This window comes from Miscanthus floridulus, chromosome 16 (assembly GCF_019320115.1).
Source record: "Miscanthus floridulus cultivar M001 chromosome 16, ASM1932011v1, whole genome shotgun sequence".
NCBI classification, from domain to species: Eukaryota; Viridiplantae; Streptophyta; class Magnoliopsida; order Poales; family Poaceae; genus Miscanthus; species Miscanthus floridulus.
The window spans coordinates 86,680,996-86,753,084 of NC_089595.1; the positions used below are offsets into that span (position 1 = coordinate 86,680,996).

Here is a 72,089-nt window from a genome sequence, read left to right on the forward strand (position 1 = left end):
TCGCTGCATAGAGGAGTGAACCAATCACATGATGAATACCAATTCCATCACTGGGAGAATACCAAAAAGGGCAAGAGACAACCAATTTCCTCCCGAGGTTCACGTGCTTGCCTGCAAGTCCCCATTGTGTCGACGAACACTTGGGGGTTTGGCGGCTAAGAGGTGTTGCACAAACCTTGTCCACACAATTGGATACTGCAAGAACCTACCCACAAGTGAGGTAACTCAATAACACGAGCAATTTACTAGACCTACCTTGCACCGCTTCGTCGGGGAAGGTGCAAGACCCCTCACAATCACCGGAGCCGGCCACGAACAATCACCAACTTGTGCCGAAGCTCCTTCGCTGGTCCAAGCCATCTAGGTGGCGGCAATCACCAAGAGAAACAAGAAATCCACAGCCACAACAATCCCCAAGTGCCACTAGATGCAATCACTTAAGCAAATGCACATGGAATCACTTCCAATTTCACTATGATGATGAATCAATGATGGAGATGAGTGGAAGGTGTTTGCTTAGGCCCATAAGGATGTCATGGCCTTTGAATACCGTGTGTTGATCTCCAAGGGTCAATTGAACAAGTGCCCCAGGGTTAAGTCGTGACCAGACTCATAGCATAAATGATTGGACTCTGGATCACTTAGCGTCAGATCAAGTCCAGAGAGCTTCTAGAGCCAGGTTTCTCTAACTGGACGCATTAGGTCAATGGTGACCTAATGCGCCCCAGCATTCGGTCTTTGTGTTTCTTCTCTGCGTGCGCCCACGAAGCCAACGTCAACCTAAGTCACAGCCGATCTAACGCGCGCCCTACGCGTTCGATCACGCGAAGCCGCCGCCTTTCAACATGTGACCGGACGTGCCGATCAAGCTGGGGCCAGCATTCGATCGCGCCTTGCCACTCTCATCCAACTGCGTTGCCGTGCCTAAAAATGACCGGACGCGTTCGGGGTGAGTCCGATCACCCCACGGCTAGCGCCGGTCGTGGACCTTCTCCTCTTTTTCTTTTTCTAAGTCCACAACCACTTCACCTTTGCTTCCAACTTACTAACTACAAAGTGTAGAACTTAAATTGCACGTGTTAGTATTTTTCAGAGCATTTTACAAGGGTCAAAGTTAGCACACTGTTCCTAAATGCATATGCAAAAGTCATGCCAGTTAGTGGTACTCGATCAACCATTTAGCCAAAGATTTCTCCTCTTTATAGTACGGCTATCGATCCTAAGTCACTCACACCCTCTATGGGGTCTTGAGTGCAAAACAAAAACCTATCTTATACCTTTGCCTTGATCTTTTTGGTTTTTATTTTTCTCTTTCTTCTTTTCCATGTTGAGCTTGATTATCATCAACACGTGTCTGCCTTCATCACCATGGACCTCATCTTGCTCTATCACTTGGATTGGACCACCTTTTCTAATTCACACACTTAGATCAAAGGTTAGTCCTAGGTTTTATCAATTATCCAAAACCAAACTAGGGCTTTCAACAAGGTTGTATCAATGATCAAAATGTGCAAGAGAGGGAGTTAGAGCCGACCAACACCTATTTATAGAGCCCCCAAGGCTCACATACCCGTTGGGCCCCTCATTGGGCTGTCTACGTCCTCATCAGACTCTAACCTCAGGGCATCGGACACTAACGCCCATCGTCCGATGCCACGTGTCCTGACAATTTGAGAGAGCCATTGGCGCCCAGCGGCTAGCTCTACACGTCTACAAACATCAATGTCCGATGCACATCGGCCGCAACACTCCATCATCCATGCTACATAGAGAGCGTCCAGAGAGCCTAAAACGCATCGGATAGAGTCCAATGTCACCCATTGGACAATAATTAGTGTCCACAGAATTATTTTCAAGACAGAGAGGAACCAAATCACATCAGACATCGTCTAATGCTTAGTGAAAATTTGGCCTCCTTCATGAATAGTACATCGGACACTCTCTAGTCACATCGCACGATAAACATCATATGGACATCGTTCGATGCACTCTACAGCCTGGCCGCACTTAGGGTTTCATCGATGTGGCTTAGAGCGAGACTCCGTTGTTTGTTGACTGTAGTAGGCGAGGTAACAACACTGGTACAGAACAAAGCTTTACTTCCAGTGGGGAACTCCCTCTAGTCCCGGTTCCCCACCTGGGAGCAAGCATCCGGGACTAAAGGGAGGTCCTTTAGTCCTGGGTCAGGAACCGGGACTAAAGGGGGCCTTTAGTCCCGGTGGGTAACACTAATCGGGACTAAAGGTCCTCCCAGCTTTAAAAAAAATAGTGCCTCCCACCGCTGCGTCCCGTGAGATTCGAACTCAAGACCTCATGCATTGCCTCGCGCGTAGCTTACCACCCCACCTACATAACACATCTGACAAAGGATGGGATGCTTCCCTTTTGAACTAACCCATTGGGGGACCTTTAGTCCCGGTTGGTTTAGTCCCGGTTGGAGACACCAACCGGGACTAAAGGGTCTACCTTTAGTCCCGGTTGGTGTTACCAACCGGGACTAAAGGTTGGGGACTTTTAGTCCTGGTTGGTGGCTCCAACCGGGAGTAGTCCCGGTTGGTGTCTCCAATCGGGACTAAAGGTCCCCTGCCACTGTGCCGAGCGCAGTAGCCGTTGGGCAGGGACCTTTAGTCCCAGTTAGAGACACCAACCGGGACTAAAGGTCTCTCTAGTCCCGGGCGCAAAAAATACCAGGACTAGAGCCCATTTTAACCTCGGATGAAAGGTCTGTTCTCTACTAGTGCAAGGAAAGCATTTAGTAATCTAGATGCCAGATGGTACGATCGATGCGCTTTTATGTACGGATTAGCTAGCGTCATCACTGTTCCTCAGATCACTCTCATAAGTTTGCCGCGACGTAACCTTTCAGGTGGCACTTTCAAGTTTCAAGGACATCATTCTCTATACATAATTAAACAAGAGCATGCATATACATAATTTATTGTTAATCAAAGCCAGTAGAGCACACAACATTGAGCCATTTCATCGTCACCGATATCCGATTGATATCGCAGACGACGCCCACTACGACCGAGAGGCGAAATGTAGACTGCCGTGGTGGTCCTCGACTCCTCGTATTAGGCGCGATGGGGCTGTTCGGAGTGACGAGCACCATGCTGGGGTTCATAGCCAAGTCCAAGAGGTTCATTGTAGTAAGCGCCATATATATTCTACTCTCGCCGCATGTTGCATCTCACTAGAGTGTAGCATCGATCGGGAATGGTTTGATGGATCAGATTAACGTTCTTGCAGCCGGATGAAATCTATGTGTCTGGTCGCAAGTGCGTGTATGCGGCCAACCCCACTAGCATGCTGGGATATGTACTACCCTAGTCTAGGATATCAGTGTCAGATCAAAACCCCCCTTCACTGCTAGATTTTGAACCGACAGTGGCATACCGACGGTGATCGGGTGGTTCACATCAATACCAGTAACTCAAAACCGCAAGTGATAAGGAGAGATCACTGTCGGTTCCAGGCGCCACCGGGCAGTGTCCAGTTGAGCCAACACTGTCGGTTTGTGGCTCAAGCCGGTAGTGTTTTCTTCACCAACACTGACAGTTTGTGGCTCAAGGCGGTAGTGTTGCCTTTGACCAACACTGTCGGTTCAAGACTCAAGCCAACAATGTTCTCTTGTCCATCACTGTCGGCTTGTGGATCAAGTCGGCAGTGATGTCTTGCACAGCACTGCCGGCTTGTAGCTCAAGACGACAGTGCTCTCTCCAACATCAATGCTGGTTTTGTGCTAACCGGTAGTGATTTCTTTTTCGCATTTTATTGTTTTATAATTTTTTTATTGTTTCTTTGGAATTGGTTTCACTTTATATTCGTTACGTAGACAACATGCCTGTCCATCAACATTAAACATTACAAATGTTATAGTTACAGTTCAAATGTACTTATCAAGATCTCGATCTCTCAAAATAAAAAAGAAATTATAATAGTCTAGCGAGCCACTCTAGCCCAAACTGTGCCTTGTACTTCATGGACTGTATAATGGAGAATACTCCTTTTCTTTTCAATATCTCGGATAAGATAAAGGATGCTAGCTCCAATGATAGTGCTATGATCTCTATTTCTAACAGCCTTTGGTGTTTAAATTTCTTGTGCTGTCATTCAAAAAAGATGATATAGAAAGGCACATATATAAAAGAAAATAGTAGATCATTTTGTTGAATTAACATATATAAATGAAATCGGGATTTACGCACCAAACCATCTGCAGCATCCGATTTCCCGTCGAGGTAGCAAAGCATTGCCCACAATATGTAGAACCCGCACTCATTGTTTCCCACCGGCTGCTTTAGGGTCTCCAATTCCATTGGTGCAAGCTGGAATGGGACCTTCGTCCCACCGATCATTCTTCCCTGTACACTGTGCCACATTATAAAAGTGTGAAAAAGGGGGCAACATTAGAATGTGCTATGTGCGATTAGAAGATAATATGTTATTAGGTTCACTTACTTATTCAACACTTTGACTAGGGGATCGAGCAAAGAAAGTGGCCTTTTCTTCGAGTCCCACGCCTCGATACGATTTTTGCTAAAATTGATAACAATGAAGATGAAATGGTTGATGCAATCACAAAATCCTAGTTAACAAATAATCGTAACTAAAAAAGAAGCATAAAAATAAGAGCAGAGAACACGTACTCGTAGTTGTTGGCTAAAAGTATGTGGGTTTTTTATTCATCTTGAATTGTTTGAAAATCTCAAGTAATGTTGTCGTCAGATCTTCCATGTCATTTCCATGCATGCCTCCATATGTTTTCTTGTTGACTCGCTCGGGGTCCAAGAAGTCAATATGGGCGTATCTTCTGTTTAAGCAATATTGTGCTACACACTTGCATAAATCATGAGAAATGTCCAGTTGTTAACTATTTGTGTATCGACAGAGTAGTTAATTATAATATTGTGCTAGTAGGGTACTTACATAGTCCACAATGTCAATATTTGTGTATCGAGAGAGTGTCTCTGGTATAGCTAAAATAATCACTCCCAACCGATAAAGTGCTTCTCTTCATCAGGATAATAAAAAACAAGTGGCTTGCGGATAATAACTTCGAAATCCATCTGCTCCATCTATGTTGCTTTGGCCATGTAATAGTCATGCAAATCACGCATATATGTTATTAAATTTTTATACTCCTCCACGGTGGCCACCAAAAAATTGCCTCTTTGATACTGGATTGTGGATGTTGTGGTCTCATATTCTTTTGAATCAGAATAGATCAGCACAGCCTCATCCATGGATAATTCGGGATTGTTTTTTACCATCCGCTGTATATACATATGATCTTTTTGGTGTATTTCTTTGACTCTTGTTTGATTGTACTGATTCTTTGTTTGCCTTTTGAATTCGGGCTTTACCCTCCACTCAGGCAGTGAGGTAAATAGATTTCAGAATCTAATGCAATCATCCTTGCTATAGTGTTCTGGTTTTTTTGGTTCATTGAGTTTGTAATGCTGTCACTGATCGTCCTTTTCTTTTGTTGTCCACTTTGGGTATCGTCCGTATTGGTGTCGTCCAAGCACTTGACACATCCAGTATAACGTTTTGTCTTCTCTCTGGACAAGCAACCTCGCCCTGGTAAGTCGGTGATTCTAGCGATAAGTACTGCCTTGATCATGACATGTTCCTTTTTGTACTCATCCTAAACATCCTTCACACTCGTTTCCCACATCTCCACTAGTTCATCGATCACTGGTTTCGGAAACACATTGATGTCATTCCTAGGTTGTCTTGACCATTGGATCATTAGTGGCATCTAGATGTTTGACCACTTCATACAGAGCCAATTAAAGGTTGTATATACATAGCGTCACTGGCTAGGTGCTATAATTGCTTCTAACCTGGTCGAAAGGATTCATCCCTTCTGTGCTCAAACCAAACCAAAGGTGCCTTATCTCTCCACCGATGTTCTTATAGAACATAGTATTGCCAGTCCTCCGATCCTTCCCATTGGCGGGATGCCTCATCATTGTATCTTTCTTATGCTCTTCACCATGCGAGCGCAACAGCTTAGCTGACTTTGTAGTTGCAAATAGCCTTTGCACCTAGGGAGCTATAGGGAAATACCAAACGACCTTTACGTGACCTCCTCTGGTCTTGGTACCCTCATTTGATGGCCCTTACTTGTACCATGGTACAATATGCAATCATTGGAACACGTATGGATTTTTTCAACCTTGAGGCCGATGGGGCAAATCATTTTCTTGGTCTGGTATGCCTTTCCTGGCAACTCATTTTTTCTGAGAGCAGTTTTCTTACTATACCTAACAACTGATCGAAGCCTTTATCGCTCATTCTGTTTATAGACTTGAACTCTAACAGCATGATGTCGGCTTCTAGTTTGCTCATGGGACAATCCTTATACAATGTGTTTTGCCATCTTGTCTCATTATCTCTAGCTTTCTCAGCTATCTATCACTAAGAAATCCGCTCTCTACATTACGTAACAGCTCATCAATGGCATCGTCATCCTCGGTGTCGTCAGCTAGCGTATTTCTAAATACATCATTAACGGTAGCCACAGGTTCTGTGTTGAGACCGGGTTCCTCGTTAGTAACAGCCTCGTGGAGGGCTCCGTTAGGCATGGCCACATTATCATTGTTTTCCTATGGAACATTCACACCAACCTTCCTATGCATACTCCATATCGTATAGTTCAGCATGAACCCCCTGGTAAGCATGTGCATTCGTATAGACTTAGTTTGAGTCTATTTCCTTTGATTCATGCAATCTTTGCATGGGTAGAAGACAGGGTTCCCATCCCCAGCATCGGCTTTGGCATTGGGAGAAACTTGCTGACGCCAAACATGTACCGCTTGTCCGTTCGGGACAGATACATCCACTCTCGATCCATCTCTACAAAAAAAATATTGAGACTTCATGCCACATAATAATGCGGAGAGTAATTATAGAGGAATTACATTAGGAAAAAATTATTCTATACTAATTATTGGAAAAATGAAATTGGTAGCCCCGGCCGCATAAATTGAAAATCATATCCCCATAAAAAACAATTATTGCAGAATAATCAAGAACAATTATTCTACTCCATGCCACATAAAAATGGAGACACTAATTTAAAAAAAAGACTAAAATTGGAGACTTGATAATGAAGAACAATATAGCTCCAAACAATGTGTTGGTAGGTGACACATGGATTAATTTGCTCATAAAAATTGTAAAAGAATCTACTCTACTCCTAACATGAACTAATTATAGCATCACATACTAACAATCATCTTGACCACCATGTAATTAGCTAGGAATTTAAATGGATTCATAGACATCAACCTTTCGGATGATGGATTCTCCACAATTTGCTTGGATGCCTTGCACAAAGTTCAATTGGAAAGTGCTCTCTAGAATGGAGAAACAACTAGAATGAGAAGTAAGCAATGTAGTCATCAAAACAACAGTAATTAAGCAACAAAATCAAAGCAGTGGATGCTTGTTACTAACCTTAAAGCAAAAAGATCAAGCCTATTCTTTAAAATCCAAGAGCTAGCTTCATGGTGAAGAGCAGCCACAACAATGTAGAGAGGAGGGAGAAGAGGACGGCGGCAACTTTTTGTACTGTCAGTTTATCACTGTCGGTTCTTGGCTTGAACCAACAGTGATACCTCCAAATCACTGTCGGTTCTTGGCTAGAACCAGCAGTGATATGTAACCGTCCACTCAAACCGGCAGTGATGTGGACCTTCACTGTCAGTTTTCGCTAACCCCAAATCATTTTCTCATTTTCAAGCTCAAAACTGACAGTGAAGGTTCATCCCTACCGGTTGGCCAAAATTCGACACTAATGGTGCCAATAGTGATGTTCAATTCTGTAGTAGTGATGTGCCATCTTCCTGCTCGTGGTGGCCTAGATCAGCGCCTCGGTGGCCGGTGGCTATTGCAGTTGTTGCAGGCCACCGGGCGGTACTTCTTCCAACTCCTCCAACCAACAGTGATAACTCCAAATAGGAGTATATTCATTCTCCCGGTGGCACCAAACCCGAAGTTCGCTCGCTCCTCCTCCTTGTTAGGGTCAGGCGCATGGGCAAGTGCTGTGCAGGTGTAATGCATACGTACTCCTCAGGGTCATGTTTACACCAAAATTTGGAGAAAGAGTCGTAGGGTTTTGGAAGCTCCTAAGATCATGTCATCAAAGAATCAATTGCATGCAGATCGGAACTAGCTAATTCGGATGCCAAAAAAACTAGAATTGGCTTTCTTTAGATAGCGCCAGCGGATAACGACAAAGGCTACGTTCGGCGCCAAGACAAAACATGTTGGACTCTACAAAAAAGGGAAAGATTAGAGTCCAAGTTATCTTAAATTAGGAATATTTTCTTTAGGGTCAAAATTTATGATGAGTCGTGCTTAGACAGGAGTCATGTGCAGGTCCCGGGTATAAATATAAAGCCCCGGCTATTGTAAGAGGACATCAATCAATCCAAATACAAGTCAATTACTTTTTTCGGCTCCGACCACCCCTTAGGAGTAGGAGTAGAGTAGATCTCGGTGAGTACTTCGGCGAGTACGACTGCATCGATCCGGTCGACCTCCACTACTTGTCTATAAGTATCGTCATGGTTTATACCTCTGTTCGTATGGCTGCATCGATCCGGTCGACCCCCACTGCGGCTCTGGTATAAGCTAATTATTGACTCTTGTTTATTCAAGTATGGCCTGTGTGATTCTATCTCACACCCCACCGCTTGAATTAGATCAAGGTCAAGTTATCGGCTCTACCTTAGAATGGCAGTCTTTGGTAGATTCATTAAGTTACCGATTTTGCTTATTGCTTTCATTATTTATCTAATTACAGCAATATCACTCTGCCTGATTGAGATTGATTTAGATCGGCCTTATATCTTATTTAACCCATCGTTCGCTAATCTAAAACTGATCCAATCTACACCTTAAATGATGAGTTATATTTTATCGGCTGTTTTATATCAATCTTAATCGTGCACAACGTGCGGTTAAGGCATGTTGCGTCTCAAATAGATCTATTGGCTAGCGAGAACTGTTTTATGGCCCATTATCACGGCCTGTGTGATTCTGCCTCACACCTCACTGTTAGCACCATGGAGTGGGGACCACTATCTGGTAGATCTATTCCTGATAAGGCATGACTTTAACTGTGCGCTATGCCTGAATCGACTGTTTTAGCCGATATCGAGCGCTTTCACGAATAGTTCACATCATGAGACCGTTGAAGTAAAGATAGGTTGAAAGATATGTTAGCCCCATGATCTTATTATTGTATTATGGCCTGCATGATTCTGCCTCATGCCCCACTGATGCTAGTAATGAGTTAGGGTCGTCGAGTCTATTGTTATTTCTATGGCCTGCATGATTCTACCTCATGCCCCACTGGTCATGGTAATAGATGAGATCTAACATGTTCATTAGATTTATCTTTATTAAACGGTTAAGTGGTGTTGAATCGTTTCTTTACATAAAAAGGGGTTCGATTACTTATAATCATTGGCTTGGCATAAACCAGTCATTGTTGATATCTTATTGCCATTGATTCATATTTGCTCAAACAATGATATTTATCCTGAATAATAACCGATTCTTCTTACACAACCCCATGAGCTTTAACCGATTTATTCTCATGAATATGCTGGAATCAACTATTTAGTCGATCTCCTTTCATATCGGCTCTCATAGCCGCACATTCGGGACTGTCTGGCAACATCGGCAAGTTCCACCCTTAATTACTAATGAACTTTCTTTCCTTGTCAATTGCAGGGTCAAATTGACTGGCACGTCTCCGAAGGATTGCGCAGGATCGACCATCCCTGTGCTGAAGCTAGGCAGATCTGCTCCATCGAGTGGACCCTTTTGGCTTGCTGCGTGTGTCCTCGGCACGGGATGGAAATTCTATGTCGACATACGTTTCTGGCACACCCGGTGGGACCCCACAATCGTTATGGCAGTTCACAACAACGACAACATCCTTATGCTACATTATGAAGATCTACCTGATGGGGATAAGGGTATCATAAGCAAAGCTACAGAAGAGTTTCAGAACAAATGTTTGTTGTCCTACACCAAAACATGTGACAACACAATTGTTCAGAAATTTTCACTACTAAGAGTTCTGTTACACGGGCAGACGGATACAACTGAAGCTGAAGATAGGCGTTTCTTTAGAGAAGTTGTAGACAAATCTATTCATGATGCCATGTCAAGTCACAACGAAGCTTTCGTGGATGTATTCCACAATGCCATGAGAGAGGCGATTCATGGGTTTTCGGTTGGTCAAGGTGGGTCAGCTTATTACAACATTCTAGATCCTTTGACCCAAGGAACCAATCAAGTCGGTACCAGCCATCAAGAAGCAGCACTAGCTGGTAGTGGTGATGTCTAGACAGTCCAGGGTTCATCTGAACAAACTCAAGGAACTACTGCAAATCAGACACAGTACAATCCTGGACCATCGGTACAGCATGTGCAACAGCCGGCGGGGCAAAGTCAGAACTAGGTGATCAATTTTGGCACATCAAGGCACATACCGTCGTCGGCTCAGAAAATAGCACCATCAATTCAAAGGATCCGTAGAGATATAGATCCTTATGTCTATAATCAGAGACTTCAAGCAGCAAGCCAGCAAAGGACCAACAGATTGAGATTCCACAAGGGTATCACTATGGCACAGATTATAACACCCTCCACATGATGCCAAATCCAGGATATCAAGGCACGCGGGATTTCAATCCACAGATAGATCAGCAGGTGCAGAGGAATCCAAATCCGCAAGCTGATGAATTATTGCTGAGGGTGACTGAGATGATGTAAAATCAGTTCGGTCTAAAACCAAAAGGGCTGACCTTTTCATACAAATGCACATATCTAGAATGGTATGATCTGGTCGCTCTTCCAACAAATTATAGGCTCCCAGAATTTGCTAAGTTCACTGGCCAAGACAGTACAAGCATGATAGAACATGTCAGTCGGTATCTTACACAATTGGGCGAAGCGTCAGTTGAGGATGCCCATCGAGTTCGTTTCTTCTCTCTATCCTTATTAGGGCCAGCTTTCACTTAGTTTTCATCATTGCCAGTCAATTCCATTGCCAATTGGGCTGACCTGGAAAAGAAATTTCATACATATTTTTACACTAGGACTAGAGAAAAGAAGATTACCGATCTGACAACCATAAGACAGAAGACTAATGAATCGGGCACTAAATTTCTTCAGAGGTTCCGAGAAACCAAGAACTTGTGCTTCTCCTTAAACTTGGCCGATGATCAACTAGCTGCTTTAGCTGTTCAAGGAATGCTGCCGATGTGGAAAGAAAAACTACTGGGACAAGAATTTGACAACTTGGGTCAATTGGCTCTACATGTGGCGGCGCTTAATAGCCAATTCCAAAGCATGCGTAGAGATACCCGATTCCAGAAGAATACCACAGTAGCCGAAGCTTACGATCCATACTCAGTCGATGACAGTTATGAAGATGAAGAAGAAGAGGTTGCTATGGCTAAATGGAATTGGGGCAAGAAGACAGTGATGGTGCCAAATCCGTGAGGAAGAGGAGTCGAGGAGAGTTATGACTTTGATGTCACCAAATCAGACAAGCTATTTGATTTCTTGCTTGAAAAGGGGTAGATCAAGTTGCCCGATGGTCATGTCATGTTGCCCCTTGATCAGTTGAAGAATAAAAAGTTCTGCAAGTTTCATAACGCTACTTCTCATTCCACTAATGAATGTAGAATCTTCAGGCAGCATATACAGAGAGCTATTCAGTAGGGGAGGCTCAAATTTGATACGCCTCGGAAAATGAAAGTCGATGATAATCCTTTCCTAGGAGATCAAAACATGGTTGATGCTAGGATATTCAAAGGAAAAACTAAGGTCCTAACATCAACTAAATCAAAAGAAGCTAGAACAGTCGATCCCAAGATGCAAATATCGGCTGACAATTACAGAGAGATTAAAAGACGTTGTGCCGAGCAGAAGAGTCGATACGAGCAGGGGAAGATGTCAAAAGCAAAGGCGACAAAGCCATGGGTCATATCTTGGATTCTATTGAATAAATGGCAGCGGCAGAAGGAAAATGATTATCAGCGTTGGTTAAAAGATCAAGCATACCCGCATCAACTGAAACAAGAGAGGTATGAAAGGGAAAATGCCGACTTATATTGGAATTGTCCCTTCTTCAGACATTGCTAGAATGAAGGTTTGAAATTGCCTACCAAACATGACTGTCTAGAATGCAGCAATCAATATCAGAAGTATAGGCAATCTCAAACCAACCACCGGTCTATCCATGCTCAAGATGCACATCATCATAATAACATGGATCGGCGCTTAAAAAATAAAAGTGTTCATGATCGGCTTGGGAAAAGAGTCGCTGGTCAGGACTGGGCTGATCATGAAGGGGAAGGCACTGAAAGGAGACATGTGTGGCAGGAAAGCTAGTGGTGCCCAGGAGGTTTAACAAGAAGCCAGAAGAGAAGGATGCAATGCCTAAGGAATAAAGAGATGGAACAGGCTCAGACATCCGGTAAGACTCATGTGTGGCGTACCAAGCAAATAGCCAATAGAAAGCAACCATCGGCTAATATCCAAATGGCTTTTCTGTTGCCATCAAAGTTCAGAGTCAATGGTGAAAACCAACAGCCGATCCAAGCAGTCGGCTTTGAAAATTTGTATTAATGGATAATCCAATAGATGGTACAGACAAAAAACTAGGACATGGCTTCACATCGGCCGATGAATTAGAAGAAGTAGATATTGGTCCTGGAGATAGACCTAGGCCGACGTACGTAAGTGCTAAGTTGGATTCGGAGTATAAGCGGGAATTAATTGACTTATTAAAGGAATTTAAAGATTGCTTTGCTTGGAAATACTATGAGATGCCTGGTTTAGACCGGTCAATTGTTGAACATCGGTTGCCAATCAAGCCTGGATATCGGCCATTTAAACAAGCTCCGAGGAGATTCAACCCAAACGTGCTTGATGATATCAAAAAGGAGACTGAAAGGTTACTGGAAGCAAAATTTATCCGACTGTGCTGATATGTAGAGTGGATATCAAATGTTGTCCCTGTATATAAGAAGAATGGAAAATTGAGAGTTTGCATTGATTTTAGGGATCTGAACAAAGCCACACCTATGGACGGTTATCCGATGCCGATAGCTGATATGTTAGTGGATGCAGTAGCTGGGCACAAGGTTATTAGCTTCATGGACGGTAATGCAGGATACAACCAAATTTTCATGGCTGAAGAAGACCTAGCAAAGACTGCTTTTAGGTGCCCTGGCGCAATCGGTCTATTCGAGTGGGTTGTGATGACCTTTGGACTAAAGAATGCCGGTGCAACTTATCAAAGGGCGATGAATTACATTTTCCATAAGTTGATCGGCAGGATTGTTGAAATCTACATCAATGATGTGATGATAAAATCCAAAGGATACAAAGAACACCTGGCTGACTTGTGTGGGACTCTGGAATCCATGAGGATGCATGGTTTGAAGATGAATCCTAATAAGTGTGCTTTTGGAGTATCAGCCGGACAATTTTTAGGATTCATGGTCCACAAGAGAGGAATCGAAGTTGGTCAGAAAAGCGCGAAAGCAATTGATGAAGCGGTTCCCCCGACTACCAAAATAGAGTTGCAACCTCTACTTGGTAAGATTAATTTCATCAGAAGATTCATTTTGAATTTGTTGGAGAGGATCCTGCCGTTTTCTCCCTTGTTGAAGTTGAAAAATAATCAAGAATTTAAGTGGGATGATATACAACAAAAGGCGTTCGAAGAAATAAAAGAATATATGAAGTGTCCACCTGTGCTGGTCCCTCCTCAGCAAGGTAAGCCATTTAAGTTGTACATATCGGCTGATGACAAGACAATTGGATCGGCCCTGATGCAAGAATTTGAAGGAAAAGAGAGAGTTGTTTTCTATCTAAGTAGAAGACTTCTAGATCCAGAAACGAGATATTCTTCCACCAAAAAATTATGCTTGTGTCTATATTTGTCTTGCACTAAATTACGACACTACTTATTATCGGCCGAGTGTACAGTTGTTTCCAAGGCTGATATGGTTAAGCATATGTTATCAATGCCAATACTGAATGGAAGAGTGGGAAAGTGGATTCTTGCGTTATCGGAATTTGACTTGAAGTACAAATTGGCTAAAGCAGTCAAAGGACAAGTAATGGCCGATTTTTATCACCCAACATCACAAGCCAAGCATTAGTTATGTAGAGCCAATGCCATGGACGCTGTTCTTTGATGGGTCATCATGCAAGCAGGGTGGTGGCATCGGTATTGTTATTATTTCGCCTCGGGGGGGGCAAGTTTTGAGTTTGCTCTTCCAACTGAGCCAATGGTTACTAACAATCAAGCGGAATATGAGGCTATTCTCAAGGGACTTCAACTTCTTCATGAAGTAAAGGCCGAAGCAATTGAAGTATTTGGAGATTCATAGTTAATTATTAATCAATTGATTGGCCTATATGAGTGCAAAGAAGAGACTTTGAAAGGATACTACGATGAGTGCCAAAAGTTACTCAAGGGATTTCTTCATATCTCTTTCCAACATATTCCGAGAGCACAAAACCAAGAGGCTAACGGTCTAGCTCAAAGTGCATCAGGATATCGAGTGTTTCAAGAAGTCTTGAGTAGTGAAACCTCAAGTGATGATTGGAGAGTTGAAATAGCCAATTACCTTAGAGATCCATCTCGGAAAGTTACCAGGAAGCTAAGGTATAAATCAGCTAAGTATGTTTTGTTAGGTGATCAGTTATATTATAAAACAGTCGATGGGGTATTGCTCAAGTGCTTGAACCAAGAAGAAGCTAAGGTGTTGATGGGTGAGGTGCATGAAGGGATATGTGGAGCTCATCAATCGACTTATAAGATGAAATGGATTATTCATAGAACTGGATATTTCTAGCCAACGATACTGGAAGATTGTTTTGAAAATTACAAGGGGTGTCAGGACTGTCAACGTTTTGGTAATGTTCAGAGATCGCCTACATCGGCCATGAATCCAATAATCAAACCATGGTCGTTTCTAGGTTGGGAATTAATTTAATTGGCCAGATTTTTCCACCATCAAGCAAAGGACATAAGTTCATATTGGTGGCAACAGATTACTTCACTAAATGGGTTGAGGCGATTCCTTTGAAAATGGTAACCTCAAAGAACATGATTGATTTTGTCAGGGAACACATTGTGTATCATTTTGGGATTCCTCAAACCATAACTACCGATCAAGGGACAATGTTCACATCAGAAGAGTTCAGGGTTTTTGTTGTCAGTATGGGGATTAAGCTATTGAATTCCTCCCCTTACTATGCCTAGGCTAACGGTCAAGCAGAGGCGTCCAACCAGATTATGATTAAGCTGATCAAGAAAAAGATTGAGGAACAGCCAAGGAAGTGGCATTCGACGCTAAATGAGGCACTATGGGCATATAGGATGGTCTGCCATGGATCAATTAAAACATCACCTTACGAACTTGTGTATGGCCATAATGCAGTTCTTCCTTGGGAAGTTCAGACTGGATCGAGGCGTGTTACGCTGCAGAATGATTTGTCAGCTGAGGCTTACAAGAATCTAATGATAGACAATCTGGAAGACTTGAGTTGCCTTCGACTGTGTGCTCTTGAGAATATCGAGGCCAATAAACTAAGGGTTGCAAAATATTATAATAAAAAGGTCAAGATTAAGCAATTCTCCAAAGGAGACTTGGTCTGGAAAGTGAAATTGCCGATCAGATCAAAGGATGGTAAATTTAGCAAATGGTCACCTAACTGGGAAGGACCCTATCGGATCAAACGTTGTGCGCCTAGTAATGCTTATATTTTGGAAACATTAAAAGGAGAGGAAGAATTTGGCCGAGCAATCAATGAGAAATATTTAAAGAAATATTATCCCAGCGTTTGGATCAATACTTAATAAACGATCTGTTCAATCGATAGCTTTAATAGCCGATATTGAAAAGATATCGCCTCCAGTCCAAAAGGTGAACCCAAAGGAATAAAAGCCGATATGGTGTGTGTATCGCATATAGAAGCAAAGCAAACACAAACAAAATGATGGGTATGAAGCACTATTTATAGACGTCCCAAAACGAATAGAGCCGTTAGAGTCACGGGAGGCCGCTCTGCGTACAGACCGGACGCACCGGTTGAGTTGACCGAACGTGCCCGAGCCCGCGTTCAGTCAAGAATCAGCTACCACGTGTCCTCGCTTTGAACTTGCATTGTTGATCTCCAACGGTCAACTAATCAAGTGCCCTAGGGTTAAGTCGTGACCATACATGCTGTTGTGAAGACCTGATGCTCGAGCCCGCGGCATCCGAACGTTTACAGAGAGCATCTAGAGGCCAAAAACCTTGATCGGACGCGTCAGGTCAGAGGCGACTTGACGTGCCCATGTGTCCTGTCAGTGCATCGCTCCTACGCATGCTCGCCCGAGGCTGACGTCATGGTACTTTAGCACGTACATGACTAAGGGCCTGTGCATCCGATCGTCATTCACGCCACCTCTGCAAGAGATGACCGGACGCGTAGGTGCGTGAAGCCCTACGTCTGATCACTCTCTACCCCTCTCGGCCAGCTTCACGCCAAGTTTTTAAAAATAACCAGACTCGTCTGGCCAGCGTCCTAAATGCATATGCAAAAGTCATGTCACTTAGTGGCACTCGATAAACCGTTTAGCCAAAGATTTCCCCTCTTTATAGTACGACTATAGATCCTAAGTCACTCACACCCTCTATGGTGTCTTAAGTGCAAAACAAAAACCTATCTTATACCTTTGCCTTTATTTTTTTGGTTTTTATTTTTCTCTTTCTTCTTTTCCAAGTTGAGCTTGATTATCATCAACACATGTCCACCTTCATCACCATGGACCTCATCTTGCTCTATCACTTGGATTGGACCACCTTTTCTAATTCACACACTTGGATCAAAGGTGAGTCCTAGGTTTCATCAATTATCCAAAACTAAACTAGGGCTTTCAATCTCTCCCTTTTTAGTAATTGATGACAACCTATTGACATAGATATTCAATGAAATCTTTTTGGATTCATGTTGCTTGCCCAAGCATATTACCATGTGTAAAGATTATGGACAAGTTTCATTAACCCAAATTGGTAGTATTAGCTCCCCCTTCATATGTGCTAAGAGTTTGGATATGAAAGCTTGCACATATGCATGAATTAGAAGTTTGGGAGAGTAATATCTACCAGATGATGTTAAGGTGTAAAGAATGGACCTTTGAAGCATGATAACAATCGGAGTTGCCATTTGAACACTATCCTTAGCACCATGATTGATATCACTTGAAAAGCATAGACAAAGTAGATACCTTGTGAGATCAACATTAGAAGCAAGGCTCTAGTACCACTTGTAAAAGATCAAGGTATATGTAGCTATCCTATGGATGCTAATTTTCATTTCATCGATCATTTTCTACAATCTAGCATACACCACACAAGTATGGATAGGGAATTTAAGAACTTGTGCCATGCAAGCAAACATATGTAATGCAACATACAAGTTTATGAGCTTGCTCCCTCTACTTGTGTGCCTCAAATTTTAATTGATCCCCTTACAATGTCATTTCATTTGTTTGCTCTCCTTATCTCTTACTATCTTTGTGAATTCTCTCCCCTTTGTCAACAATTAACACACAAGGTGAGCTCAAATTTTAGCTAGGTTAGGGTGAAACCATGCGAAGTGAGGATCATTTTTCCAATTTGGTTCCATCTAGATTTCTTACAAAAGATGTTTAACTCGGTTTGAACCAAGGGTAAGCTTCTTCACACCTCCAAATGAGGGTTATCATGCACCATGTTGAGTTAAGCACTTATAGCTCATTTTCTAGATTAAACACTAGCTTCACAAGCCCACAAACATGTCATATGTTACCGCTAGATCATTTCAAGCATACAAGCAATAGTGGTACCATACAAGCATGAAATTCATTTGATTTTCATGTATGAGCCTAAGACATGTGAGGAATGACTAGATGCACTAACCAAGTCCTTAGCAATGGATGAATGACATGTCAATCAACTTTACCTTGCTTTGCTTGAAGGAGAGGCATGTCATATAATGGGGATGCATCAACACATATTTGAGAAGTTAAGTATGTTCAATTCATTCCTTAGCTTGTAAAACCTCTTCTCATCAAGTAGCTTGGTGAAGATATCGGTAAGTTGATCATCGGTGCCCACACTCTCAATGCAAATGTCCCCTTTTTGTTGGTGATCTCTAATGAAATGATGGTGGACATCTATGTGCTTTGTTCTTGAATGTTGAACCAGGTTGTTGGTGAGCTTCATGGCACTCTAATTATCACGTAGCAATGGCACTTGCTTGAATTTGATTCCAAAGTCACTCAAAGTAGCCTTCATCCAAAGTAATTGAGCACAACAACTATCGGCCGAAATGTACTCCGCTTCGGCAGTTGAAAGTGCTACACTATTTTGCTTCTTTGATGACCAAGACACAAGTGATCTTCCCAATAGTTGGCATGTGCCCGATCTGCTCTTTCTCTCAACTTTGCATCCCGCATAATCGGAGTCCAAATATCTAATCAACTCAAATCTTGCTCTTTTGGGATAGCACAATTCAACATTTTGTGTATGCTTCAAGTACCTCAATATTCTCTTGGTTGCCTTTAAATGACTCTCTTGGTGAGGCTTGAAATCTAGCACACATGCATACACTAAACATCACATCCAGCCTTGATGCGGTCACATATATAGAGTAGGCTTCCAATCATAGACCGATACATCTTTTGATCCACCATATTGCCACTAGCATCACTATCTAAGTTTCCATTTGTCCCCATTAGTGTACTAATAGCTTTGCTGTTATCCATGCCAAACTTCTTGAGCATGTCTTTGATGTACTTGCCTTGACTCACAAATGTGCCATTCTTCATTTTCTTGATTTGAAGACCAAGGAAGTAACTAAGCTCTCCAATCACGGACATCTCAAACTTACTTGCCATTATCTTTCCAAACTCCTCACAAAAATCTTGATTGGTTGATCCAAATATGATATCATCAACATAGATTTGCAACAGAAACAAGTCATTGCCACGCTTCTTGGTGAAGAGAGTGGTGTCAACCTTGTCCACCTTGAATCACTTAAAGAGTAGGAAACCCCTCAACCTCTCATACTATGCTCTTTGTGCTTGCTTCAAGCCATACAAAGCCTTTCTCAACTTGTAGACGTGGTTGGGCTTCTTTTCATCTTCAAAACTGGGAGGTTTCTCAACATACACAAGCTCATTGATGTACCCATTGAGAAATGCACTCTTCACATCTATTTGGTACAACTTGATGTTATGGGCACAAGCATAGGCTAACAAGATCCTCATTAGTTCCAATCTTGCAATCGGGGCATATATTTCTCCAAAGTCAAGATCTTCAACTTGAGTGTAACCTTGAGCCACTAATCTTGCTTTGTTCCTACCGTGTTGAATGCTTTGGCCCAAAATGAATGACTCACATTGTACTCACTCAATATTGATCTTACCATGTCAATTAACGTTCTATTCTTCCTCTCAACTAGGACATTTGATTGAGGAGTGTACTTGGCCGAGAATTGATGCCTAATTCCAAACTCATCACACAAATCATCAACTCTTGTGTTCTTGAATTCACTTCCATTGTCACTTCTCACTTTTAGATGGTTGTTTCAAACAGATTGTGAATTCTCTTAATGAATGTCTTGAAGGTTGCAAATACATCACTCTTATCAACAAGAAAGAACACCCATGTATATCTAGTGAAATCATCCACAATCACAAATCTATATTTGTTTCCTCCAACGCTAGTGTATGTGGTTGGTCCAAATAAGTCCATGTGCAACAACTCAAATGCCTTAGATGTGCTCATCATGCTCTTCTTAGGATGTGTATTACCAACTTGCTTTCCGGCTTGACATGCACTACAAAATTTATCCTTCTCAAATATGACATCCTTCAAGCCTCTAAGTCATACTTGATCAACTTGTTCAATTGTTTCATTCCAACATGACCAAGCCTTCTATGCCATAACCAACCCATGCTAGACTTAGTGAGCAAACATGTTGACAGTTGAGCTTCCCTAGCATTGAAATCAACCAAGTATAGATTCTCATATCTAAATCCTTTGAATATCAATTTAGAGCCATCTACACTTATGATCTCTACATCATCCACACCAAATATGCATTTGAAACCAAGATCACACAACTGAGCTACCGACAAGACAATAGGTTGAAGTTCAAGCTCTCTACTAGTATCACATTGGAAATGCTCAAGTCATTAGATATTGCAATCTTGCCAAGACCCTTGACCTTGCCTTTACCATTGTCACCAAATGTGATACTATCAATCCCATTGCTCTCATTTTCATTGATTGAATTGAACATTCTTGAATCACCGGTCATGTGTTGTGTGCATCCACTATCAAGCACCCAATGCCTTCCTCTGGCTTTATAATTGACCTATAAAAGAAGATCAATTCTTTGTAGGTACCCAAACTTAATTAGGTCCTTGAAGGTTAGTTACTAAGGTCTTTGGTACCCAAATGGCCTTCTTCTTTGGGCCCACAATTGGAGTACCAATGAACTTAGCCTTCACACCATTGACACCCTTAACAAGCATGTAACAAGAATCAAATCTAATTGAGGATACATTAGGTTGCTTGTTCTGGTTAGTCTTGCAATATTGCTCTATATGCCCAACTTGCTTGCATCTATTGCTAAACCGACCATTGCCCTTCACAAAGCTAGCTTTGGGAGTGACAATGGCCGCCTTACCTTTCTTCGAGGTATAGCCTAATCCCTCTTTGTTAAGAGAAAACCTTTGGCTACCCAAGCACTTTAGCAAGCGGGCATCTCCACCATAGCATTGCCTAAGGCACGAGTGAGCTCATTTATCTCCTTCTTGAGGGTCTTATTTTCCACCATTAGTGAGGCATCACAAGTTAAACCATCACACAAAGGTGAAGTGAAAGTAGTAGTGCTACAAGAAGGGAGAGTGGGAGTAACAACAATGGGCTTATAAAAAGATTCATAAATAATATCACATGTTAGTTCCACATCACAAGACACAATCACTTGCTCCTTCTTGGCTTTCTCCTTCTTGACTTGCTCGATGAAAGATGAGTGAGCCTTTTCAAGCTTAGAGTGAGCTTTGCCAAGCTTCTCATGGGCTTCCATTAGCCTCTCGTAAGTGGCATTGTGCTCATCAAAGGATTGCTCAAGAAATTTGACTTTCTTGCGCAATTCTTTGCACTCCTTTCTCTTCATCTCAAAGCAAGTGTGTATTTGCTCACATATTTCCATGAGCTTCTCCTTGGTATACTCCTCCTCATCATCACTCCTACAAGCATCACTTTCATATTCATCATCATCACTCACATCATATTTTTACCTTGGTAGGCTTTGCCATGAGGCATGTCGATGGAGTGTCAACGATGGAGGGCTTGTTATTGATGGTGATGCTTGCTAGTGCTTTCTTGATAGATTTTTTGTCATCATCACTAGTCATCACTATCTGAAGAGCCATCACTATCCCAAGTGACCACATAGCCTCCACCCTTCTTCTTTTGGAAGGTCATCTTCTTCTCCTTCTTTTCCTTCTTGTCCTTGTTGTGCTTCTTCTTCTCATCCTCGTCATTGTCACTATTGTAGGGACAATCCGCTACAACATGATTGGGGCTCTTGCAATTATAGCATCTTCTCACATATTCTTTGCTCTTGATGTGATCTCTTCTCTTTCTTGCACCATAGCCCTTCATCTTCATGAATTTTCTCATCTTGCGCACAAAGAGAGCCATGGCTTCATCATCAATGTCACTAAGACTTTGATCATCACTTGATTATTTCTTGGACTTGCCCTTGTTCTTGGATGATGAGCTAGCCTTGAATGCTACACTCTTCTTCTTCTTGTCATCATCTTCCTTCTTGTTATCCTTGTCAACCCCCTCCCTTTCCACACGGTATGTCTCTTGTGTCATGACATTACCTAGTACTTTGTTAGGGGTAATTTCCTTCAATCCTTCTCTTATGATGAGCAATCTCAACATCTCAAATCTTGAAGGTAGGCACATCAAGAACCGATGAGAGACATCATCATCATTGATCTTCTCTCCCAATGCCTTCAAATCATTGACAATCACTTGCAATCGATGGAACATCTCCGAAATGCTCTCATCATCCTTCATCTTGAAGCTTGTCAACTTGTCCTTGAGAAAGTACAACTTGGCACTCTTCACCGCTGGTGTGCTCTCATATGTTTCCTCCAATCTCTTCCACATCTCATTAACTCTATCACAATCCTTGATTTGCTCAAACACCTTGGAATCAATGGCATTACATATGGTGTTGAGAGCCATTGTATTGCATTGCTTGTTGGCCTTATCTTGGTTGGTGAGATTGTCGGGATCAATGATAGCATAGTCACTCTCAGTTACATCCCACACTTGATCATTGATTGAACCAAGATACATCTTCATCTTTCTCTTCCAATAATCATAGCATGTGCCGTCAAAGAACGAAGGTTTGTCCCCCCACATGGTGAATACAACTTGAGCCATAATTTGACATCGAGGTTGTTAAGCCTTCCATCAAACGGTGACCACGGCTCTGATACCACCAGAAAGGTCCTAATATGGGGGTGAATAGCCTATTTAAAAATCTATAAGATCACTAGAGCAATTTGATTAGTATAATAAATAGCGAAATGCAAGCTTACTCTATATAATCACTAAACACACAATTGGCTAAGTCACTACTCACTGAGAGCTCTCACACTTGCTATACTAAAGAGCTCCACTAGATGATCTTAAGCTACAAAGCAAGCTCTCAATTCTAGTTACACTAAAGAGCATGCTACAACTAGTTTGCAGGAATGTAAATGGGTGAGTTGGGTGATTATACCGCCGCATAGAGGAGTGAACCAATCACAAGATGAATATTGATTCAATCACCGGGAGAATACCAAAAAGAGCAAGAGACAACCAATTTTCTTTCGAGGTTCACGTGCTTGCCTATACGCTAGTCCCTGTTGTGTCAACTAACACTTGGTGGTTCGGCGGCTAAGAGGTGTTGCACAAACCTTGTCCACACAATTGGACACCGCAAGAACCTACCCACAAGTGAGGTAACTCAATGACATGAGCAATTTACTAGAGCTACCTTGTGGCGCTTCACCAGGAAAGGTGCAAGACCCCTCACAATCACGGAGCCAGCCACGAACAATCACCAACTTGTGCTGAAGCTCCTTCACTACTCGAAGCCATCTAGGTGGCGGCAACCACCACGAGAAACAAGAAATCCACAGCCACAACGATCCCCAAGTGCCACTAGTGCAATCACTCAAGCAAATGCACTTGGAATCACTTCCAATCTCATTATGATGATGAATCAATGATGGAGATGACTGGGAGGTGTTTCCTTAGTCTCACAGGGATGTCAAGTATGTCAATGTGCCAAGAGAGTGACCCCCAAGCCGGCCAAACACTATTTATAGACGTCCAAAAAAGAATAGAGCCGTTAGACCCAAGGGAGGCCGCTCTGTGTACTGACCGAACACGCTGGTCAAGTTGATCGGACGTGCCCAAGCCAACGTCTGGTCGAGAATCAGCTACCACATGTCCTCGCTTTGAACTCATGCTGTTGATCTAAAATGGTCAATTGATCAATTGCCCTAGGGTTAAGTCATGACCGGACGCGCTACTATGAAGACCTGACGCTCGAGCCCGCGGTGTCCAAACATTTACAAAGAACATCCAGAGGCGAAAAACCTTGACCAGACGCATTAGGTCAGAGGCGACCTGATGCACCTGTGCGTCCGGTCAGTGCACCGCTCCTACACGTGCTCGCCTGAGGCTAATGTCATGGTACTTCAGCATGCACCTGACTTAGGGCCTGCGCGTCCGATCACCACTCACGCCACCTCTGCAAGAGATGACCGTACGCGCAGGTGTGTGAAGCCCTATGTCCGATCACTCTCTGCTCCTCTAGGCCCGCTTCGCGCCAAGTTTTTAAAAATGGCCAGACTCGCCTGGCCAACGTCCGGTCAGGACGTGGCCAGCGTCCGGTAGCTCCTCCTTTTCTTTTTCTAAGTCCACAACCACTTCACCCTTGCTTCCAACTTGCTAACCACAAAGTGTAGAACTTATGTGCACATGTGCTAGCATTTTTCAAAGCATTTTACAAGGGTCAAAGTTAGCACATTAGGTTCCTAAATGCATATGCAAAAGTCATGTCACTTAGTGGCACTCGATAAACCGTTTAGCCAAAGATTTCCCCTCTTTATAGTACGGCTATCGATCCTAAGTCACTCACACCCTCTATGGTGTCTTGAGTGCAAAACAAAAACCTATCTTATATCTTTGCCTTGATCTTTTTGGTTTTTATTTTCCTCTTTCTTCTTTTCCATGTTGAGCTTGATTATCATCAACACATGTCCACCTTCATCACCATGGACCTCATCTTGCTCTATCACTTGGATTGGACCACCTTTTCTAATTCACACACTTAGATCAAAGGTTAGTCCTAAGTTTCATCAATTATCTAAAACCAAACTAGGGCTTTCACCCCTGCCGCATGCTGCCTACCGCATTGCTGCTTTGGCTGACCGGCTTAGGTGCTTAGCCAGTTGCAGGGCTGGTCAGGCTGCTTGCCTGTTTGTGAGAGGAGCGTGGGCCCACATCTACATGGCAGCTGAGTGTTGGCCCAAATTTTTCCGTCACTCCATAGCATCTAGCTCCGTATGTTTCATGGGTTTCAGATGTATGTTTCATCTGGATGTTGCACATGTTTCATCTGAATGTTGTATATGGTGCAATGGCTATACACGTATGTTGCAAGTGTATGTTTCAAATGTTTTAGCTATTTCAAATGTATGTTACAAGTCTTTTATCTAGATGTTGCATATATTGCAATGGCTATACACGTATGTTGCAAGTGTATGTTTCAGCTGCTTCAAACATATGTTACAAGTGTTTTATCTAGATGCTGCATATATGTTGCACTGGCTATACACGTAAGTTGCAAGTGTATGTTTCAAATGTTTCACATGTTTCAAATGTATGTTGCCATTGTTTTATCTGTATATTGCATATATTGCAGTAGCCATACACACATATTGCCAGCGTATGTTTGTAAATATTTTATTTGTTTTGGACGTATATTGCAGCAAATGCTTTATGTTGCAAGTGTTGCATGACTAGGCCCTGGAAGAGGGCGCAGACGGAGGGAGTCCCCTCGTGCATGTCGGAAGAAGCAAAGCGGGCACGGCGGCCCCCACACCGCAACAGCAGGAGGGGCTCGATCAGCAGGTGCAGCAGCAGCAGCGCGTGACGACAATAGCAGTAGGAGCGCACGGACAGATGCGGCAGCAGCGTGCCGACAGGCGTGCGGGAGCTGCATGCATGCGCTGTGGGGCCTGCACAGGCAAAGTGGGAGGACAGAGGCGTGGTCCACAGTCCCTTCCATTGGCCACATGCATCCAGGGAAGTGCGACGCCAGCGCCGTTTCCTGCCGCATGCAGAGGGAGCGCGTTAAGCGCATGGGCAGGCAGTAGGTGTGGGCGTCCGGACGTCCGGGTGCTAGGCCAAACAAGTCAATAGTGCCATGCAAGGGTACATTGCAGTATTTATCTAGCACCCCCTTTCCTGCAGTCTGAGTGTGGCTAGCCACAGGGAAGAACGTTTTGAGTGGATCCAAACTCATGGGACCGAAGATGGTAGCCTCCAGTGAAGACATCAGCATATTGTGGCGACGTGGGGACATGCAAAACCCGAACCACCCCAGCCAACACGTGTTCGTAGACAAAGTGAAGATCAATTTTGATGTGTCCCTGCCACAGCGTCGTCGCACTGCCGGACCCGTCGCAGGTCCTCTTCGTTGACCTGTTCTTCTTCGAGAGGATGGCGTCACCCCTGCCGCCGCATCGGCCATTGCTAACCTCGTCAGATGCCCCACGCCTCGCCCCGCAGAGACAGTGGGCTTTTAGAGAAGAAAGGCTCGCATGGTGGAGAAGGCGGGCGAAGCTGTGGGGGCGTGATTACTCCCAACTGCTCGTCAATTAGGCATGGCAATTTATAAGCAAAGTGCAAAAGATTAAAATATATGTGCTCTGAGTATTTTTTTAGGAAAAAATATTGAAGATAATGAAAGAAATAATACAGCTATTAAAACATAAATGAAATACTAAGCAAAAACATTTAAAGTAGAAACAAAATGATAAAAAGACAAAAAGGCTATGAAACAAAACACTAAACAAAGCAAAACAAAAAAATATATAGAGAACATTAACATGTGTTGCATGAAAACTTACGTGCCCTTGAAAAGAACCCACTTCTTAAAACTAGAGGAAACAAAAAACAAGGCCCATTAACTAAATACTGGGCCCAATTAATACACCTTGCCGCTACTCCCTGTCTGCACGGCTGCACCCCAAAGACAGTTCGTGGGCAAAAGATAGTTTTCCCGCAAAAGGTAGGATCGAAGGGGATAATGTGATGAGGGCATCGCCATCATGGCCTCAACATTTAACAACTACTACTAGTGTTTGCGGGTAAATGCAACTTAATCGTCACATCCAACGTTGAACGATGTGAATAGTCTAGTAATGTTTGTTTTACGTAGCCCTGTATTAGTTATATTAGATCACAATGGCATTAACCTAGCCTGTTGAACTTTTTATTCCTTCTCCATTATATTCTGGTGATATGATATGATGGTGGCATGTATTGTACTCCACTTTTGGGAACGGCTGTTTGTACTTAGAGGAGGTCGCCCTTACCTAAGCACCCTTACCTCCTCTAAGCCCATACCTAGAGGAGGTCGCCCTTACCTAGAGGATGTCGCCTGGTCGCCCTTACCTAAGCACCCTTAACTCCTCTAAGCACTCGCTGCCAAGTACGTACCAACTCAGTGTGAAACAAAGCGGCCGGCTGGCGGTCTCTCAATCGTCTCTCGTCGTTTAGGAGAAGAACAAGAGAGTACGTTCGGAAGTACGTGCAAGGATTCATCGTTGCCGTGCCGAATGGACTATATGGAAAGCAACCACATACTATATATAGGTGAACGCAGCATGGATTTAATCAAAGACGTTCATTTACATCCAAAGACGCAGAATTCAGCTGCTGAGAGGGGGAAAATTACCCATATATATATGTAGGGCAGATGAACCCAATCATAGTCGTAGAGGAATTACCACGAACTTGGCGACAAACGTGATATGATGCATGGTTTGTTCTATTAGTAGTCTTCCCGTTTGCTTGTGACGACCAACTTCTTCGATCAGCATATGTCTGGTGTGCCTGAGGTGGTGAGCTAGCTAGCTCTCGGTAGGGCAGGCCTGCACACAGCAAGTGTACACCATCTATATATACAAGCACACTGCACACATTTGACATCTACGTTGGTCCACAGACAGAAGAACCACGCCTCTCAAGTCTCAAGCATCTCCTGCCCCTGGAGGAACATAAAAGGGCCACAAAAATGGATAAGATCATGATCATCGTGTCTGCGGTGGTCGGGTCTCTGGGGGTGCTCAGCGCCATCTTTGGGTTCTCGGCAGAGGGAACAAAGCTGACTGTAAGCACTACCGATCTGCTAGCTATACATTTTTGCAAAGATGCATATGACCTTGTTGTTCTGTGAGACGACTGACTGTGAGCTAGGTGCACGTACGCGCTCGCGTTGTTGTTTGCTTAACTGAAGTCGAATGAATCTTGTAACATGCAGCCATATAACATACTTGTGTTCGGCGACGAGTGCATCTACCCGCAGAACCCCGCGCTTGGGCTGGGGATCTGCGCCGCCATCTTCCTGGTTGCCGCCCAGGTCACCTTCACGGCGGTTGGCGGCTGCTGTGGTTGCTGCAATAAGTCCCGCTCCAACCCTTCGGAGACCAAGCGGATCGTCGGCATCGTCTGCGCTGTCGTCTCATGGTGAGTGACCGCAGCCGATCTCTGCCTCGAACATATGAGCAAATGATCACGCACGTTCTGCGAGCAGGATAGCAGCGGTGATCGCGTGGGTGCTGCTCATAGAAGGAGCGGTGTGGAACGAAAACGTGGTGCGGATGACCGCGCCCAACTGCTACTACCTCAAGGACGGCATCTTCGCCGGCGCCGGCGTGCTCTCCCTCGCAGCCACCGCGCTCGGCGTCACCTCCTACGTTTTGATGCGGACGAAGAGGGTGGCAGCTGCTGCTGCGCCGCCAGTCGTTCCTGCCGAGGGTGAACCGAAGCTCCCTCCTGCTGCTACTCAAGCCAATAATGGATCCCCACGGGACCAAGAGCTCCAGCGTCCACCAGCTGATACGGTTACGGTACCGCCGCCGGCCATGGCATCCGCGCCCCCCGAACCAGTAGGTGAGCCGACGCCGCCGGCTGGGGCCGAGATGGGCCAACAACCGCCGGTCCAGCTGCCTCAAGCAGTAGGCGTGCCAAATGAGAATGAGACAATACAGTACCCTGTTAAGCAAGGATCTGATGGACATCTTATCCGCGAAGAATTAACTAAAGCAGGGATTAGATTGGCTGCGCGTGTGGTGGAGCATTCCCTGTTTTCTGACAGTGGTGTTGGGGATATCCTTGTGTCCATGACTGATCTTCAGTCCACAGATGCTGTCTAGGTCTAGCCTCAAATCGGTGCCCTCCTTATGCAAGCTTCTTATGCCAGTCGTCAACAAATTCGTCGTCCCACGGTCTTTCTGCTGAGTGCTGAGTGCTGAGTGCCTGAGTGAGTCTAATAATTTAGTTCTAATTTTCTGACCTGGTAGCTCAAGTTTGTTGTTTGTTCTTGTTAGACTTTGGCTCTGTTCAATTAGCTGATAAGCTAGGCTGAAAAGTACTATTGGCTGATTTGGTTTGAGAAAAAAAAAACATTATTCGTTCGCTAAAAAAGTACGGCTCATAAGACAAGCGACCATGGCCACACCTCCTATATATGTATATGCACAAAGGACGCTGCGATAATTGGGTACAGAGCTTACCCACGATCTAAAAACTAGAGTTGATATGATTTTTTTTTTGTGATTGAAAGAGATGACAAGAGCTTTGCCGCAAGTTTTATTCAATAATACAGCAAAAAGGAGCAAATAGGAAACATCATACTAGCCAAACCAAGTGCTCCGAAGAGAGCGAAAAAAACAGCTAGACATACAACTAACAAACCATTGCCTGCAACTGAAAAAACTAAAGCAACAAAATGTTCTAAATCTCCTGCTATAGCTGCCGCTATATATCTCCAGATATAACTGTTTGCAGAGGGTAAAACTCTTTGCTCCTATGTACAATTTAGCGGCTATTAGCCCGATTTAGCCCACTATCAGTTGTCTGAAGAGGATGGTCACTAAATGTCTTAGGCCACTATTTAGAACACTGACGACAAAAACACACATGCCAGGTCGGGCACAGCAAACCCCTCTACTAAGAAAGAAAAACAACAAAATATACAACTAGGTAAACAACAAAAGGTACAACTTGGTAAACCCAAATAAAATGATCGGTAAGTGGTGGATGCATCGTCAAGCTATATTGTTAGGTCATAGGTGTCATCTTTAACAAAAAAAAAAAGACTTCTCGTTGTTGGAGTTCCTTGTACCGGAAGACTCTTCGTTGTGCTCCTTCAAACATTCTACCATAAGTACACTAATTACGTCAAAAGAGGCATTTTGGGCTTTACCAAAGTGTGCTCTGCATCTTCACCAATACTTGTAGATATAGAACCATTCTGCGGAATACCGTGGAGATGAGTTTGGCTGAACATAGTTTGGAGTATTGCCCAAACTTCCTTGGTGAAGGGGTAATATTTGCATAAGATTTATTGTTGAATATATTCTCATAATAAACTTATTTAAGAAAATATTAATATTTACAAATACATCAATATCATCATATAGATCGTTGAATATATTCTCATAACAAACTTATTTATAGAGATATAAATATTACTAATATTTTCTATAAACGTAGTCAAACTTAAGACCAACACGAATTCTATAGCGATACTTTTTACGGGAAGGATAGAGTAGATAATAAAATCATAGAAAAACACAACTAGATAAAATCATTTCTACGAATACCACTGAAAGACTAGGTCGGTACATCTCGAGATTTATCAAGTCATCATAGAGCCTTTTTTCAATGGGCATGTCGCCTGCCACTGAATGAATAGAGCTTTAAATTCTAGAATACATATAAAAAATGCGAGCAATTGTATCAAGTCTATAATTAACCCGAACGGTCACAATAGAAAACCTAATCAGTCAAGCCGCACTCAGTTTTTATAAGTTGGTTTTTTTCGTCCCCTATATGTATAATTTCTGGCTCCACCTCTCCTGTTGGGTGCACACATGGCCTTAATTGAGTGTTGAGCTAGGGGGCGTTGACACACTCAGTTGAAGGGTGGTGGTAGATTTTCCAGCAAAACAAAAATGATCTGCGGCAGAATGTTTATGGAGATGCATATTACGCAGACATGATTGGCACTAGGACGAGGACACGCCTTGTCGACTTCGGTCGGTCCGTTCGGCTTGCTGAATCTTAGCTGAAACTGGCTGAAAAACACTGTTCTGGCTGAATTGTTGTGAGAGAAAAATACTGTTTTGGCTAAAAAAACAAGCCGAACAAGCCTAATATGGAGTAAGCCGAACGGGGCCTCATGATTGCCTTTAGGTCTTGTTTGGATGCAAATGTATCTATCTCAACCTACATGTGTTAAAGTGGATTGAACTAAAATTAAACTAAGTTTCACTTTAATACGTGTAGATTGAAATAAATACACATGCGTCAAACAAAACCTTAAAGGACGATGTAGCAAAATCATTTTTACAAATAAAGCACGTCCTGTTCTTGCGAGTTGACTTGAGCTCGGAGTTACGTAGTTGTTGGATGTCCACTCGGCAGCAAGCCACGTTCTTGCTGAACTAACTTAACCTATGCATCTTTAAATTTAACGTTGCTCAAATAAATTCCCGCATAACGCATTCCACGATCACGACATCTACACTATTGATCTATATACATCGGTTGCCCGTTATATACTCCCTCCGTCCTGAAATATTTTGCATTCTGACATTTAAAATCTATCCTCAAATATAGTGTATTAGGGAATAAGAAGATAATGTTTACTTAAATAAAATACGTGATTATTTTGTATAAAGAAAGTAATTCATGTACTTACCATATTTTGTATAAGGAGCCTAAGAGTTCACTCTTTAATCATACGAAAAAATCATATTTAAATACATTATAAAGGTAAGTGAGGGATACCTGCGTCTCTTGTGCTCTCCCTTATTTTGTCTAAACATGACCAGAATACGCTATATTTGAGGATGGAGGGAGCATGAGCAAGAAACTCTAAAACACACTCCTACCTAGCTATGAATGAAATAGTTAACATATTAGAGTTCGTGTAATCACGTTACTAATTAGCCAGTTGTCAGTTGTGTCACCAATGTCAACTCTCTCCTGTTAGCTAGCATTCATAACAACCATCGCACATCGCCGTTGAACAAAAGTACGTTATGTTATCATCATCAGGCAGCTTGGGTGAGTTGACTTTTTGGCAATATATAGGGCCTGTTTCGATCCCAGAGCTAATAATTAGCTCCTGTTTTCAGATACCAATTAGAAAGCCCAAATGTGAGCTAATTATGGGTGAATAAGAGCCAATGTGGGCTAATTGGTTGTTAGAGTCCATTAGCTTGTATTAGGCCCTCTTTGTTTTGTTGAAAAGCCATGGCTGAAAGTACTGTTCGTTGATTGATTGTGAGAGAAACATCGTTCGTTCGCTAAAATCGTACGGCTCATAAGACAAGCGAACAGGGCCTTAGACTATCACTGCTACAGAAAACTTAACCGAGGCGGGCATCCCATCCGCTTCCGCACAAAGGTCATGATTAATCCGGTCTTAACAGAGGTGGTTGGTAGCACGCCTCGGTTAATCAAATAAAAAATAAAAAAAATAAGAAGCCCTTGGACAAGCCTAGTGAACCCATCCAGATCTGCCGCCGTAGCTCGCCGCCGGGTCCAGCCGCTCCGCCACGAGCCGCAGGGGAGCACGGGCGGTCAGATCCAGCTGCTCCACCACCAGATCCTATGCGTGGGGGAGGAGGGGTGCCGGATCTAAGGGAGAGGAGTGTCACCGCCGCCACTGCCTGGAGGGTGATGGAGAGCGCAGCTGCCACTGCCTGGAGAGTGATGGAGGGCACCGCCATCACCGCCGCCGCAGGAGGCCCCACGGCCTTGCCCGTGCCGCCACAAGAGGAGAGGGAGAGGTGCCACTGTCGTCGGGGAGAAGAAGATGAGCCGCTGTCGCCGAGCCTCTCCAGCCATCGGGGCTTGGGAAGGGAGAGGTGCCGGGGAGAGGGAGGCACGGGAGAGGGAGGGAGAGAGAGAAGCGTCGACTATGGAGGGAGGGAGAGGCGCCGGCTGTGGTGGGAGATGGTGGAGAGGGGAGTAGGAGGGGCGCTGGGAGGGGACAGGAGGGGGAGGGGAGTGGGAGGGGCGTTGGGAGGGGAGGGGAGGGAAGTGGGAGGGGCACCGGGCTGGGAGCAGAGGCGTCGGGCTAGGAGTGAGGGAGGGAGTGAGGGAGAGACCTAGGGTTTCTGTTTATATAGCGTGACTACTAACCGGGGCGAGTGGGCTTCCTAGTGGGCTCGGCCATATTAACCGAGACGGGTCTCGGCCATATTAACCGAGACGGGCCTTATAAGAGGTCTGCCTCCGAAAATGGGGGTATTTTTGGAGGCGGGCCTCTTATAAGTCCCACCTTGGTTAATTGATTTTAGAAGGCGATTAGTTTTTAACGGCCTCCGAAAATCGATTTTATGAGGCGGTTGATTGTGACCGCCTCGGTTAATAAAAAATGCCCGCCTCAGTTAATCCCAGGCATTAACCGAGGCGGTTCAAATGCCCGCCTGTTTCCGAGCCCCTTTGCCAAATGCCTTGGTTAAGTTTTTTTAGTAGTGTATTAGCCTATAATTAGCTCATGTTTAATCTATTTTCACAAAGTGAGCTAATTTTTAGCTTTGGGATCTAAACATGGCCATATTATACACTGCCTACACTAGTAGAGAAACAACCTTTGATCCAGCTCGAAATTTAGCTTTAGTCCTGGTATTTTTCGTGCCCGGGACTAGAGAGACCTTTAGTCCCGGTTTGTAGCTCCAACCGGGACTAAAGGTCCCTACCCAACGGCTACTGCGGCAGGCTTTTGCTACAGGCGACCTTTAGTCCCGGTTGGAGCTACCAACCGGGACTAAAGGTTAACTTTTACTCCCGGTTGGTCCCTCCAACCGAGAGTAAAAGTCTCCACCCGGCTGGAGGCTCTGTCCGGGACTAGAAAGGGACCTTTAGTCCTGGTTTCTGTCTCCAACCGGGACTAAAGGTCCCCTCCTATATAGCCCTTCTTCCTCCCCGAGCCAGAGCCACTTCGAGCTCAGTGTTCTTGCTTCATCGCCGGCCTCTCTTCTTCCTCATCGCCGGTAATCACAAGATTTCTTCAATTCCTCCATCGATTCTTCGGTTCTAAAGGTTACCAACTTTATACTCTCATGTTTCATAAGTAGCATATCTCATTTTGTGGACTAGATATATGTGGTTTTTTATGGTGGATTTTTTTATTTGTAAGCCATTTAAGCTCAAAATCACTTTAAAGTTTGCATATTTGGATGAAGGAAGGTTAAAGTAGTTATTCAAAACTAGTATTCAGCTTTCATTTCTAGCATGCATAGCACACTTCATGGTTTAGAGATATAGAGAACTTTAGAGTTTTTTTTAATTTTATTTGTTTATAAAATGAGAAATTTATATTATATTAAAAATGAGTATAGAGAGTAGATGTCAACTGCTTCCGGGTCCTCGGCCTCTCATCGGGTTCCAAAGCGACTGAGGCCGGACCTCCCTCTCATTGCATGCGGCAAGTGTGAGGAGAAGATTGTGATGGAGTACCGGGTGAGGAAGGAGTGTCCCAACAAGGACCATATCCTCTACAAGTGTCTGGATCGCAATGTGAGTTATTTTGTCGTATTTGATGATTATGGTTAATTTATACTTATTTTCATGATGATTATGATTAAAGTTCTAATTTTTTATTTTAATTTCAGTGGGATGACACTGGATGTTCAGGTTGGTACTGAGAGGAAGAGTATGTTGAACACGTGCAAAACTCTCTTGCACAGGCGGCTACGGCGGTTGGTGAGGTAGTGATCCTGCGGAAGAAGCACATAGATGTTGAACAAACGCATGATCTATCTGTTTTAGTTGGGATTGGTTGCAAAATCCTTATGCTACTGAAGTGCATTTTAGCTTTAGTTTTTTTAGTGGTAGTTGGGATTGTCTACATTGTACCGAGACTTTCATAAATTAATACCTTGTATGGTGGCATGCATGTCGTATAATTAACTAATTATGTTCTAGGTTTTAATATGGTATGTATGTCATGTAATGCAAATGAGCCGGCATTGGATGTACAATATTGATCGCCGCACCCAAGAGTTCATTGAGGGCGTGCATTCTTTTTTACGTGTGGCCGAGGCAAACAAACGCGATGGTTTCATGTATTGCCCATGTGTCATATGTAAGAATTTGAAGGAATATGCTAGCTCAAGGAGTCTTCATTCACACTTGTTGAAGTCGGGTTTCATGCCAAACTATATTTATTGGACGAAGCACGGAGAAACCGGGGTTGTAATGGAAGAAGGTAAAGAAGAACAATGGGACGATGATGACATTATTGTTGAATATGGTGCCTTCAATGAGACTGCAATGGGGGAAGCTGAAGAAGAGGTAGTGGCAGAAGATGAGCCCGCTGATGATCTTGGTCAGGCCATTCGTGACGCACAAAGAGAATGTGAAAGTAAAAAGGAGAAGACCAAGTTCGAGCGTATGCTAGAGGATCACAAGAAATTGCTATACCTAACTTGTGATGCGGGACAGAAAAAGTTGGGTACCATACTGGAATTGCTGCAATGGAAGGCAAAGAATGGTGTATCTGACAAGGGATTTGGGGAGTTACTGAAAATCCAAAAGAAGATGCTTCCGAAGGATAACGAATTGCTCGTCACTACGTACGAAGCAAAACAGGTAGTCTGCCCTTTAGGATTAGAAATCCAGAAGATATATGCATGTCCTAATGACTACATCCTCTACCGTGGCAAGGAGTATGAGAAGTTAGATGCATGCCCGGTATGTCATGCATCGCGGTATAAGATCAGGCGAGATGACCCTGGTGATGTTGAGGGTGAACGTCCCACGAAGAAAATCCCTACCAAGATTATGTGGTATGCCCCTATAATACCACGCTTAAAACGTCTGTTCAGAAACAAAGACCATGCAAAGTTATTGCGATGGCACAAAGAAGACCGTAAGGTAGACAATATGTTGAGATATCCTGCTGACATGCAAGCTAGAATGCAGGACAAAATCATAAAGCAAGTGAAAATAGCAATGAGTGCCCAAAGGCAGGCATCAGATCCAGGAATCAACATTACTATTAGCCCCCCTGATCAGTTGAAAAGCAGTTGCGCTTCCACGGAGTTGCCAAATCAAGATGACGCAATGCTACGTTTTCCCGTGGATGACATCACTACACCGTTTATATCATGTGAGCTACATATTCCAAAAGGGAATGCCACAATCATGGTGGCTCTCGGTGTTTTTTCTCCTCCAGATCCTACCAAGACACAAAGAATCCATGGGGCAATAATACCACCTGGATATGTTAGTGTCTCAGTGGATAGAGTTAACAAAGGTTTTAGTGATCTGGCTCTTGACATTCCAGGAGGTGATGAGGAGAAGACTCTAGGAGAAGCAGAGAAGACATTCATACTATGGCGCAAGCGCTACATCATTATTCCCGAGGTCTCTAGTCCACCGCCGCTTCCTCAACTGCCAGACAATAGGTGCGGACAAAAGTGAACGAAATAATTTTTCACTAATTTTCTATTGACATGCATGATTAATAATAACAATATTTCTTATACATAATTATTCTTTTTTGTACTCACACAGCAGAGCCTCCGCCAACCTAAGTCTAATTATTCAATCTCCAGATCATCATAGTGCTCCGGGCAATGATTATGCAACGCCGCCACCGCCGCCACCTCCGAGGAGGTCTCCAACGCCTCCAAGGAGGTCTCCAACGGCTGCCCCGCCTCCCTTCATGACTAAGAAGCAGCCAGCTCCTAAGAGGTCCGCCACGCAAACGAAGTCGTTGGCCCACCAGCCGACAAAAAAGAAAGCCTCCTCTAATCTAGTTATTCCCTAAAAACTGGCTTGCGAGAAAAGTGAAAAGAAATTAAATGCTGCAATACAAAAAGATGTGAGCAGTTTCTTCGAAAAAGTAAGAAAGCAACGAGAAGCGAGGGAGAACCCAGAGAAACTGTACTTCTACCTACCTCCAGATCTTCTAAGAAAGAAGGTGGACCAGAAAAAGTAGGAATCTCAAAAGACCCTGCCAAAATCGAACTACGACCGCTCTCTCACCAAGTCATTTGAGGCAAAGCAGAAAAATGCTAGAGCAGGGAAAGGTGTTGCACAACTCGGACAACAATCGCAACAATCAGTCCCCCCTTTTGTCATTCGTAATGAATATGGTTCAAACTTAGACGTACTAGACATCGATTTTGAGGACCTGGCTCGGTTTTATGAGGATATCGGCTTGGACCTTGCCCAAGTGCTCGCTGAAGGACCATCTGCTCCGAAAGTGGATCCTTGAAAGAAATTTGAACATGGAAAGAGTCTATACAACCCTGAGGCCTTAGGTAAACTGGGTACGCAAATGTACTTGCTAAACAAGTGGTATATGGCGGCGTGTGAACGGGGAGAGACATTTGTTTCTGTCAGAGTTAGAAACCAACATTACTTCCGTGGCGATGACGTCATATATGTCGAGTTTTTAGAATTACACCAACTATGCCATCTGGACTCTCTTGACAAAAGTCTCATTAGCTGCTATTGTCTGTAAGTGTGATTATTTTCTACTATTAAAGTGTATATATATAAAGCTACATGTATATATAAATTATATATCCTCACACTATATTTTTATATATGCATATATGAGATGACAGAACTTAGAAAGAGAAAGAATAATGATGTTGGTTTCGTTGATCCATATGTCGTATTCAAACACCCTAATTCCCCGCCTCAATGGAAAGCTGAACTCGAGAAAAATCTCATGAGGTTCTTAGTGAACCAACAAAATAAGGACATACTCTTCCCCTACTACTTCAAGTGAGTGTTAAATAATTAATGTCGATCATATGGACATTTGTTCAATTATTTGCTTACTAGCTAAGCTATCTCCCATATTTGTGTATAGAAACATATGCAGCAATCACTGGATATTGATGGTCATCGATATGGTCAATAGTCGGTTGAGCATCTTAGACTCATTAAGAAAAGAGCAAACAGAGTACCAAGACATGATAGATATTATCCAAGGGTAATTTGATCTCTCTAACAACTATATATATCCCGATCTCTTAACTGCAACAATTATTAAATGCCAAATTAATTTTTTATTTCATTGGGCGCAGTGTTTGGAAAAGTTTCATTGAGGAACACCGCATGAAACATTGCAAAGCACCACTGGATGTAATCGCACACAAAGTAAGTACTAGCTATATATATATATATATATATATATATATATATATATATATATATATATATATATATATATATATATATATATATATATAATTCAATTAACACCATGCATGCTTTCAATTCACCGGATCTTTTTTCTTGTAAAAGTGGGTTATGATATATATATATATATATATATATATATATATATATATATATATATATATATATATATATATATATATATATATATATATAATTCAATTAACACCATGCATGCTTTCAATTCACCGGATCTTTTTTCTCATAAAAGTGGGTTATGAGGTAATAACATGGGAACAACTACTGCGGATACTATGTTTGCGAGTTCATCATGGCGTACTCAAAAAGAACTACTGAAGAAAACCTCAACGTACATTATATAAATATATTCATATATTCACAATTTCTTTTATTGCTCATATATATAAGTAATCACATGACCAACACACACACACACACACACACACACATATATATATATATATATATATATATATATATATATATATATATATATATATATATATACTTTTTTTTAACTTTTATTGAAGATTCTATGGTTGAAGGAAAAAGTCATACGACGTGACCAACTGAAAGCAATTCAAGAGACCATAGCAGGATTTCTTAATGACCAGGTCATAAACCCCGCCGACGAGTTCTACAATGACGCGAACGAAACATGGAAACCAAACCAGATGGAGTGAATTTGTTATGCCAAGAATATGATAGAATATACAATATATATATATATATATATATATATATATATATATATATATATATACACACACACACGTTAGTTTCATACTTTAGTTTGTACAAAATGCTCGAACATTATAAACGTGTAGAATACGTATCTTATTAGCAGCGTAGAATGCGTATTCGAAAACCTATTCGAAAACCAAAACGAATCATCAATTGAAAATAAAAACAAAAAAAGAAAACCTTTAGTCCCGGTTGGTAATACCAATAGAGACTAAATGGCCAGCCCACGTGGCCAGGCCGGGAGGCCTCTTTAGTCCCGGTTGGTATTATCAACCAGGACTACCGGACGCGAAACCAGAACTAAAGGAGGGGCCCTTTAGTCCCGAATTTGTGCTTCCGGTTCTAAAACCGGGACTGAAGGGGTTGAGAACCAGGAGTACTGTTTTTGTACTAGTGCTATGTTTGTCGTACGCTACTTGCTAAGGAACATACATGTCGCATCGCAACCACCTGAAGATGCTGACCATGTACCGAGTTGACTACTTTGGTCTAGCAATGATACAAGAGGTACACAATATATGGGACAGCGTGAACTAACCCACATAATACTACAGGCTGATGGCACGATATATAAATCATATAAGCACTCTCTCCGCGTTCTCTATATAAACGTGCATCAGCACGTACATTTGTCACCACCAGTACACAGCCAGGCGTCTTACGGTATCGTACGTCTCACTTACCGATCTCAGAGACAGAGGAAGCGAGCTAGGCACATTGGATCAAAATCATCTAATGGACATCGGCGCGATCGTCCTGTCCCTCGTGGTGGGGTTGTTTGGGCTGGCGAGCGCCGTGCTGGGGTTCATCGCCGAGCGCACAAAGCTCACTGTAAGCAAATAAGACACCTATTTTTGACCTTCGTTCCCTCTTCCCTTACCGTTTGCAAGATGCTTCCAGTCTTCCATTGATGGACGACGACGTATGTACACTTAATTTCTTGCAGGGACATGACATCGACATCGACGTCTACACCGGGGAGTGTGACTACCCGGCCAACCCGGCGTACCTGCTAGCGCTAATCGCGATCCCGCTGCTGGCGGTGGCTATGATCATCGCCTCGCTCGCCAGCGGCTGCTGTGGCTGCTGCAGGCCACGGCACGGCGCCTCCGAGTCCAAGCGGGTCACCGGCATCGTGTGCGCCGTCCTCTCATGGATAGCGGCGCTGATTGCTGGGGTGATCTACGCGAACGGCGTGGCGTGGAACCTCCCCGTGACGAGGTACGACTCGTGGTGCAGGCTCCTCAGGGACGGGTACTTGAGGATGGCGGCCTTGCTGAGCCTCGCCGCCACCGCTCTGGCGATCACGTCATACAGCATGCTCCGCGCGCAGGCGGCGCCGGCGCCGGCGCCCGCAGCAGCAGGGGCCTCTGAACCGAAGCCTGATGGTTCGTACCCGCCGGCTGCGGAAGCCATCGCGATTCCGACGGAGACGCAGTGGTCCGCTCCTCAGAGGCACGGGCAATGGCAAGAGCCACTCCCGGAGGTCCCTCGGCACCATGTGGGAGGATACAATTACAATCGGACACCATGCCAGGAGATGGCTTCCCATCCTCGGCGTCAAGCACAGCCAGCAGTTGAAGCGATGATGGCGTGAGAAGACACCCTTGCGTGTTATGGAATGTGCGCCCTAAGTTGATTTCGTGTGTGTTACGTGTGATATTATTGTCACAATATTATTGAGAAATGCTATACAACACTTAATTGTTTTGGAGGCCAACGGAAACACGAATTTGTGGCCCCTCAGCATTTGGTAGGCATTCCCTATGTCCCGTCTCATTCTTCTCCTCTGTTGTTGTCTATTTTGAGTCTGATACGCACACCCAACTTCTAGTCTAGACACATATCTGCAAGGTGAAGGACGGAGCTCGGGTTGCCGTGGGGCTAGCCAAGGAGGAGCAGGAGTCGAGGTTTGGAGGTCACGAGGGGTGAGGGGGAGATGAACCACAAGGATGTGTTTGGTTGCATGGATCTCCTCCATCTTGGTTAAGTGGATCCTTGATTCCTTATAATCTGATATGGAAGACCAACACTTGTGCAAAATCCCCAAGCGTTTCTCCTTGACGCAAGGTGTCATTAGGTATATAAGGGCATTTGGGTAGGTAATAACACCACCCCTATCCAAACCAAAATATTTGACTCTATGCATTCAAGCCCTTTGGGAAGGCATATGGTGACAAATTAAGAATCTTTTTGCTTGGCCCGACATGAAAGCAATGATTAAGCAATTTGTAGCGCAGTGTGCAATTTGTCAGCAAGCTAATTCAGAAAAGGTAAAGTATAATGGCCTTTTGCAGCTTCTCCCTATATCAGAATACGCTTAGCAAGTTTCCAGTTTAGATTTCACAGAAGGTTTTCACAAGTCCAAGCACTTTTATTGCATATTGGTGTTGGTAGACAAATTATCTAAGTATGCCCATTTCATTCCTTTAACCCACCCTTTTACTACACTTGAAGTTGCTATTAGTTACATGGATAGCATATTCAAACTTCATGGTCCGCCCGCCTGAAGCAATCATATCAGACAGCGATAGAATCTTTACTAGTTCTTTATAGCAAGAGCTATTCAGGTTGACAAAGACTGAATTAAAGATTAAAGCATCTTGCCACCCACAAACTGATGGCCAAACTCAACATGTCAAACAGTGTTTGGAGGCCTACTTGAAGTGTTTTGTACATGCTCGGCCCATTCATTGGAAGCAATGGCTCCCACTAGCTGAATTCTAGTACAACACAAGCTACCATACTTCACTGGATGCTGGCAGGCGCCAAGGTCTAGGTGCTGCTAGTCATGGTGGCTAGCAGCTCCTGTAGTTGTGGTTTTGGTCGTCTCTTTGTTGTGATTGTAACAGTTAAAATCCCAAGGTGTGTGTTGTGTGGTGTGAGTTTTGTATTGGCTTTTTAAGCCTTCCTTTAATGCAATGATACGCAACCCTCCTACGTATTCCAGAAAAAAAAACTTTTTAAGCTTTATAACGCTACAAGCCTAGGCATTTGGGTATTGATGTGGTTGAATCATGTTTCAAGGATGATCTTCAGATCTGACTCAGTTACTTCGACAACAACTAGTCAAAGCTCAGCCGGGATAGAAGCTCCAAGCTCATAAGCATAGGTCTCAAAGATCCTTTGGAGTAGGTGATTCAGTCTCCAGCCCTATGTGCAAATTCAGTGGCACCAAGAGCTAATTACAAGATGTCATACCGCTACTTGGGCCCATACCAGATCATCGACAATATAACGTTTTTTCATTAAACAGGAGTGGGAAAACAAAACAAAACAATACAACGCTCCACATAACGGTAATCACGTAATTACTCACCTGGAAGCGTCTGCTGCCGATCACTAAGGAAATATTACAGAAGAAGATACGCGACACAACACAAGTCGGAAGAGCTAATCGTAGAAGCACTAGAAGTGACTCTGTCTGCCTGACTGCCTATACCCTGCCAGGGACCACGCTGTTGCCTCGTCCACGATTTGGAGCAGCAAAACTAGAGGCGAAGTGCTCGGCCCACCGAAGGTCCTATCGTTTCACTCCTTCCAAATCTTCCAGCCGATTAGGAAGACCAGGGAATCGAAGCCCGCTCGTGCTACTTGGGGATCCTCTTCCTCGCGAACGGAGATTTCCCCATCGAGGTGCAGCTTCTTCAAAATGATCAACCAAAGCTCTTTACCTTGGTCCTTGGGGTGTCAGCTTCGTCAAAATGTGACAAATTTATAATGTGTGTGTGAATGTATGGATGTATTTTCTACCACATTATATATGGAGGAAATGCGTGCTAATCAGATCATGTTTACCAGAAGCAAGTGTAGCACTCCAGTAGCTATGCCGGTGATTCTTACGGCACGCTTCAGCGCTTCCCATGGATGCGAATGAGCGCTCGAAGCCACTAATCATTCGGCAATCCTAACCACTCGGCAATGTGACAAAATATGAAATGGTGCTGATGTTTTCCTTTATTTCGTTTGCCATTTTGTGATGATATACATACTGGTATAGTTTACTATAGTTTTCACACGAGCAAAACCTGAGTGTACAAACTACTGAACTAGTAAAACCCAATTGGCAAAAGGCGTCACCTCTGCTCTGTAGTCGCCACCGCCACCGGCAACCTCATCACAGGTCGGAGCCGCAGAATGTAACAGAACTGGCCAAATCATAAGAACGTAAGTACAAAAACAATCACCGAAGCGATCAAATTCCTGTACTTAAGCTCCCATAATCCCGGTAGTCCGGAAATCACGAAGGATTTCAACCAACTCTCGACATACAAACCAAGATCGTAGTGATTCAACACAACACATCATTCGTTACAACATTTCACAAGTAGCATTCGAATTACATCCATCGGAGTTCAAATAACATATTACAAACCAAGTTAAAGTGTGCGGAAGCAACATAGTTTAGTACAAAACATCATAGTTTTCAAATACATTGCCAAGTCTGAGTCATGTCCCACAAAAGCATTATCAGGTACGAGAACTAGTAGAGACCGCGCCCCACGGTCTAGTCTTCATCCCCAGCTGGGAGAAGGCAGTACTTGCAGCAACCAAAGTAGAACTGGTCATCTACAACAGGTGGGAGATAAACCCTGAGTACGAAAAGGTACTCAGCTAGACTTACCCGTCAAAAACCAGAAATAAAAGACACCAAGGGTCATGCAAGGCTTTTCAGGTGGGCTAGCTTGACACAGTTGCATAAAAGAGCTTATGATTATAGTAACCAATTTAAACTTAGCATCAAGCTTATCACTATTTACCTGTCCACTAGATTAGCACATGTACTAGAGCACTCACTTATTAGGAGCAAACAATATTAACCATAGCAGGTATAATAAGGCTGTCATCATCATATCATCATTTCTGAACCATTATGTTATTTAGTGTATCTACATTGGAGATAAGCCCGTCAAGTTCTCACTAACCGGGAGAGACGGTGACTCGAATCGAATTACAACTCAGCTGAGGGGGTATTCCTAACTCTCACCCTGGCATACTTAGCAAGGGTAGCCGTGGGTCACCTTTGGAACAACTCAGGAACCAAATTCGCTGGTTCGATCAGCGCCAGCACTCTCAGGAATTACCCTTCTGCCAGGACGATCAGGACTTTTAAATCACCTGCCCTTGGACTCACGCCTACGGCTCCCTTCCGAGGCGCACTTTATACTTATCGACTCCTGGCCTGAGGTGAGCTACTCGGCTTCGCGGTCGGTCTTCAGACACGGCCAACTAAGAGAGAGGCATGCGTTCAACATGAACAGGAAAGGCTCCAAGAATCAGTCCTTAAGCGACACAGACGGAGTCACTGCAAACCGGCAAGCCTCCGTCCGGTCTTCATTTCAAATTAAGACTGGTTCTTTTCCACGATAGCAAATATAGCCAACCGTGCCACATGTATCTTCCTATATCTCGCAGGTGACAGGAAATCACCTGACTTCTACCGTGTTTAAGCAGGGCTAAGCACTACATGAGCCTGAGCTACATAGGATTCAGGGTAACAATATCTGGACAAGGATTGGGTAACCAATGCAGCAAGTGTTTGCATCCAATACCTAAACTTAATGCAACATTATATGTAATAATAATACTGTAATTGCATGTCGGAAATTAGGAGGCTTAATATGCTCCGGGGCTTGCCTTTCACAAAGTTGCAAGGACGGTGATCCGGGCACTCAACGGCGACCTCGTCTGGCACTTCTCCTGAAGGCTGCACCTCCTGAACCTCCGGTGCCGGCTGCTGCTGCTCGCTCGGTTCCTCGAATTCCAGCAGTGTTACTCCCTCCGGTACACCTATTGCATGACAATGCACAAGATAAATATCATGGATGCATAAGGAATGACATGATGCTCATGATGAATGAATCACAGTAAGTGTTTACGAAAGCATCACTGGACACCCGTTTACCGAGTAAAATAGCTCTATTCAAATCACTTTAAGCATGTATCTAACTTAACTTAAAGAACAAGATCAACTTACCTAACTTGCATAACCTAAGATAAAGATGCTCATCTTCGGTTAAAGGCCTAACACCTAGGAACATTACCACAAACTTAGAAATAGTAAAGGCGTACATAAATTAACATTTAAAGTTTTATATGCACACAAGTAGTCCCTTAATTCAACCACAACCAGAGTTCTACAATTCCAAATGACTTGCATGAGGACATTCTGGAAAGCTTATGAAATTCTCTACAAATCATTGGTAAACATCAAAGCATGATTCTTAAGTTAACCAAATCGAATTCCAGTAAACCAAGAATCTGTCCAGAAATGACAGGGTTACTAAATTAATTATTTAATGATGATGCAAAAGCATAATTGGACCAACCCAAGTTTACCAACATGTTTTTCATACCCAAGAAACATCAGAAAGTATAGTGCCAACTTCTAAATAAATTATTTAATATCCTTTTCCAATTTATTTAGTTAATTAGGTGATTAAAGCAATATATAGTAAAACTATTCATAAAAATCTACAAAATTTACAGTAGCTATCTCATGCTTCAAATAGACTACCATAAAAATTTCAAAGCCATTGAGCAAGAAGAACTTGCTGTATCCAAAATAACAGGTGGCATGCCTATTTTTAGCATAATTAGGAAACCCTAATGAAAAGTGTCAAGCAACAAATTTCACATTTTTACTAGCATCATTCTAGCATAAGAACCTTACTCACCAAATTTTACCTATACTGGATCTATAGAAAAATTATGAAAATTCACACAAGATCCATCCATTGATAAAAAGAAATTCTATAACTCAAAAACTATATATGCACTAGCTCTGAAATTTTAACCAAAGCTTCTACTAAGCAATAATAGATTACCCACAAAATTTCATAAGTTTTGGACGACAGAAACTCAAGATAAAATTCAAACAATTTTGCATGCATCTAAAAACACATTTCAAAGTCCTATTTCATTCATCCAAAATTTCTAAAACATGTGCCCATATAATATTTTTATTAAATACTAGACATTATCATGAACTCAACAAAATTAGAACCACATCATTTGGATCTACCATCTAAGAGCAACATATTTTTGAATATGCACACAAATCTGTGAAATAAATAAAACAAAACAAAACAAGAAATCCTACTCTACTGCTGGGCCGGCCCGAACAGATCCGACGGCCCGCGAAGCCCACGCCCGCATACACCAGCGCGGCCCAGAAGCAGCGGAGCCTAGGTCAGGCTCCCGCCTCCGCAGCGGCGACTGACAAGGTGGACCCGCGCGTCAGCGAGAGAAACAGGGGAACGGAGGAAGACGACGGCGTGGGTTGCCGCCGGTGGCTTCTTCGGTGAGACCATCGGCGCTACTCTGTTTGTCTCACTCATGCGCATCTAGTGGTACCCTAAATTTAAGCTATTGGCACGGCTACCGGGGTTGGCGACGAGCACGGCGGCGCACGACCGCGGCATGGCCGGCTCCGGCGAGATGACGGCGCTACGTCTCGAATGTGAGACCCTACGAGCTTCAGCAGTGCTCCTATGACCTAGCGCGAGACAGAGGAGGGATGGCAAGGGTGCGAGGACAGCTGGCCACGTGGAGCGCCAACTCCGGCGAGTTCCCGACATGGCGGCGGTGGGGAAAACGGCGAATACACGCTTACCAAAACTCGATTGACTCGCTTGAACGGTGGAGGTGGTAGAGAAGACCACGGTGAGGCTACTGACGGACTGGGCGACTTGTTTTCGTGGTGACGAGTGCGCACGACGACGGCGACGCGCGGTCGGCAATGGCGGAGCTGCTGTGGACACGGCGCTGCGCGCGGACAAGGCGAGAGAGGGAAATGGAGCGGTGAGCGCGTTCGGGCAGGAGCTGGCTCTCTTCTGGAGCGCGGACACGCGACGTGGTGACCTCGGCAGCGCATGAATGCCACGCGGTGAGCGTCGCCTGAGCCGGTCGGCCATGGCGACACTGACCGTTTTCTGAAAAAACGCGATTCAGTGATCACCGACGATGACTGACAGAGTAGGTTTGACGGTGATTATCTCCTAATCCGTGACGATCTAGACTATGCCATAGTTAACAAAGTTGATCATCTATATGTGAACTACAACTCTTGTTATTGGAGCTTGAGCTGGTTTGGCTCTGTTAGGGAGGTGCAAGGTGAAAAAGTTGAGTACACGAAACTGAATTCAGTTATGACACTTAGAAATTTTTCAAGTGTTAGAATCAGCCTTCAATTTTGACTTGTGGGCCATGTTTGAGCATGTTCTAACCATTTTCATGAGATGGTCATATTGAGACTTTTGTTCCTTGATAAATTGGCTACAACTTTGGTAAAGAGTGCACAACCATGCAAGATCCCTAAGTTGGACTTTTGAATCAGTCAAACAGGGACACTCCTAGGGTCAATTCAAGTCAAACCTCCACTTGAGGGCATTTTGGTCAATTTGATCTACATGAACAATGTCCCAACAAGTAACCTAAGTATAGTTAAGGTGTAATAGACCATAATCATCCACTTTACAAAATTGTTATACCAACTTCTAATGATCACATGTGATAAAGCAACTAAAACAAGCAATTCACTCATATGTTGCAATGCAATGTTTCACATGTTGCATGACTTTGTTGTTATCCTATACTTGCCACATTACTACCATATTGCCATGTTTCAAGTATGAGAATTTCATGTTACATTCACATGTTGCACTACTACCATTCTAAGCAATCAAGCATGAAACACACACAATTGAAAATGTTGCATATGCATGTTTCAGTAACAATGGCATGCTGAGATAGATGATGCACATGTTTATGAAATGAAATGCAATTAGTGGAAGCCAAACACCTAGGGTGTTACAGCCCTCCCCCCTTAGAAAAATCTCGTCCCGAGATTTGGAAAGCGTACCATTTAATATAGAAAGTTGGATAGTTTTTCTTTAAATAATCTTCCCGCTCCCAGGTTGCATCCCGTTCACTATGATTACTCCAAACTACCTTGTATAACTTAACTACTCGCGTACGAGTCACTCTTTCTTGAGTATCCAGAACTTGCATGGGCTTCTCCTCATAAGAAAGATCAGATTTCAAGTTGACTTTCCTTGTTGCTATTCTTTCCTCGGGAATACGGAGACACTTCTTCAGCTGGGACACATGGAATACCGGGAATATAGCTCCCATCTCACGTGGTAGATCGAGTTTATATGCTACTCTTCCACTTTTCTCGATAATGCGGTAAGGTCCAACATATCGAGGCTCAAGCTTCCTTTTAATTCCAAAACGCTTGACTCCTTTCATAGGGGATACCTTCAGATAAACATGATCACCTACTTCAAACTCAATAGGTTTTCTTCTCTTGTCAGCATAGCTCTTTTGTCTAGCCTGTGCGGCAGTCATATTCTTCTGTATAGTTCGGACTTGCTCTTCAGCTTCTTTTACAAAGTCAATACCATAGAATCTTCTTTCCCCTGGTTCCACCCAGTTCAAAGGAGTTCTACACTTACGGCCATAAAGAGCTTCAAAAGGAGCCATTTTGATACTCTCTTGATAACTGTTGTTATAAGAGAATTCAGCGAGAGGCAACCAGTCCTCCCAAGAGCCTTTGCAAGAGATAAGACAAGCTCTAAGCATGTCTTCAAGAATTTGATTAACATGCTCAGTCTATCCTGATGTTTACGGATGATAGGCAGAACTACGGATTAGATGAGTGCCAAGATTCTGATGTAAGCACTCCCAAAAGCGAGCCGTGAATTGCGGTCCTCTATCAGAAACAATGGATTTGGGCACACCATGGAGACGTACCACTTGTTGAAAGTAAATCTCAGCATAATTGTGAGGATGATAGGTAGACTTGACCGGAATAAAGTGAGCGGATTTAGTTAGACGATCTACGATAACCCAAATGGAATCACAACCCTTTTTGGTAGTGGGTAATCCAACAATAAAATCCATGCTAATTTCCTCCCACTTCCAGCCAGGAATAGAGAGTGGCAGCAATAATCCGGGCCTTATGTGAATAGCCTTGACTCTGCAACAGTTATCACACCTTGCCATGTAGGCTGCGATTTCTTTCTTCATCTTGGTCCACCAATAGTATAGCTTGAGATCTTGATATATTTTACTGCTCCCAGGATGGATGGATAATTTAGAAGAATGGGCTTCAGCCATAATTTGATTTCTAAGTTCTTTGTCTTTGGGTACCACAAGCCTATCATTAAACCAGAGAATTCCTTTGTCATCGACCCTAAAGTGCTTGGTCTCTTTCTCTTTCATCTTCTGCTTGATGTGAAACACACCCACATCAGTCTTCTGGAGTTCGATAATTCGACTTCTAAGAGAGCAATCCACAGTGATATTGTGGAGCACTATAGGATGAAGGAGGTGTGCCAGATGAAAGTCTTCACTAACTAAGGAATTGCAATGGGCCTTTCTGCTTAAGGCATCAGCAACCACATTTGCCTTACCAGGATGGTAGTGAACTTGAAGATTGTAGTCTTTGATTAATTCTAACCATCGTCGTTGACGCATGTTCAACTCGGGTTGAGTAAAGATGTACTTGAGGCTTTTATGGTCAGTATAGATGTTGCACACATTACCCAGCAAGTAATGTCTCCAAATCTTCAGGGCATGAACAACCGTGGCTAGCTCTAAGTCATGGGTAGGATAGTTGACTTCGTGTTTTCGAAGCTGGCGTGAAGCATAAGCAATTACTCGGCCCTCCTGCATAAGAACACACCCCAAACCGGTGCCACATGCATCACAGTAAACATCAAAAGGCTTCTCAATGTTAGGTTGTGCCAATACAGGGGCAGAGGTTAGTAAGGTCCGCAAAGTGTGGAAAGCCTCTTCACACTTCGGAGTCCACACAAACTTCTCATCTTTTTGAAGTAGTCGAGTCATGGGCTTGGCGATTTTTGAGAAATCTGGGATAAAGCGACGATAATAGCCAGCCAAACCCAGGAAACTTCGGACTTCTATGACCATAGTAGGTGCCTTCCACTCAAGGACTTCTTGCACCTTAGTAGGGTCAACCGAAATTCCATCACAAGATAACACATGACCTAGAAAAGGTATCTTGTTCAACCAGAATTCGCACTTGCTGAACTTAGCATAAAGTTGGTTGTCACGTAACTGAGTTAAAACAATTCTCAGATGTTCAGTATGCTCTTCTTCATTCTGAGAATATGCAAGGATATCATCAATGAACACGACGACAAACTTGTCCAATTCCGGCATGAATACAGAATTCATCAGGTACATAAAGTGTGCCGGAGCATTTGTCAACCCAAAGGACATGACAAGGTATTCGAACAAGCCATAACAAGTAGAGAAAGTTGTCTTAGGTATATCTTTAGGACGAATTTTGATCTGATGGTAACCAGACCTCAAATCGATCTTGGAGAATACCTTAGCTTTGGAGAGCTAATCAAACAGAATATCGATGCGAGGAAGAGGGTATTTGTTCTTGATGGTAACAGCATTAAGGGGGCGATAATCCACGCACATGCGTAGAGACTCGTCCTTCTTCTTCACAAATATAGCCGGACAACCCCAAGGAGAAGAACTAGGCCGAATCAAACCCTTCTTTAAAAGCTCATTCAACTGACTCTTTAGCTCAGCCAACTCATTGGCCGGCATTCTATAGGGCCTTCGAGAAATAGGAGCCATACCCGAAATGAGTTCTATCTTGAATTCTACATCACGGTCCGGAGGTAATCCAGGCAAGTCATCAGGGAAGACATCTGGAAACTCACAGACAACTAGTATCTCCTCAATGGCTTTAGCTAGGGTAGCGTTGGCTATATTGTGAATAGCGATATCACGAGGTAACTGCACTAGAAAACCCTTCTTATCCAAAGGATCCCTCAACATTACCACACGGGTTGACGTATCGATCAACACTCCATTCCCACTCATCCACTTTATCCCTAGGATTACATCGATTCCTACCCCCGACAGAACTACAAGATCTGCAAGGAACTCTCGATTTCCAATCTCAATCTTTACATCTTTAACTACTTGGTTAGTCATGATATTATTCCCAGCAGCACTAATACAATAACCACCCTTGACAATTGTAATCACATTCATCTTATGCTTAGATGCAAAAGTAGAACTCACAAAGGAATGTGAAGCACCTGAATCAAAGAGCACAACTGCAGGGTGATCATTAACAAGAAACTTACCAGCGATGACCACTTCACCAGTAGGAATTTTCTCCACAGTAGTGTAGTGAACACGCCCCTGACGGACGTTTCCTTGAGCATTCTGCTTGGAAGGATAGGAACACTTATTTGCCCAATGACCCGGCTGGTTACAGTTCTAGCACGGCCTGTTAGCTGGTGGGGCATTGGAGCTGCCCTGCCCAGAGGTATTCTTTGGCAAGGAAATTGTGTACCCCTTGCGGAAACCAGTTTTAACTTGATTCTTTTTCTGAGGTGGGCGGTACCAGACATTCGCATTGGGTGGATGATACGGGGTCTTGGATACCACTAGTGCCTTAGACTGAGAAGCACCAGCCTTGAAGTTTCTTTTACGGGTCTTGGAAGCAGCATATATCTTATCATTGTTCTCGTGGGTCAGGGTGTCACTAATAAACTCATTGAAGGTGACACACTTGCAGTTGCCCATAGACTTCATCAGTTTAGGGGAAAGTCCCCTCTTGAAGCTAGCTATTCTCTTGACGTCAGTATCGACGAACTCGGGAGCATACCTCGCCAGGTTGTTGAATGCCTGGAGGTATTCATTAAGACTCTTGTTGCCTTGGGTTAGCTTCATAAACTCGGTATGCTTAATGGCCATGAGACCAGGAGGGATAAAGTGTCCCCGGAAAGCTGCCTGGAACTAGTCCCAAACTATCTCAACGTTAGCAGGGAAGGTGGTCCTGTGATGGGTCCACCAGATGCCTGCAGGGCCTTGGAGCTGGTGTCCTGCATACGAAGCCTTCATGCCTTCTGTCAAACGGAGCAATCCAAACCTTTGCTCTATTGTGCTCAACCATTCTTCAGCTTGTAAAGGTTCTTCTGCCTCACGAAAGATAGGAGGCTTTGTGTCCATGAAGTCCTTAAAGCTGCTGTACTGGTTCAGCTCGGGTCCCTGGCGAACATGCTGATCATCACGGTTAGCCATATGGCGCATAGCCTCAGCTAGCATGCGCTGACTTTCCACGACTGTCTGCATTAGCTCAGCTGGTGTGGGCGGTGGAGGAGGTGGTTGTTCCTCATCTCCCATGCTACGACCGCGATGAAGGTTATAAGCCATCTGCAAAAGGTATAGCCAATGAGCACTGACGATGTGGAAACTTTTTGTAGATGAATTGTATAATTATGCCAAACTGATTCCATTGGAGAGAATGCATTTATATAATCAACAGAGGCACAATCATTCATCACAATCACACCACTCATCAAGTGCATCAATTGACACATAAATGCGATGAACTTAACCAGCAACGAGATCTATAGACCGCAAAGACGAAATTCATCAAAAGCTCACCTACGTGGAGCATAATACGTTCGATAGGTTACATCCAAGCCATAGAGGTTCCAAACTTACATCAAGGGTAACATAGGGTTCGATATTACATCCCAACGATTAACTTGATACAAAGCTACTCGTTCATGCATGAGGACCAACAAAAGACTAGCTCTAGCGCATTAGCTAAGTAGTAAGCTAAACTACGCATCGTCCTCGGAGTCAGTGTCGAAGATCTCTCCTCCATCTTCATCACTAGCAGGCTCTAACTCCTCATCTTCCTCCTCATCAGGTGGAATGTCCTCAGGTCCATTGACCTCCATGTCATCATCACCTTCAGCCATGATGACACCAGAGCCCATCTCATCCTCATCAGGTGGCAGGAGAGGGTGAAGTTGATTGTGTAACAGGTGAACCTCCTCATGGAGATGGTCATTGTACTCTTTGGCAACTGCCACTTGCTGCTCTAGCTCCACCTGTCGCGCTCTCAACACATTCTCCTCGTGCCAGGCTTCATTCCGTTGGTTCATCATGTGAATCAACATGCGTTCACAGTTGCAATGAGCAACTGTCAACCTCTGAACCTCAAGGGTCTCTTGGTCCCTTTCCTGTGTTACTTGCTCCAAACGGTGCCGAGCCGCATTCCTCTCAGCAGTCACCCGAGCTAGCTCTGTCCTCAGCCTTTCCACCTCAGTAGGCTCAGGACGGGGCTCATGAGGAGCTAAACGGTGATGAGGCGCCCTGCCTCCAGCGGACTTGCGAGCAGTGAGTTTCGTGCGTGCCATCTATAGCAAAAAGTTACAACATAAGGGGAGAATCATTTAAGGGATACAAAATTTAATTAGTCGGGACAATCATATTTTAAAGGAGGGAGTAATGCAAGAAATGCCATGTATGCTTGAACATGATGCATGCACGATCCGTACGTCCTCACAAACCTAGAAAAATTTAAAGGCTAGCGAATATATGGTGGCATACATACGTTCTCTCGTATACGGTAGCTAGTCGATCTACAACGATACGTTGTTAGTGTACCTGCAGAAAATTTCATTTCAGCCCAGTAATTTCCCAAAATGCATAAAAGCAAGCAGTAAACTAAATACTTTCATACATACATCCCCCCGATGCATATACTCTAGTATCACAGCTACCCGTCAGAGATACCCACATTTAAGTACTCTCATAGATACATGATTGAACATGTAAGTATGCGAGCAACCACAACTACTCTCCCCTAGACTGAGGGTTGGACGGTCATGCTCTCACAACTCCCACTTACCAGAGCGTAGAGGTATTTTGATCCATACATTACCACCCAAGCAGATGGCATCCATACAATAGCACGCCGTATGGACGACGAAACAGAAACAAGCAGGAACCCCCAAGTTAGTACTTTAATAAGCCACCTAAGAGTCCTTATTTGGGCATAAGGGATATGACCACTAGCAATACTTAGTATTTAATTTAGGATTTTCACAAATACTTTTGTTTTAAATACACAAATGACATGTTTAGTGTCGAATCTTGCTCTGATGCCAGCTGTAACAGAACCGACCAAATCATAAGAACATAAGTACAAAAACAATCACCGAAGCGATCAAATTCCTGTACTTAAGCTCCCATAATCCTGGTAGTCCGAAAATCACGAAGGATTTCAACCAACTCTCGACATACAAACCAAGATCGTAGTGATTCAACACAACACATCATTCGTTACAACATTTCACAAGTAGCATTCGAATTACATCCATCAGAGTTCAAATAACATATTACAAACCAAGTTAAAGTGTGCGGAAGCAACATAGTTTAGTACAAAACATCATAGTTTTCAAATACATTGCCAAGTCTGAGTCATGTCCCACAAAAGCATTATCAGGTACGAGAACTAGTAGAGACCGCGCCCCACGGTCTAGTCTTCATCCCCAGCTGGGAGAAGGCAGTACTTGCAGCAACCAAAGTAGAACTGGTCATCTACAACAGGTGGGAGATAAACCCTGAGTACGAGAAGGTACTCAGCTAGACTTACCCGTCAAAAACCAGAAATAAAAGACACCAAGGGCCATGCAAGGCTTTTCAGGTGGGCTAGCTTGACACAGTTGCATAAAAGAGCTTATGATTATAGTAACCAATTTAAACTTAGCATCAAGCTTATCATTATTTACCTGTCTACTAGATTAGCACCTGTACTAGAGCACTCACTTATTAGGAGCAAACAATATTAACCATAGCAGGTATAATAAGGCTGTCATCATCATATCATTATTTCTGAACCATTATGTTATTTAGTGTATCTACATTGGAGATAAGCCCGTCAAGTTCTCACTAACCGGGAGAGACGGCAACTCGAATCGAATTACAACTCAGCTGAAGGGGTATTCCTAACTCTCACCCTGGCATACTTAGCAAGGGTAGCCGTGGGTCACCTTTGGAAGAACTCAGGAACCAAATTCACGGGTTCGATCAGCGCCAGCACTCTCAGGGATTACCCTTCTGCTAGGACGATCAGGACTTTTAAATCACCTGCCCTTGGACTCACGCCTACGGCTCCCTTCCGAGGCGCACTTTATACTTATCGACTCCCGGCCTGAGGTGAGCTACTCGGCTTCGCGGTCGGTCTTCAGACATGGCCAACTAAGAGAGAGGCATGCGTTCAACATGAACAGGAAAGGCTCCAAGAATTAGTCCTTAAGCGACACAGACGGAGTCACTGCAAACCGGCAAGCCTCCATCCGGTCTTCATTTCAAATTAAGACTGGTTCTTTTCCACGATAGCAAATATAGCCAACCGTGCCACATGTATCTTCCTATATCTCGCAGGTGACAGGAAATCACCTGACTTCTACCATGTTTAAGCAGGGCTAAGCACTACACGAGCCTGAGCTACATAGGATTCAGGGTAACAATATCTGGACAAGGATTGGGTAACCAATGCAGCAAGTGTTTGCATCCAATACCTAAACTTAATGCAACATTATATGTAATAATAATACTATAACTGCATTTTGGAAATTAGGAGGCTTAATATGCTCCGGGGCTTGCCTTTCACAAAGTTGCAAGGACGGTGATCCGGGCACTCAACGACGACCTCGTCTGGCACTTCTCCTGAAGGCTGCACCTCCTGAACCTCCGGTGCCGGCTGCTGCTGCTCGCTTGGTTCCTCGAATTCTAGCAGTGTTACTCCCTCCGGTACACCTATTGCATGCCGATGCACAAGATAAATATCATGGATGCATAAGGAATGACATGATGCTCATGATGAATGAATCACAGTAAGTGTTTACGAAAGCATCACTGGACACCCGTTTACCGAGTAAAATAGCTCTATTCAAATCACTTTAAGCATGTATCTAACTTAACTTAAAGAACAAGATCAACTTACCTAACTTGCATAACCTAAGATAAAGATGCTCATCTTCGGTTAAAGGCCTAACACATAGGAACATTACAACAAACTTAGAAATAGTAAAGGCATACATAAATTAACATTTAAAGTTTCATATGCACACAAGTAGTCCCTTAATTCAACCACAACCAGAGTTCTACAATTCCAAATGACTTGCATGAGGACATTCTGGAAAGCTTATGAAATTCTCTACAAATCATTGGTAAACATCAAAGCATGATTCTTAAGTGAACCAAATCGAATACCAGTAAACCAAGAATCTGTCCAGAAATGACAGGGTTACTAAATTAATTATTTAATGATGATGCAAAAGCATAATTGGACCAACCCAAGTTTACCAACATGTTTTTCATACCCAAGAAACATCAGAAAGTATAGTGCCCACTTCTAAATAAATTATTTAATATCCTTTTCCAATTTATTTAGTTAATTAGGTGATTAAAGCAATATATAGTAAAACAGTTCATAAAAATCTACAAAATTTATAGTAGCAATCTCATGCTTCACATAGACTACCATAAAAATTTCAAAGCCATTGAGCAAGAAGAACTTGCTGTATCCAAAATAATAGGTGGCATGCCTATTTTTAGCATAATTAGGAAACCCTAATGAAAAGTGTCAAGCAACAGATTTCACATTTTTCCTAGCATCATTCTAGCATAAGAACCTTACTCACCAAATTTTACCTATACTGGATCTATAGAAAAATTATGAAAATTCACACAAGATCCATCCATTGATAAAAAGAAATTCTATAACTCAAAAACTATACATGCACTAGCTCTGAAATTTAACCAAAGCTTCTACTAAGCAATAATAGATTACCCACAAAATTTCATAATTTTTGGACGACAGAAACTCAAGATAAAATTCAAACAAGTTTGCATGAATCTAAAAACACATTTCAAAGTCCTATTTCATTCATCCAAAATTTCTAAAACATATGCCCATATAATATTTTTATTAAATACTAGACATTATCATGAACTCAACAAAATTAGAACCACATCATTTGGATCTACCATCTAAGAGCTACATATTTTTGAATATGCACACAAATCTGTGAAATAAGTAAAACAAAACAAAACAAGAAATCCTACTCTACTACGGGGCCGGCCCGAACAGATCCGGCGGCCCGCGAAGCCCACGCCCGCATACGCCAGCGTGGCCCAGAAGTAGCGCAGCCCAGGTCAGGCTCCCGCCTCCGCAGCGGCGACTGACAAGGTGGACCCGCGCGTCAGCGAGAGAAACAGGGGAACAGAGGAAGACGACGGCGTGGCTTGCCGCCGGTGGCTTTTCCGGCGAGACCATCGGCGCTACTGTGTTCGTCTCACTCGTGCGCATCTAGTGGTACCCTAAATTTAAGCTATTGGCGTGGCTACCGGGGTTGGCGACGAGCACGGCGACGCACGGCCGCGGCATGGCCGGCTCCGACGAGATGACGGCGCTACGTCTCGAACGTGAGACCCTATGAGCTTCAGCAATGCTCCTATGACCTAGCGCGAGACAGAGGAGGGATGGCAAGGGTGCGAGGACAGCTGGCCGCGTGGAGCGCTAACTCCGGCGAGTTCCCGACATGGCGGCGGTGGGGAAAACGGCGAATACACGCTTACCAAGACTCGATTGACTCGCTTGAACGGTGGAGGTGGTAGAGAAGACCACGGTGAGGCTACTAACGGACTGGGTGACTCGTTTTCGTGGTGGCGAGCGCGCACGACGATGGCGACGCGCGGTCGGCAATGGCGGAGCTGCTGCGGACACGGCGCTGCGCGTGGAGAAGGCGAGAGAGGGAAATGGAGCGGTGAGCGTGTTTGGGCAGGAGCTGGCTCTCTTCTAGAGCGCGGACGCGCGACGTGGTGACCTCGACAGCGCATGAACGCCACGCGGTGAGCGTCGCCTGAGCCGGTCGGCCATGGCGACACTGACCGTTTTCTGAAAAACGCGATTCAGTGATCACCGACGATGACTGACAGAGCAGGTTTGACAGTGATTATCTCCTAATCCGTGACGATCTAGACTATGCCATAGTTAATAAAGTTGATCATCTATATGTGAACTACAACTCTTGTTATTGGAGCTCGAGCTGGTTTGGCTCTGTTAGGGAGGTGCAAGGTGAAAAAGTTGAGTACACGAAACTGAATTCAGTTATGACACTTAGAAATTTTTCAAGTGTTAGAATCAGCCTTCAATTTTGACTTGTGGGCCATGTTTGAGCATGTTCTAACCATTTTCATGAGATGGTCATATTGAGACTTTTGTTCCTTGATAAATTGGCTACAACTTTGGTAAAGAGTGCACAGCCATGCAAGATCCCTAAGTTGGACTTTTGAATCAGTCAAACAGGGACACTCCTAGGGTCAATTCAAGTCAAACCTCCACTTGAGGGCATTTTGGTCAATTTGATCTACATGAACAATGTCCCAACAAGTAACCTAAGTATAGTTAAGGTGTAATAGACCATAATCATCCACTTTACAAAATTGTTATACCAACTTCTAATGATCACATGTGATAAAGCAACTAAAACAAGCAATTCACTCATATGTTGCAATGCAATGTTTCCCATGTTGCATGACTTTGTTGTTATCCTATACTTGCCACATTACTACCATATTGCCATGTTTCAAGTATGAGAATTTCATGTTACATTCACATGTTGCACTACTACCATTCTAAGCAATCAAGCATGAAACACACACAATTGAAAATGTTGCATATGCATGTTTCAGTAACAATGACATGCTGAGATAGATGATGCACATGTTTATGAAATGAAATGCAATTAGTGGAAGCCAAACACCTAGGGTGTTACACAGAAGGGGCAGAACCAAAACTGCGGATCGACGGCGCGGCTACACGCGCCGCACCTCGCCTCCCGGGGCAGCAGCGAGGGTGCCGACTCCGCGCCGAGGGAGCCCGGCGCGAGGAGGCCGTAGTCGCGGCAGAGGTACGCGGGGTCCTTCCCGGGCCACCGCCAGACGGGGACGAAGAAGAGCTTGAGGACCTTCTCCGTCTCTACCAGGTCCGCCGCGCCGCCGCACCGGAGGCACCGCCCTGCCGCCTCCTTGAGCACCTTCCCGGCCCCCTGCTCCACGCCGCCTACGAAGAAGAAGAACATCTTGCTGCGGGATCCTGCTTCCTGTCGTCAATCCGTCACTCGAGATCGATCTCAGGTCGATTACCCCGTTCGGTTCGATGTGGTAGGCGGTAGCCGGGAGGGGAATTTTGCAAGGGGTGATCCGTGTTTGGGGATTCGGACGGATCGGCTCTCGCGACGGGGTGAAAGGAGAGGAATTTTCTCGAGACCACGGATTTGATTGAGATCACAAAAATTCACGACAGTTCGAGATGCTTCAACGCCTCAATGGTGATCGTAAAAAAAACGCCTCAATGGTGGCCGCAGGTTGGTAGCCGTGCTCGTGCGGCGGCGCCGGCTTGGTGCTCGCTTTGCAAGCCGTGGACCAGTTTTTTTTTTTTTTTTTGAGGAAGCAAACCGTGGGCCAGATGATGCCCGCAGCTTGGACGCCAAAAGCCCATTGGATTCGTAACAGGCCGAAAAGGGAGGAGATCCTCTAACGTAATCATTGGCCGGCACTATTCTCCTAGGGATCTCCGCATGCTCTCTTCACTTTCCTATCCTTCTCTTTGCTTTCTTCGACTTGATTTGTTGAGAAAGAAAAACACTATTTTTTTATTGAAATAGTATAACTCTTAAGATAAACGAATAGAGCCAAATACCAATGTCCAATCACTCAGCTAGAACTCCAATTTCCACCGCATCCAAAACGGACTAAAATAATCCGACTATAGTTGTAACCAAGTTGAACTTCTCCAGTCCATCGGCACTTAGGCACCTTGCCATTCTTCCCCTACTTCTTCCTCTACAACTCTTAATCCCTAGCAGCTGATGCTGACCAGTAACCACTGACAAGTAGCGATGAGCTCCATGGCCACGCCTCCGTGCCACGTCGTGGCTGTGCCGTACCCGGGCCGCGGCCACGTCAACGCGATGGTGAACCTGTGCCGCCTCCTGGCAGCGCGCGACGGCGTCACCGCCACCGTCGCCGTCACCGTCACCGAGGAGTGGCTCGGTCTGGTCGGTGCCCCGGCGGCCTTGGGCCCACGCGTCCGCTTCGAGGCCATCCCGAACGTGGTCCCCTCTGAGCACGGGCGCGCCGGTGACATGGTCGGCTTCGTGGAGGCCGTGTACACCCTGATGGAGGCGCCGTTCGAGCGCCTGCTCGACCAGCTCCTCGCCTCCCCGCTGGCGCCCGCGGCCATCGTGGCCGACGTGTTCGTGCCGTGGACCGTCGCCGTCGGCGCACGGAGGGGCGTGCCGGTATGCGTCCTCTGTCCGCTGAGCGCCACCATGTTCACGGTGCAGTACAACTTCCACCGCCTGCCACCCGCTGCGGACGACGGCGGCAGCACTTCGCCGGTGACCACCACCGCCGGTACTTATGAGTTCTTGCCCCTCAGACCTTCTCCCCCGTTCTAACACTGCTCTTCTTTGGCCTGTCAGCATTTCTGCACAACAATCTTGTGTTTCCTTTTTTTTCTTTGAAAACCAACGATCTTGTGTTTCCTTTGCAGATGGCACAGATCCTTGCTTGGTCGAAAACTACATCCCCTGGCACGAAATTAATCAAGCTAAGCGACCTTGCGCCCACAAACACCAACAAGACGATGCGAGCAAAAACGCTTGAAGCCTACTCTGCTCTGAGAAATGCGCAGTTCGTCCTCTTCACATCTTTCTACGAGCTCGAGAGCGACGCCATCGACGCCCTTAGGCATGAACTGCCATGCCCGGTGTACGCTGTAGGCCCTTGCATCCCCTTCATGGCACTCCAAATCCAAGAACACCATGCCGACGCGGAAAGAGTAGGCTACACATACACAGCTTGGCTAGACTCACAACCAGCGCGCTCGGTGCTCTACGTCTCGCTTGGCAGCTTCCTCTCAGTGTCATCCGCCCAGCTCGACGAGATCGTCGCCGGCCTAGCCAAGAGCAAGGCCAGGTTCCTGTGGGCGCTCCGCGACGCCGACGCGCGCTCCCACGTGCGAGGTCTCGTCGGTGGGCGCGACGCCGGCGTCGTCGTGCCGTGGACCGATCAGCTGAGGGTGCTCTGCCACCCTTCGGTCGGCGGGTTCTTCACCCACTGCGGCATGAACTCTACGCTCGAGGCGGTGTACGCCGGCGTGCCCATGCTGACCCTGCCTATAGCGTTCGACCAGCCGGTCAACAGCCGGCTTGTCGTCGAGGTGTGGAAGACTGGGCTTGGTCTCAGGGAGAAGGCACGGGACGACGGCGTCATAGAAAGAGAGGAGATCACCGCGGCAGTGGATAGGCTCATGCGTCGCGACACGGTGAAGGCAGAGGACAGGTTGAGGAAAGCGGCACTGCTGAAGGATGCAGCTCGCGCTGCGTGTGAAGAGGGTGGATCCTCGTCAAGTTCATTTCGGAGTAAGATTCAGCTATAAAAAGTCGCAACCTGTCGTATTAACATTGAGGTTGAGTAGGTTGTTTATTCTTAGTGAGTGCTTGGTTTGGCTTTTGCTCCTAAAAGCCCAAAGACCAACCAAAGGCCCCTTTAGACCAACAGCTTTTGCAAAAGCCAGCTTTTATGTAGTTCATTTTCTACAGGGGAGAGCTGCTTCCACCGATTGTGGGGGTGAAAAATTACCCGCAACACCATCCATTATGTGCATACCGGTTCAATTTGCTCGCGACTCGTCTTCTACCACGTGAAAGAAAGAGCGCCGCTCCTCCGCAAGCAGGCTCGGACTGGTGGCGCATCTCCCCTCCGGCGGTGCATCTCCTCTCCGGCGGTCCTCTCCCCTCCACGAGCAAGCTCGGCCGACGACATATCTCTCTCTCCCACCTGCTCGCTCTTCACTCTCCCTCTTTACCATCTCCCAGGCGCGCACACCATTGCCACCCGCACGAGCTCCACCGGCCAAATTCGCCACCACCAAACCGCCTGTGCCCGATTCGTCGCACACATAGCTCCACCTTGACTCCCTCCTTCTTCCCTACCTGTTTGCGTCGTCGATCGTCTAGGGCAGAGGCCCCTTGGGCCGGATTTCACCGCCGTTACCACCATTGCCGCCCAAGCTCAAGCTTAGCGCGGCCAGGCCATCTTCGGACGTCTCTCTCCCTTCTAGTACTTGGATTCGGGCGCGGCCCCGTCCCTGGCCCCAGCTGACGCGGGCGCGGCCCCATCCTCGGCACCGGCGGGAGCTAGCGCGGCCTCGTCCCGTCCTTGGCACCGGCGGGTGCAAGGGCGGCCCGTCCCGTCCCGAGCTGCGGCGGGCGTAGCCCCGTCCTCGGCTGTGGCGGACGCGAGCTGCGGGCCCGTCCCAGGCTCGCCGGAGCACCGCCCCTCACCGGCCTCCTGTCCCCTGTAACACCTCGGTGTTAAGCATGCATTAACATTCCATCTCAAGAGCATAATCATCATTTCATTATGCATAAGCAGCATCTATGCATTCTATTCTAAATAAAAGAAGTGTCATTTCATGTGGTGCTGAAATTAAATTGAAATTCATCATGTTTAAACTAATTAAAATGCCATGCTCATGTTAGGGGATATGATTTCTTGGTTTGGTCACTAAGATAGCTTATAAATATTTAGGATACAATTTGGAGCAAAGTTCATATTTAAATTTTGGCCAAATTTTGCTTTTAAAAATAATTCTTCAAAATTAGGGTTTTGAATTAATATTGATTTTAATTTGGTAATTCAAAATCTATTTGGAATTTGACTTTGGTCATAAAAGCAAAGTTGTAGAGAATAAAATTTTGAGCAACTTTTATTTTTGGGCCAAAGTTTGAAACTGCTTTGAAAAAGTTGAAAAATTCATTTGAATGAATTTGGGAGAGAAAAGAAATTGAAAAAAATCATTTTCACCTTGAATGGGCCGCAGCCTCGCTTCCCGGCCTAGTCCGCAAGCCGGCCCGGCCTGCCTCCGTGCACGCTGTCCGCTCGCCCGGCCTGCCTCAGCGCCGAGCCGTGCCCGTTCGCCGCGCACTCGCCCGACCGCGCCAGAGCGCGCAAGCCGCGTGGCGGCCATGCGTCGGCGAGCACGCCGCGCGGCACCGCCGGCCTGCCCCGCGCCCCTCCTGTCGCGCTTACACCCGCCGCGCCGCGTCTGCCTCCCCCTCATACATCTCAGTTGCTTCCTCGCTCGGTCAGCAGCAGCAACGGCAGCAGCAAGTGCTCGCCTCCACCACCGCCGCGCTGCCTCGCCGGAGTAGCCGTCCCGGCCACGCCAGACCACCGGAGCTCGCTACGTCTTCGCCACGCCTTCGCCCCGGCCTCGCGTAGCTTGTGCTCGTCTCCGTTCGACGTGGTAAGGCTCGAGCCGGCCGCTATTGCTCGCCGGAGCACGGCCGTTCTCACCGGAGCAGCACGGCTCCGTGAACCTCCCCTTCTCGCTCCCTTTCTCCTTCCGTTTTCGCGGGCGCTAGCACCGCCTTGCCTTTGCGAACCTCGTGCGCTCCTCCCCGTGCCTTGCTGTGGCCGAGAAGTGCCCGCACGCAGGCATGCCGCGCCGCCGTGTCACCATGCGCGTCGGCGAGCTTCCTTCCGAGCTCCTCTAGTGCCCGTTCTTGGCGCATCGGGTCCGCCTCGTTGCGGGGAGCCGCTGGTCGTGACCTCACCGCCAGCAAGCTCACCGGCGGCGAAAGCCGGCCGGTCAACGACGGCCCCTGCTCGGCTCCGGCTGACACGTGGGCCCGGCTTGACCGCGGGTCCTGCCTGGCAGCACCTCTGGGTGCACTGCACCGGGTGTACCTAGCAGTTTTGGGTCAGTAGATTTACAGTTTTTAAAGAAAAAGGATTCTAAAATGATTTCAAAGCTTGTAAAATGTGTATCTCGAGTTATATTGCTCCAAAAATGGTGAAATAAAATTTTTTGTGATCCTCATGACTAGATCTAGGGTTTAAAAATATTGCATGTCAGTTTGGTGACACTTTTTCTGTGGAGTTTTATTTAATCATTGAAATAACTGTTTTCTTGAGAAAGGCATAATAAATCATAGAAAGATCAGAAAAATATGATTCCAAGTTTGTTACTCTTCTTGTGTAATGTACTTTCTAGGAAAAATATATGCCATGAATGTCCTATAGAAAAATTATGAGGTGTAGTTCAAGTGTCTTTAATGGCTGATTTTTGTTATTTTTGCTAGAGAGCAAAATTTGTATAAAACATGCATGTGATAATTTTTGTACAGTGATTATTTACTATTAAGAACCTAGGAAAAATACTAAATCTATTGTTTGACACTTTTCAAAATACAAAGTATTTTCATGCTCATATTTAGGTCCAAGCTTGTCATTTTTGTGTAGGCTATTCCACTTATCCAAATGCCATAAAAATTTGATGGTAGACTACTTAGGGTAGTACTGTGCTATGATAATTTTCTAAGATTTTTCTATGCTATAAAAATAGATGTTGCTAGTCAAACCTATTATTAATTAGGGTTTAATCAAATGTTGCTTTATGCATGATTAAGAAATTAGTGAAGCTTTGGTGTATCTTTGAAGCATTTAATGAGATGCGTTGACTTAGCATATTAGTAGTAGAAGAGAATGCAGTAGATGACATGTGCTTGTAGTACATGTTCTTGGATGATGTTGACTACCTTGCATGCAAGCATATTCATTGCATGCAAGCATATTCATTGTGTTCATTTCATCCGATGCACCTTTTGCATAAGCACTTACGCACCTGCATCATATAGGATCACAAACCAAGAGCCTGGTCGTCGTACCCAAGGAGCAGCTCGAGGTGCAGCCGCAAGAAGTGACCAAAGCAGACGAGGAGGACGTTGAGGAACTTCCGGAGTGCCCCAATCACCGCCCGAGCTCCTTCGAGAGAGGCAAGCCCCGGAGCATTTTTCTCCCCGGTTTGCGATTATTAATTAATGCTTTACTTTAATTGATGCATTACGTTCAGGAGTTGTTTGCAACCATTGCTGCATTATACCTTGTTTACCTTTGTTATACTATATCCTTGTTACCCTAGTATCCGTAGTCGAGTCAATGCTTAGCTGGCTTAGACCGATAGAAGTCGGGTGATTTCCTATCACTTGCGAGCTATAAGTGGTTACCTGGATCTGCTTGGATAACTATGTAGTCATGGTATAACTAAGTGTTAATTTGAAGTTGAGACCGGACGGAGACTTACAGGGTTTTGGACTGTAGTGCTTTCCGTCTGTGTCGATTAAGGACCGACCTTGTTGGGCCTCGGGTCATGTTGAACGCATGCCTTACATTTAGCTGGTCGAATAACGTACCTTTCAACCGTGAAGCTAGGAGATTATTCAGGCCGAGTGGGTTGCCCGCAGCGCACTGTACCGGAGCAGGTGTGGTAGGACACGGGGGCGCGATGATAAGACCGAAAGGCAGTCGGGCGGCCCCCGGGTACATGTGGTTCCTGGCAAACTCGAGATTTTTCCTGGATAGTTGACTCGGTGACTGATACCTCACTTTAGCGGGTGAGTGAGGTTTGTGTAAGGAATAAATTACTAGCTAGTTAATAATCGATTCGAATCGCCATCGTTCACTGGATAGTGAACACTTGACTTGAGTTACTTCATCGTAGTAATGTTGATGGAACACTTGGACAGTTATAATGTATATGACATTATGGAAGTTGTTAATGATCATTGGTTATCATTATTTGCTTAATCACATGATTGCTCTAGTATAGGTGCAAATGTAGTCGACAGGTTAATAATAATTAACTTGACAATAATGCTTTTGGAAAGGTTCTTGAAATGCTAAAAATGCCCTTTTTGCAAATAAGTCAGCTACCCTACTATAAAGCCCTTCATAATCCTTGGTGTCACTTTATTTTCGGTTATGTCGGGTAAGTCTAGCTGAGTACCTTCTCGTACTCAGGGTTTTGTTCCCACTTGTTGCAGATGGGCAGATGTATTACGGCTATTGTATCAACTGCCTTTATCCTGCGATGGGTGATACTTAGGACCATGGGCATGATCATTCCTTACGTCTCATCTAATGCTTTTGTTGGAGATGATCATCAGCTGGCACTGTACTTGAACTTCGTGTGAGTGTGTGTGGTTTTGAACAAATGGCTTCCGCTACTTCTATTTGAACTCGGTTTGTAATAACTATGTTTAAACTCCGATGTACCTATGATGTGAACTTTTATGTAATATGTGATGGTGACCACTAAACTTATTACGATCTTGGCTGGTATGTGAGTTGGTTTGAAATCCTTCATGATTTCACGGACTACCGGGTTATACGGGCTTAAGTTTGCTAAATCGTCTGCTCTGGCGGGTGATTTTCTTACTTAATGTCGTATAATTGGTCGGTTCTGTTATAGCTAGTATTAGAGCATGGTTTAGCATGTTACTGTTCACAAGTGTATTTAAAACAAAAAGGCATTTGAAAAACGTGAGTTCCAAACTAAAAAGTGTGCCAGTGGTCATATCCTTTATGCCTAGTTAAGGACTCTAGGTGGCTTAATTAAGTACTGACTTGGGGTTCTTACATCATATTTCTCTTTCGTTGCTCATACGGTGTGCTATTGTATGAGTGCCACTTGTTTGAGTGGTAGTGTATGGATCATTTACCTCTACGCCTCGGTAAGTGTGAGTTGTGAGAGCATGATCGGATACACCACCGATCTAGGGTGAATGCTTATATAATGCTGGAGTAATTACATGTTCTACGCATGTTTTACAAAGGTATCTCATGTGTGGGTATTCCGTCCATTGAGGCGATGCCGTCAATAGGACGATGGTTCGGGTAGTTACTACCGTTGTACGCGTATCTGGGGATTCGTGTAGATAAAAATTTACTGCTTTTATGCATTCATTGGGAATTGGGCTAAAATGAATCTTCTGCAGGTACATAACAACGTTATCGTGTAGAACGTATTAGATACGTATTTGAGAGATCGTTTGTATGCCACCGAATTCATCGCTAGAAATTATTTATTTCATAAGTTTGTGAGAACGTACGGCACATACATACATCATATTACTTGTGCATTTCATTCATGTCATGCATTCCTCCCCTTATAAATTGATTATCTCATTTTGATAAAAGTTGTATCACCTAAAATATGTTCTCACGGGGTAATAAATTTTTTTTTGCTATAGATGGCCCGCACAAAGCAGACCGCCCGTAAGTCCACCGGAGGAAGAGCACCTCGACGTCAGTTGGCCCTGAGGGAGCACCGCACCACGGACACCTTCTTGAGTGAGTTTGGCATGCCAACCTTGCTTTGGAGAGTGCTCCATGATGTGGGGTACCCAGAGGGTCAAGAGCCGGTGTACTCTTGGATTGAGAGCCAGTTAGCAGAGGATGGGCTTGCAGTGGTAGAGATCACAGTTCCTGCTCTTGGTGATGCTCCAGAGTGGGATGGTTGGCACTTGGAGTTTGAGGGTTGCACTCCTATTGAGGGTGTAGAGGGAGCAGCTTTCCGCGTCATCAGGGACATCATGAGCAGATTTCCTAGTGAGCTTGCAGCAGCTTTAGCTGTCACCTTTCCTAGGGATGATCCTCGTGATGCTATTTGGGTTCAGCCTCAGGGAAGTGCTTTGGTAAGAGGTCCAGCTGAGGGATAGGCTAGCGACAACCATGCTATGAGTGCTATGTTTGCCGCTATCAGAGCATATCAGGGTTTTGAGTGTACCTACTAGACTTTGACTGGCTTGCGTGGTGATGATAAGCTCAAGGTAAGAAAGCAGAAGAAGAAGCAGGCGCGTGCTATAGCTAGTTTGTAGGAGCAGTTGGCTGATATGAGCCTACAGCGGGACCAGGCGGTAGAGAGAGGTGATAGAGCTATGCAGTGGGTGCATACGTTGACTTAGGCCAACAATAATGCAGACCACATGATTGGACAGTTGGTTCAGGAAAGGAATGAAGCCTGGAACGAGAGGGACCTTCTGCTGTAGAGGGTCGATGAGCTGGAGGAGTACAACGTCAACCTACACGAGGAGTTTCACGTGCTCTACAATGGGGTTGGCCCATATGCTCCTCCAGATGCCGCTGGCATGGACATCGACGACGACGACGAGAACGAGCCTATAGTTTCACCTGGGGGCGATGGTGATGTCTTCGACCCCGACGACGGCCCCGAGGAGTAGGCTAGTTGCCTTGCGCTAGTGTTTAGGTCCTATCGTGATGACCTTTCTTTTGTCGGCATGTAACCTAATGTAACTTGTTTCGAACTTATGAGACTTGGCATGTGATTGGAACTTGGCTAGTAATGCGATATCTGAACGCATAAAAGTCCAGTGTAGGTATGCTGGCAATTCGGTTGTATGGACACGATGTTTGCATTTGAAGTAATTTAATTAGTGATGTTGTTTTAATTGGGATGCGATTATTATGCCTCTGTTTTATTGTATGAATTTATTCTCTCTAGTAAATTCAGTACGGCATAATTTTTCATTCACTCACAATTATTACAGCTTCACTCAATCATTACTTGTTGCTGAAATATGTAGATGACAAATACTCGCCGTACCACTTATGAGGCCGCTAAGACAGGTGGTAATGGCGCTAGGACAGGTGGTAGTGGTGGAAACAACGTCAACAACAATGAGCCCCCCCATGAACCGCATTTGCCACCTCCTCCCCCACTCACCCCAGAGGTGTTCTTCGCACAGTTGCTCGGGAGTCAGCGCAACACGGAACAATCCCAGAAGAACATGGAGGATTTTCTGCGTACCATTGCCAACAATGTTAAACGCGGTAACAATCAGGGTGGTGGCAATGGGGTGAATCAGTATAGCAACTTCAAGGATTTTATGGACACCAGGCCACCAATATTCAAGGAAGCAACAGAATCACCCGATGCTGAAGAATGGATCAACACTATGGAAGATAAATTCCGTGTGTTGAGGCTGACTGAGGTACTGAAAACTGAGTATGTTGCACATCAGTTGCAAGGGCCAGCGGGAATGTGGTGGAAGCACCATCGCACCACCTTCCCTCCAAATGCTTAGATGACGTGGAGAGAGTTCACTGAGGCGTTCCGTGGAGTTTATATTCCACCCAGGCTGACCGAGATGAAGTTGGGAGAGTTCTTGGCATTGAATCAGGGCACCAAAACCGTGACGCAATATTTGCATGCTTTCAACAATTTGTGCCGTTATGCTCCCGACATGGTTGACACAGATGCTAAGAGAATCGCTAGTTTCAAGAGAGGACTCAATCCAAAGATGACGAAGCATGTGGGTACCAACACCCGTGCCAGATTCAATGACTTTATCAGTGATTGTCTGAAGCAGGAAAAGAACAACAACGCCAGTACCGTAGCCAAGACTCGCAAGAGAGCACTAGAAGGTGGTCCGTCCCAAGCAAGAGCACCTGCGGGAGGTCATCCTCCCTATCGTCCATCTGCACCTGGCGCTAGGTTCAGGCCACCACAGCAGAGAGGTCAGAATTTTAGGGGACCATAGAAGCCTTACAAAGATGGCAGTGCAGTCCAACAGGGCAGCCACAACTACGGTACAGGGCAGTTCCAAGGGAGCTGTGGGATCTGCTAGTACAGTAAGGGGACCCTGCTACAATTGTGATCAACCCAGTCACTTCTCAAGGTTCTATCCTTATCCGCCCAAGAAGAAGCAGCAGACCTATACTATTCGGGTGCATAGTATGACTGTGGATGAGATTCCTGAGGGAGAGCCCGCAACTGCTGGTAAGTTTCCTATCAACCAACACCTTGTAGTTGTTCTATTTGATTCTAGATCATCACATTCTTTTATGAGTCAAGCATTTGCACAGAAACATGAACAACTATGCACAGAATTGGATAAGTTTGTGGTTGTGTTCATTGATGACATTCTGGTGTACTCCGAGAACGAGAAGGATCATGAAGAGCATCTGAGAATTGTCTTGACCAGACTTAGAGATCATAAGTTGTATGCTAAGTTTAGCAAGTGCGAATTTTGGTTGAAGAAAGTTCCTTTCCTTGGTCACATTCTGTCAGAAAATGGAGTTTCAGTCGATCCAAGTAAGGTGCAAGAGGTTATGGATTGGAAGGCACCGATCACAGTTCCTAAGGTTAGAAGTTTCTTAGGATTAGCTGGTTACTATCGTCGTTTTATACCAGACTTCTCAAAGATTGCCAAGCCAATGACAAGTATGCTACAGAAAGATCACAAGTTCGTGTGGACAGAGGAGTGTGAAGCAGCTTTCCACACCTTGCGGAAACTGTTGACCACTGCTCCTGTTCTAGCACAACCGGACATTGAGAAACCATTTGATGTGTTTTGCGATGCATCGAAAACTGGATTGGGCTGTGTTCTTATGCAAGAAGGAAGAGTCATTGCTTATGCCTCATGTTAGTTGAGAAAGCACGAGGTCAACTATCCGACACATGATCTTGAACTTGCTACAGTTGTGCATGCCCTAAAAATTTGGAGACATTATCTACTTGGTAATGTGTGCAATATTTTCATAGATCACAAGAGTCTTAAGTACATCTTTACCCAACCAGAGCTGAATATGAGACAACGAAGATGGTTAGAATTGATCAAAGATTACAACTTGAATTGCAGTATCATCCTAGAAAGGCCAATGTACTGGCAGATGCTTTGAGTAGAAAGTCACATTGCTTGAATGTGCAGCCATTACTTGAAGATGGGTTCGATCTGATGCATCCTGCTATATTACATAGTATTCAGATTAGTTGCTCTTTGGAGAGTAAGACAATAGAAGGCCAGAAAACAGACAAGGGAATATTTCACATCAAAGAGAAAATAAAAGAAGAGCCGTCTAAGCACTTTAGAGTGGATGAACAGGGCATGTTGTGGTTTGACGACCGTCTTATGGTTCCCAAGGATCGAGAGCTTAAGAACAAACTCATGGATGAAGCTCACCTTTCTAAGCTATCTATCCATCCGAGAAGTAGTAAGATGTATCAAGAACTGAGATCTCGTTATTGGTGGACCAAGATGAAGAAAGAAGTTACAGCCTATGTTGCCAGATGTGACACGTGTTGTAGAGTGAAAGCTATTCATATGAAACCTGCCGGTTTGTTGCAACCTTTGTCCGTACCTAGTTGGAAGTGGGATGATATAAGTATGGATTTTATCTCGGGTTTGCCCACTACTCAAAAGGGATATGATTCAATTTGGGTGATTGTGGATCGTCTTACCAAGACCGCTCATTTCTTACCTGTCAAGACAGATTATCGACCATCTCAATATGCCGAGAAGTATATTGCAGAAATTGTGAGGTTGCATGGTATACCAAAGACTATAGTATCTGATAGAGGGCCACAGTTCATGGCTCACTTTTGGGAACATTTGCACAAAGGCTTGGGAACTAGTTTGATTCGTAGTACCGCTTATCATCCTCAGACAGATGGTCAGACTGAACGAGTTAATGCTGTTCTAGAGGATATGTTAAGAGCCTACGTGTTGTCTTCTAGGGGTTCATGGGAGTCATGGTTACCTTTAGCTGAGTTTGCTTACAATAACAGTTATCAAGAAAGCATCAAGATGGCTCCATTCGAAGCTTTGTATGGCAGAAAATGTAGAACACCACTAAATTGGGTCGAGCCAGGAGAAAGAAGGTATTATGGTATTGACTTTATAGAAGAGGCCGAGAAGAAAGTTCATATTATTCAACAAAATATGAAGGTGGCCCAATCACATCAGAAAAGTTATGCAGATAGAAGAAGGAGACCCCTTGTGTTTGAAGTTGGTGACTATATTTATCTGAAGGTCACGCCAATGAAGAAGAAACGGTTTGGAGTCCGAAGAAAGCTTGCCGTTAGATTCGTAGGACCATACAAGATCTTAGAAAGAAGGGGTCCAGTAGCTTATAAGTTAGAGTTACCTGAGACAATGAGTACCATCTTCCCAGTTTTCCATGTATCACAACTCAAGAAGTGTTTGCGTGTTCTGGAGGAAAGAATAGAACATCGAGGCATCAAACTCAAATCAGATTTGGTGTATCGTGAGCAACCGGTCCGTGTGTTAGACACTAAAGAACGTGCTACTCAGAATAGTGTGGTGAAAACATCCAAGATACAGTGGAATTATCATGACGAGGGGGATGCAACTTGGGAAACGGGAGAATATCTACAAAAAGCTTATGAAGATTTTTATAACAAATGCTTTGTAACCCAAATCTCGGGACGAGATTTTTTATAAGAGGGGAGGGCTGTAATACCTCGGTGTTAAGCATACATTAACATTCCATCTCATGAGCATAATCATCATTTCATTATGCATAAGCAGCATCTATGCATTCCATTCTAAAGAAAAGAAGTGTCATTTCATGTGGTGCTGAAATTAAATTGAAATTCATCATGTTTAAACTAATTGAAATGCCATGCTCATGTTAGGTGATATGATTTCTTGGTTTGGTCACTAAGATAGCTTATAAATATTTAGGATACAATTTGGAGCAAAGTTCATATTTAAATTTTGGCCAAATTTTGCTTTTAAAAATAATTCTTCAAAATTAGGGTTTTGAATTAATATTGATTTTAATTTGGTAATTCAAAATCTATTTGGAATTTGACTTTAGTCATAAAAGCAAAGTTGTAGAGAATAAAATTTTGAGCAACTTTTATTTTTGGGCCAAAGTTTGAAACAGCTTTGAAAAAGTTCAAAAATTCATTTGAATGAATTTGGGAGAGAAAAGAAATTGAAAAAAAAAAATCATTTTCACCTTGAATGGGCCGCCGCCTCGCTTCCCGGCCCAGTCCGCAAGCCGGCCCGGCCTACCTCCGCGCACGCCGTCTGCTCGCCTGGCCTACCTTAGTGCCGAGCCGTGCCCGTTCGCCGCGCACTCGCACAACCACGCCAGAGCGCGCACACCGCGTGGCGGCCATGCGCCGGCGAGCACGCCGCGCGGCAC

General features: G+C 44.4%; 2 protein-coding genes and 2 pseudogenes across 2 annotated transcripts; 3 read left to right on the plus strand and 1 right to left on the minus strand.

Annotated features, from left to right (window-relative positions):
- Positions 1-3,083: 3,083 nt before the first annotated feature.
- On the plus strand, positions 3,084-28,621 carry LOC136510972 (uncharacterized). Its single transcript, XM_066505236.1, has 4 exons — positions 3,084-3,149; positions 27,412-27,576; positions 27,727-27,932; positions 28,000-28,621. Exons 1-4 carry the CDS (start codon positions 3,084-3,086, stop codon positions 28,619-28,621), a joined length of 1,059 nt encoding a protein of 352 aa, XP_066361333.1.
- A 10,507-nt stretch (positions 28,622-39,128) lies between these two features.
- LOC136510973 (protein VASCULATURE COMPLEXITY AND CONNECTIVITY-like) lies at positions 39,129-39,990 on the plus strand. Its single transcript, XM_066505237.1, has 2 exons — positions 39,129-39,224; positions 39,340-39,990. The coding sequence occupies exons 1-2, from the start codon at positions 39,129-39,131 to the stop codon at positions 39,988-39,990; spliced, it is 747 nt and encodes a 248-aa protein (XP_066361334.1).
- A 14,936-nt stretch (positions 39,991-54,926) lies between these two features.
- LOC136510109 (uncharacterized) lies at positions 54,927-58,536 on the minus strand (annotated as a pseudogene).
- A 594-nt stretch (positions 58,537-59,130) lies between these two features.
- LOC136514203 (UDP-glycosyltransferase 87A2-like) lies at positions 59,131-60,752 on the plus strand (annotated as a pseudogene).
- The last annotated feature ends 11,337 nt before the right edge of the window (positions 60,753-72,089 follow it).

What these genes read in the sequence shown, in the direction of transcription:
- LOC136510972 (XM_066505236.1), top strand. Translation starts at nt 3,084, where the DNA reads ATGGGGCTGTTCGGAGTGACGAGCACCATGCTGGGGTTCATAGCCAAG. An exon ending in CAGAGGGAACAAAGCTGACT is followed by an intron (nt 27,577 to 27,726) that starts GTAAGCACTACC and finishes TGTAACATGCAG; the next exon opens with CCATATAACATACTTGTGTT. An exon ending in GTCTGCGCTGTCGTCTCATG is followed by an intron (nt 27,933 to 27,999) that starts GTGAGTGACCGC and finishes TTCTGCGAGCAG; the next exon opens with GATAGCAGCGGTGATCGCGT.
- LOC136510973 (XM_066505237.1), top strand. Translation starts at nt 39,129, where the DNA reads ATGGACATCGGCGCGATCGTCCTGTCCCTCGTGGTGGGGTTGTTTGGG. An exon ending in CCGAGCGCACAAAGCTCACT is followed by an intron (nt 39,225 to 39,339) that starts GTAAGCAAATAA and finishes AATTTCTTGCAG; the next exon opens with GGACATGACATCGACATCGA.